Here is a 72,089-nt window from a genome sequence, read left to right as displayed (position 1 = left end):
CTCATCATAAAATTAGGCGCTTGACAAAAATAGGATTTCTGCCACCTTAAGCATATTGATTGCATTTCTCAATATTAGAAGCAAACTGGAAAAGCAGTTTATAATAAATATGTTACTCAAAAATCCATTTTTTTCAAATAAACTTATACATATATGAATTTCAGTGCGTACGGCAGGAAATCTCCTAAAAATAACAAACCGTTTCCACTCGATTATTTGCGTCGACAACATTACCATTTTCAATAAAGAGAGAAAAAAAAATATTTTCTTTACACTACCCTCATTTTACAAGCAAAATTTTCTCATGTCGGGATTCCCTCTCCTGGAACCTGTAATTTAGTTTATAATATGCTCTAAGACAGGGGTGTCAAACGTGCGGCCCACCAAGCCCTCTAATGCGGCCCTCAAACAATCAACAATTGTAGTACTTAGTCAGAAAAATTGTAGTACCTAATCAGATTTTTATCAAAATATAATCATTTTGTAACTATTCAAAGTTGAAGCTATTCATTAAACAGTCATTTACAGCTAGAATTTTAATAAAGAAATAAAAATTCATATGTTATGAATAGAAACGATAGTAAACCGTTCCTCTAACTATAAAAAGCGTTTAGTTTCAGTCAGGGTTGCACAACTTGCGGCCGTACGGACACGTGTGGCCATAGAGACGAGTTTATGCAGCCATGAACATGTTTATTAAAATACATTACTTGTTCTGCGCGCCGTGACGTAAATAAAACACATTTGCCAAATATTTTGACTTTCAAACTGCACTAAACAAATTTTGTGGTACTGAAAAGAATAGTACCATCCTAAATAGCCACATGTGTCAGACTTTTGTGTGCCTATTGTGTACAAACAATGAGAAAAACATGTACCACAGTCATCACAATATAGATTATGACGTCATAAACAGTTAAATCTATTTCTTTACATCTGTAATTTTAAAACAAGGTGAAATAAGGATCTGCAATGCGGCCGTCGTGGAGAAAAGGCTGTGCTCCCCTGGTTGAAGTTTATAAAACTAGATTAAAAATCACATGCGGCCCTTAGCATAATTTCCAACTGCAATATGGCCCTCGAAGCCCCACGAGTGTGACACCCCTGCTTACGTATAAAAAGTCGCAGCAGTTCTCAGTGGAAAATGTGGAGAATTGGAACACCAAGGTTCTGCTGCTATTCATTTGAAATCTCCAAACACAACCAGCATAGCTGGGGTAGTAACTAGGAAACATCGGAGAGAGTAAATTGTACGGTATATCAGCAACATCTTCCCCGCACGAAGTAACTATAAAACACAAAAAGATTAGCTTGAGACAGTGCAACTAGTAAGAATAGTTCCAAGCTGTTGTTTTGAATATCGTGTTGTCAATTTTCTGTGACTTATATCTAGTTGTCGATTAAAAGTGCTCACAAACTACGATTTTATTGTACATTGAAACTGTGTTTAATAATTATCCGTTTACCAATTAATTATTAATATACAAACATTTCCGTCAGCAAAAGAATAGATTTGACGTCATTTTATTTGTTCTTGATACCGACCCGAAAACATGTTTTATCTACATGCCTAAAGTTTCGGTTGTAAATTGAATCGTCAGTCTGACTTACATGGTTGTAGATAAAAGAACACAGATTCCGATGTGAGGTTTGTGACACAAGATATGTAGGCAGACGAGCTTTCAACGATAACCGGAAAAGATAAGCCTCCACCTTCCAACGTTCCAGCCAATTTACCTTGGTCGTCGGATCCCTCGTAAATCTAGATTTTTTGTTTACGATTTACGCATGAGGTTAAGAACAGGTATTTAGATCCTAATTGTAAGAAATGAAATTCGAAATTACCGGATAACTAAGAGATGAATTTTGAATTAAGCTCATTTCAAGGACAAAGTTCGTAAAGTTTTACCTTGCAAAAGTTGTTTGCAGCAAGCTGTCCCGTATAAATATGGGCAATCAACCGAGAGGAATCTCCAATTGAAACAAATCGTAGGGCCCATGTGTTACAGTTAGGGGAAATTGCTGCATCATAATAAGCAGCGCTTACATTTTGCACTGCACACTGTGTGTCCGAAACTGAAAAAAGTAAAACAGTATAATAAGCTTATGCTCAATTACATCCTGTACCACTTTTGGCATGACGGCGTCTTTCGCCCAATTTGGTTGGTTAAGCCAGTATATTCCAAAGCTTTGAATTTATGAAAATATGTATCTTTCAATGTCCGCAAAGATAACGCAAAATCTCTCATTGTGTCGTATGACAAGCTATTGTTATGTGACACAAAGGGTTTTTGGGATGCTACTTGGTTGGTGTACTGCGGCCCGGTTGTCACAATTTGTTAAAGAACAGTATACAACATAGCACAAAAAAACATAAAATGTTTATGTACCAATATTTTCGTTAAAAATTTGTGACGTAACAGTAACTCGTATGCCCTTCCTTGCAGTATCGAATCATTTGCCATGTGGTGTTAGTTTTAGATTGATTTTAGAGATGTTAGCGTGGATCTTTATATTGTTATTGAAAATCTATATCAAGTTGAAAACGATGCTTTGCACGACTTCTCCTAACCACAACCAATATTTTCATGGATACGAACGTATTAGCAAAGAAAGTACTTTTTTGCATTAATACCAATGTAGAAAATATTTAAACAAATACTAAACAAAATATCATAAATGTGGTGCCTGAATTTTTGTGCCAGTGCTAAAACAGTGATTTCCAACCTTTATCGCTTTTCCCTTTAAGTCACCTTTGGGACCCGTAGACCCATTAAGTAACCATCAAAATCCGTAGTCCTATTTTTGTAGCATTAGGATCTGTGATACTTGCAACACATTCTCAATTTCTTTTGGATGATGTTTCTAGTGAGTCTATACCTGTGGTCCTCAAGAAAACAGCACTATAAAGTTTAATCTTATTTATTATACATACCACTCAAGTTGAAATCACAAATAAAATCACAAAGTAACTAACCTCGGTGCAGCGTACTGAGCGTGCTGACAAAAAGCGCCGCTTTTAATAGTCGACTTGTCATTTTTCCCTTTGAAAATAATAAACAATAATACCACTGACTGCCTAAAATCTGAAGACCCTACAACAAACATTTCATATTTGGGTATAGTGGCACTTAGGTTGGAAACATGAAACTTCTCAATATTTCCTGACATTTATTTACCAAGCGCCAAGCTTGCGACGCGGGCCAATGACGACTGAATTACAGCTCAAATACAAGAGGAAGCAATCAAACTGGTAAATTGACGTTCGGTCAACCTGCCAGAGACTTTCCCAGCTCAAGCAGACATTTTGGTCATTTACAACGCCACCGAAATACCATTTCATTCAGGTAAAAATATTAAAAAACGGTACAATTGTAAGCGAAATTAGTTAGGTGAACCAGGATTTGGCCCAGGAATTTAGGGAAAGGCGAGGTGGTTAACTTTCACTGAACAGAGTAAGCTTACCCAACCCTATCCCCTATTATAGCGGATCACCGCCCTTAACTTTCTAGATTTCTCCTGCACTGACGACTTACTGCTGAAGACAAACGTGTAATGTTCACACCGAACAACTAATACAAGTTTAATATAAATAATAAAAATAAAATTGAAAGGACGTTGGCTATCTCCAAAGTTTCAATAAGTTACAACACAACACCGTCATGCTTTGCAGCTGCAATGCGAACGCTCTAAACACCACAAGGCCCAGGCAAGAACTGCCCTAAGTATAGCACACAATATGGCAGCTCAAAAGTAACATGATCTTTCCGGCTATTCACAAACGTGCAGGCGCGACTCGTCGACGTCAAAATCACTGGTGCGAGAGAGTAGTTAATTAAGTAAACAAAAGTAGTTTTGGGAAAAGTTAAATATAGACAAAGTGTGCTTGTAGACAAAGTAAAAACAAATTAAATATTATGTAGTGAAACGTTGTTAAATATAAACAAAAAGTATGAGGGAAATGTTTGTTAGTTCATGAAATGATTTTCCATTTCAATTTAATCTTCCATTAACGTGTTTCCACCGGCCAAAAGTTTATCATTCTTTGATCCAATCTCATACGGAACTTATTGTTGTATGTCGCAAGTCAGTATTAGTTTGTTTGTTGTTACTTAATCAAAAAATAACTGTTTGTTGTTAATTACAAATAAATGTTTCACTTGTTGAATTCATGAAGCTGGAAATCATTATTGAAATAAATGCAATGACGTAATAATTATATGGTTAAAGCTTAATTCGAAAAAAAACGCAATAAATGAGAATAGCCGTTGGCAGTTATCAAAATTGCGCGTTATATCTGGCACCAGGAAAAAGGTTTAAAACAACTACAACAAACGTTTTCGTTTTACGTCGCAACGGAAATGGGCAATGAACCGGGATGAAACTCCAGTAGAAACAAATCGTCGGACCCAGGACTTAAAGTCGGGGGAAATTGTTGAACAATATGAACGACCGTTTACATTATACACTGCATACAATGTTTCTGGAACTAAATAATACAAGCCCCATTTAAAAGTAAAACAGTATAACAAGGTTATGCTCCCATACATCCTGTACCAGAGTTGCCACAATGGCATCTTTCACACAATTTGGTGGTTTAAACCAACATATACCAACTTACAAAAATACATGTTTTGAAGTTCGAAAATATAACACATTTTATTTGCCATTTGCCGTGCTGCGTGACGTAAAGAGTTTGTGGGATGCTACTTGGTGGGTGTACAACTGAACGACACAACATACAAATGAGGGTGCAAATATGTATATTACCACTTTGTTTATTATGCCAGGAAACAGTTTGAGCTGCAAAAACAATACAACATTTTGCCATTCCAAGATAGTATCTGAACATTAGTTTTGTTCATCATGGTTCATAAAAAAAAAAACGAAAATCGATATCAAGTTGAAAACTGTGCTTAGTACCACTTCTCCTAATTTCGTTAATATAAACGTATTTGCTAAGAAAGAAGCTCGCACAAACATGTTGCGTTGATACTAGCCACCCAACGGCACTCCAGTTTGCTGGGAGTAACAAGGTAAAAACCCATGCCTCACCTAGTCTGTGCGATGCCAGAACTGGACATACAACACAGAGGAAACTGGCTCACAGTGGCCAAGCAACTGCTTGGGAACCAAAGTGAGATCGGATCAGTGTCACAGCATCAATGTAAAAGCATCAAGCCATTAAATGATAAGCTGCAGCTTCTTACCATTGCCTGACATTTCTTAATCAAGCGCGACTTGCGACACGACGCCAATGACGACACAATTACAGCTCAACAACAAGAGGAAGTAATCAAACTGGTGAACTGACGATCGGTCGAACCTGCCAGAGACTTTTCCAGCACAAGCAGACATTTTGTCATCTACAACGCCCCCGTGATACCATTAGATTCAGGTGAAAATATTAAAAATCGGTTTAATTGCAACCAAATTTAGTTAGGTGATACCGGATTTGGCCTAGGATTTAGAAAAAGGCGAGGTGGTTAACTTCCGCTAAACAAAGTATGCTTACCCAAACCAATCCACTATTATAATAGGATCACCGCCCTAACTTGCTAGATTTCTCCTGCGCTTACGGTTTGCTGCTAAAGACGAAGACGTAATGTTCACACCGAACAACTAAAACAACTTTAATATAAATAATAAATATAAAATGGCAAGAACATTGGCTATCTCCAAAGTTTTAAAGTGTTACAACACAACGCAACACAACACGACCACGTTTTGTAACTACAACGCAAACGCTCCAAACCCCATGAGGCCCAGGCAATAAATGCCCTAAATTTTCCACGAAATATAGCAGCACAAAAGTAACATGACCTCACCGGCCAATTACAAATGTGCAGGCGCGACTAGCCGGTGTCAAAATCACTGGTGCGAGACCGTAGTTAATTAAGTGAACAAAAGTAGCGGTGCGTTTTGGGAGTGTTATTAATTAAAATAATTAAAACATAATTAAAGTTAAATATAGACAAATTGTGCGTGTAGACAAAGTATATACAAATTAAATATTATGAAGTGAAACATTGTTAAATATAAACAAAAAGTGTGAGGTAAATCATTATTAGTTCTTGTAAATGAATTAGGATTTGAACTTAACCTTCCATAAACGTGTTTACACTGGTCAAAAGTTTATTATTCTTTGATCCAATCTCATAGGGAACTTATTGTTGTGTGTCGCATGTCAGTATTAGTTTGTTTGTTATTACTTACGCAACAAATAACCGTCTCTTATTAATTACAAATAAAAGTTTCACTTGTTGAATTGATGAAGCTGGAAATCATTAATGAAATAATGCAATGACGTAATAATTAAGTTGTTAAAGCTTAGTTCGAAAAAAACGTAATGAATGAGAGTAGCCGTTGGCAGTTATCAAAATTGCGCGTTATATCTGACACCAGGAAAAAGGTTTAAAACAACTACAACAAACGTTTTCGTTTTAACGTCGCAACGGAAATAGTCAATTAACGGAGAGGAAACTCCAGTTGAAACATATCGTCGGACCCAGGACTTAGAGTTGGGGGAAATAGTTGAATAATATGAACGACCGTTTACATTATGCACTGCATACAATGTTTCTGAAACTAAATAATACAAGCCCATTTAAAAGTCAAATAATATAGCAAGCGTATGCTCCCATACATCCTGTACTAGTGTTGCCACAATAGTGTATTTCGCCCAAATGGGCTGTTTAAGCTATCATATTTGAACTGATCGTTTGATATTCGAAAATATGACACACAATTTTTTTGTTCTGTATGACAAGGTATTGTTATGTGACGTAGAGGGTTTATGTGATGCTATTTGGTTGGTGTAGAACAAAAAAACGTGAAAAATAAAAGAAGTGCAAAGATGGATATAAAGGTATTAGCAAACAAAGCAGCTCACCAGTGGCGGCTCGTGCCTAAAATTTGTGGGGGTGCTGCCCATTGTGACGTAATTTTATTGTGACGCAATAATGTACACGTGTGTAAACAGCAGACGGCATCATTTGTGTATTTTGTTTACTTGTACAGCGACGGGTTAAACACAATAACGTTCAGTAATAATGTGAAAAACAAAAACATACGTGGCACAGCTCCGAAACGAAGCGGTTGTAAATACGGTAAAACACAACAGGAATTTCAGTTCGACAACAAAAATTGTCATGTTTCATTTAAGTAAGTTTAGTCACAGTCAGCGTTTTCAACATATTCTATGACACTTCACAGATTATTGTCACACAAAAAAACTAGCCATACAGCTTTTTATTGGTATCATAACTAACAAATTTAACAACCCCATTACATTGGTTTAAGAACTTGTTCATTTAAACATCTTTCTTGAATTTTTGTGTACAGACTATTAATTGTATTTTAGTTTCTTAACTGCAATAATTGCTGCTTGCTGGCAAATAGCTTTTAAATTTTTTTTTAAGTTCAAACCGCCTTCAAGCTTTAAAGTTTACGACACTCCCACTTAAATTTAAACCATACTATTAAATCTGGTTCTTCCTTTTTCCAACCAAAATGAATCATGAAGTTATAGTTTGGGCATAATAATAGCTTCTTCCTTAATCCCAAATCATAACTAAGGAACTGTTATTCTATTTAGTACTAGCACTGCAAGTCTTTTGGATATATTGGTGTTCCTCAGCAAAACTGGCATCTTTGTCAGTGTTAAAAAGAACTGTTTTGCCTTTGAAAGAATCATGGAAACAGCAAAAAGGATTTTTCATCCTAGTAGTTTAACTTGTCAAAACATCATCTCTAGATTAATTATTTTCAAAGTAATCATGAACATCAGATCTACAGAAACATTTTGAGTAGCTAGCTGTTCTTTGTCAACAATAGGATGTGCTTGGTGTCACTACTATCTTGTCTGTAGAATAATCATTCTTAAGAAACACTTCCTGTGAAGCAATTTAGCAGTTACTGTTTAGACAAACAGTACATGTCCATTATATCAATACACATGATTGCACTTGGTTGCAAATACTGTCCATATGGTGTGTTAAGAAATCCACACTTTAAATTGTCTTCACTCTTGTTTTGTCTTCATTTTAAAACTCTTGTTGCTTGCAGTTGTTTTTTTAAATTTAATTTCCTTATTTATTATAAAGGTCAATTGTGACTTTTGAAGGTGTTAGATGACCTTTTTTTCTTTTTCAAGGTGTTAGATACACTTATTTAATTCAATGATAACTGTAAAAACTGGAACCCACTTACAGTCATCTTAAAAAGTCACGACTAACAGTCAAACAACAAATTTAATGATAGCAAAATAATTCTTTAACTGCACTTACTGTCGAACTTAAAAAGCACAGTACACGGGGTTGGCTTTGGAGCTCACTGACGCGAAGCAGGCAACACAACTAGCGCTACGTCACGGGAGGGGCTGCGCGAGCCACAGCACCCTCTCGCCTATTTCGCCCGGTATGTAGCTTTTCCAAGTGCGCATGCGCACAACTGAAAACGTCACGAAACTGGAGCTGCAGCTCCGCCATAGATAACTTATTATAATTATTCTTTTTTCAAAAAAATTTTTTTAAATATTACAAAATATTTATTAATTTTGTTTTAATAAAATGCCGATTAATGCCATAAATTTTATTCTTCAAACATACACCGGTCAAACATAAAAAGTATATGTAAAGATTGTTTTGTAGAGTGTGGAAACATCGTTGAAGAATATTGAAGATTTATCATATAAAAAGGAAGATTAATGATTTAAAATGGAAGAATCATTAACGAAAATGGAAGAATCATTAAATAATGTGGAAACATCAACAAAGAATATTGAAGAATCATGGACTCTAATAGTAAGATCATTAAAGAATATAGAAGCATCTCTGAAGAAAATGGAAGAATTATCAGAGGTTAGGAAAAAATCATTAAAAATTGTAAGAAGAAAATCATCCGGAATAAGTAAGTGAATCGTTGTGGTTTTTCAAACTTACACAAGGATAAACAATAAACCAATTGAAATGAAATGCCATCTTTAACCTTTAACATTATCCAAATAAAGTTAGTATTATCAATAAAATGTCAGCTTGACATTCGCCATACATTTTGCAAAATAACATATGTTACAATACAATCTATTTTTACAAAAAGTGTCATTTTGAGTACAATTTGAATTAAATATAGGCAATTGTGGTATTAAATCCATGAAATATGTACTACACTTGGCACTACGTTGTTTTTTATCCACACCACAACATTTCACATTTCCTTCGAGAATGACGATTTTGGTTGAAAAGGTAAATAAAGTGTAACAAAAATTCTGTGAGTATAATGTTTTATTTGGTTCCACTTCGATCACAGCGGTATTATATTCTGCGTTCGTTGCTTGCAATGTGGGATACAAAAATGGAAATTATTTCCGTGCAGTTCAACGATTTGGATTAGTTTTTGTAAATCTAGGAATAAATTCAACTATTTAAATCGTTTTTTTTTTTATTCTATGTTACTTGCATCGAATCAGTAAAGACAGTCGTAAGCAGGGTAGAGCAACTAACACTGAGATTTGGCTTAGGCCCGGTCTGAAAACTTCTGGTAGGTAGCGCAACGGAGCATAGACGTTTATGATGCTGTTACAGCAATTTGGGTTTATGGTAAGAATAATTGCTGAGTCAGCACCATAAACACCTATGCTCTATTGCGCCACTTCCAGACGATTTCAGACCGGGCCTAAGCCAAATCTCGGTGTTAGTAGTTCCCAAAGAGAGGATCCAAAGACTTCGTCGTGGTCCCACTACATTTACAGATGATACCGAAGATGACAATGTTGATTCGTACACTTAGTTTATAATTGACAAAACCAGGCCTGGGAAACCTTTTAGTTTATAAAGGCAATCGAACATTTCATCGATACTCATATATGCCGCGTAAACTACTTTGATAGGCATGGGTATCTACACTTTTTGCTTTACATAATAATCTTGTGTAATTATTCTGAGTAGAACATGCCAACGCTAAATAAACAAGTAACCATATTAGAAATTTTAACATACACACATCTGGCCGACTCATCTTTTTGGTATGGTAGTGCCGTATTAGATTTATTTTTGTAAACTTTTAAACTGCCCTATGCCATGTTTTGAACAAGAATTATATCCCGTTTAAATGTAGTATTTTCTGTGAACCAGATTTGTTCGTGTGTTGGGGATTAAGCCGTCACAGTTTCAATGGTAGGAAAAATTGAATTAAATAAAGTTTGTGGATTTGAGTAAACATCAACTTTTTGCTAGGGTTGTTTTGAGCACGAAATGCGTTCTCCAGTTTTACCCATAATATGAGCAGAACAACCAACACAAATAGATTGTAATGAAGGTCGAAAGCAGGTTAAGCAGTTACAACCAGAAACGACCCTAAAATAAATACTGCTTGCCATAATGAAAAACAAACAAACATTTACATAGCGTTACAAAAAATTCCTTGTCAAACTTCAAAGGTCAAAATGTTTTTTAGTTTCGTTTATCTCATAAAACCATTTTGCTTCAAGTTGTTGTGTTCGTAGGACAATAAAACTTTATCTAAGAATATGCTAAAAAATAGTTTGCTTTATTTTTTCTCAAAGTTTTGTTTTTAGGTCTAAAAACAATATCCAGCATATATTTTATTTGACAGTCTGTAAAAACAAATGAAGCAGAGTGTTGTTACGCAACATTCGTTCGGTAGAACATATTTCAGTTGTTAAGTCCAAAAACAACCAAAAGTAATAAAGTTGGCCCAAATACACCACGCTTGTTTAAGCTGCTAAAGTGTATTAAGGAGTTTGTACCAACCTCTCTCACTGTGATTGCTTAGCGTTAAACATGCGCCTGCAGCGAACAAGTTCGAATTGTTTAGGCCTTTTTTGTTCGGATGATCAGCAGTAAATAATGTTCAGATATCTTCTTTTCAATGTGATCTTGTCAATTATTCGTGCATTCCAAATTTATGTTCGAATTTATGGTGTACATACAGCATTAATATCAAACCGATTTCGTCGTTTTGGTGGCTTCTATTCCTAATAGTTTGATATGAATTTTTTTACTTGCACTGTACCGACAAAACCTGTGGTACCAAACACATCTTTAGCACCGATTGTAACCTTCAATAGATCCTGGAGAACAGATTTATTGTGACGTTTATAACGGCATACGTTAGTTACACGAATAATTTTTTTTTTCTAATAGGTTTAGTCATTGTGTGTTTGACATACGTAGCACCTGTCACATATATATTGGTATTCGGATTTTATTAACAATATTAGTATTCATGCTAGGTAATCCACAGGAGCGCGGTAGCTAACATGCGTTTAGTGACGTCTTTAAATGACGCAACACAACGTACAGGAAAAGAGGCGTTGAAATCTGGCCTTTGTGCACTGATAAGTTGGTGTCACGTTCCCGTTTTTACGGGTACGCAACAGATTGAGACTGACTATGGAAGTTCCTTCACAGCTAACGCTCGTACTCTAATCGAAAAGAAACCTTTCCTTTTACATTTATTGACGTCCAACCACACGTAATCAAAACAACAAAAACAACAATCCAGCACTACTTTGCAATTATCTCTATCACGTTCTGTATCATTCTCTGTTATCTTATTTACATCGTGAAATAGGGGCTCTTGTATCGCTTGCGTAACAATGATTGGGGAAAAAGGCGTTAACTCACTGTGACCATTTCCTACAGATAAACAATGAACGCCGCAACACACGACGGCGACGCGATGAAACTGGCACACTAGAACAATGACAACACAATAGCGCCTAACGATAGACTCTAGACCAGTGGTGGCCAACCTACGGCGCCTGCGCCAAACGTGGCGCATTCCATGATTAGAAAAAGCGCATTGCCTTCTTTTGATAATCATAAAAATCATATTAATAAACTAATCAATAAATAAAGTAAGCCAGCCCTATTAATTACATATATATATATATATATATATATATATATATATAGTTTATCAGAGTTATTTTTTACTTAATAGTTCTTATTTCTTATTACTATCCTTCTCATGCAAAAGTTGTTTTTTTCTCTTTCTGTCAATATACAAGAAGTAAAGTAGTCATAGAAGGTGGGGTTACGAGCCATTTATGGCGCATCCAACACAGTATGTTAAAAAGTTGGCGAATGGTATGTAGAGGGTTGGCCACCCCTGCTCTAGACGTATAGAAATTACCCGTGATGCGTGGTAATTGGGTCGTAGGATATTGTAATGGGGCGTTCTAGAATATTTGTGACAGTTGGGCTGCTTAAATACCAATCACTCCAGTAACAAAATATATTTAAAGATTCCGAATTTCATGTTATAGACAGAAAACTTGCATATTGTTAGGTAATTTTGTGTGGCAAAAAATGTCCAACCGGTATTTTGCCCAAGTTTTTATATTTCGTTTGCGGTAAAAAAGCAATGCCACGTTGTAAATTATGTTTTTTTGTATGTTAACTCTGGACTTTTGACATACTTTGTAGAGTAGTATAACAATTGTCTGTTTAGCTTTTGTGACATGTAACACTACAGAAACCTATGATGTGGCTTAATCCAGTGGTTGGTTTGCTCATGTATTCACAGCGGTATTCTAAGCCTCATTGTTTTGAGTTCCATGAACGTCAACCGCTGCATTTGCATAACCCACGCAATAATGTGACGTATAAAGATATAGCAAACAGTAAACAGGAAATATGGCGTTGATAACTGATCTTAAACCATTGTTTTCGAGATGCCAAATAGTTAGTGCAAGATACTAAAGTTAAATGGTTGGTGTAAGTTTTCTTCCTAGAAAAAAATCAGATAGAAGAGAAAACTTTGTTTTACAGTCCAACTAATGTTACAATTTTGCATTGGTTAGCATAGAAAGTATTTTGTAACGTTGTAAACAGTTAATCCTTTCATATTTTCGTTGAATCAGTTTAATTTCAAGAATCTTACAGTGCCATCGGTTACGTTAATTTTTAAACTGTTTCATTTTGTGACTAGAGTCTGTTTAGTTTCAGTGGTTTATATGCTTGCAATTTGTACCTGTCTTTAGTGAAAACAAGTATCACTGGCCGCTTTGCAAAAATTATGGGCTCATGTTTTTCGAGAAACGTGACAGAAAACAAGAAAACATCAAGAAAAACAAACGAGTTTTGCCATAATGGTAAGTCTTTCATCGATCAATAAGATTTTTTCGTCGTCCCAAGAATTAGCTGAGTAATGCCAATTGTAAAGCAGGTACCAGTTATATAGTATTTTTGCAAGAATTCGCATGTAAGATCTATGAAAATTAGAGATATTAAATGATGTGAGATTTTTTTATTTCCCGTTTGCTGGACGAAATTGGCAATATTTTTTACCAGCTTACATGAACCGTTGTCAGTAGAAACGATTATTCTCTTTGCGTAGATACGACCACTCTGGTGCTTCAAATTATATTTAAAATCACACCTGGCAGGCGCCAACTAAGGGCTTCCTCCCACTAACACTCCACACAAGGTTCCAACAGTTTACTTGTAAACAAATCCTTTGCTGGCTTCAATTAGCAGGATGTAGTTACTTTAACGGGAACTAGATGGATAAACTGGGGAAACATCAGGGCATAAACACAATAGAAAAATGCCGGTCTAGACAATATAACAGTCTTAACGAAACTTTGGCCAGGACTTTATAACAGTTATTCGTTGACAAGCAATCAAGTAACAAAGTACACTTTATACCAGGCATATTGTCGCAACAAAAGGTTTAACAATACAAGACACTGTTTAGGGGCATAATGTTAACAAAGATACCCAAGCAAATAAAACAACACTTACCAAAACAAAACAACTTGGTCACGAATTACAGACAGACTTTTTGTGCACAGCAATAAGAAACAGGTTACATATGATTTAACAACACTTTACTAATTTTCTTGAAAAACAAACGACACTAGTTTCCTAGACACACGAAACGAACTACCGACGTTTTCAACAAACTTGTCGAGGCGCGAAATTATCCACATGAAAAGGCGCTGTTTATACTTAAATTTACAATTTGGGGAGACGGTAGACAAAACAGTCATTTGCAACAAATATAATATTATAGTTGGTCACAGTACGCCTTCAATAGGCCTTGCGTAATGTGATTTACATGTGAGTGCGCCGTGATAGCTGATCTGCATAGACGCTTCAGGGCTGATCCCAGTTATGAATTTATGTTCATCTTCACTGATACTGGTCAATCTGGCGATCATCTAGTGTGAAGCTGACATGTGCAGCATACGAGGCAGGCAAAGGTACTTGTGATTCGACTTTCGGCGGATTCTCCACTGAGCCTGCGTAGCTCAGTTAGTACAGCGCGAGTCCCGGAAAAACTCCTGTCGTGGGTTCCTATCCCACCGCAGGCTACATTTTTCTAGCCTACGTCTTACATTTTTCTAGCTCCCTTTGGTGGTGGATGCTTGGTGATCGGTTGATTCGGTACGGCGCCTTCAATGGGCCTTGCGTACTGTGATTTATAGATGAGTGTGCCGTGATCGCTGGTCTGCATAGACGCTTCAGGGCTGATCCCAGTTATGAATTTATGTTCATCTTAGCTCATTTTAGTTATAGTTAGTTATAGTATAGTTGTTGTTTTTTTATGTTAAGTTAAAATGTGTTTTTATTATTTTTGACAAATACGGTTAAGACCTGTTTTTATTTGATTTAGTTGAGAAAAAAACGATAGGAATAAATTTGAAGAAAGAAACAGGGTATCCATCACCACTTTCTACAATTCCTTCTCGTGAAAATGATGGTTATGACGTGAGAGTAGAGTGGAGAGAATGTTTGTGGTTTAGGCCCTTACATACTGGACCTTCAAAAAGGATCCTGTCATCAATTCTTAAATAGAAATAAACATTAAAATACACATCTTGTTAGCACAATATTATTTGCTATTTTAGTAGAAATTTAATAAATCTAAATACACCATCACAATCACCACAGAAACCTGTTCCATATATATAATAATTTCGTTATTTGACAGAGTTTGTATTGCTACATTGATCAACAAGTAAATCATCCACTTTAGTTTGAGTAAAATGGATAACAATTAAGGTGTGAAATCGAACATAAGTTATATGATCCTAATACGAAATTGCGCAATTTCATAACATCTCTGTCATACCAATTTTGTAGTGGATAACGAAATCAATCCAGAAAACTTAATATTGAGAAAAATATTTGTCAAAAAATATTTAGCTAGAGTTGACTTTTGTATGGTTTTTGTATTTTAAATGTAACATGTTCAACCAAACTAACTGATAAAAATATAGCTTTTAAATACTATGTAAACTCCCAGAGACAAAACGTTGTAATGAATGTCCTAACACCGTGATGTGTTGTTTTCAGGAGACGAAGCCGGCACGTAGGAGGGTAAGTAAAATAGAGTTTAATAGAGTTGGACTCGAGAAAGAAAGTGAGTAAAAATTTACGTTGTGCGGTAAAAACGCAAGTCTGTTGAGAGATAATTTCAAGTCCAGAGACGATATTGCCTTTTTTATCCGCTTTACTTGCAACATCCCCAACTATTAACCACGCTAAACTCATGAAATAAAAGCAACGGCGTGCAGTCTCGAGAAAAAATACTATAAACAAACGGTATTACGATTTAATGGAATTATGATACAAATCGTAAAAACACAAATATTTAACTGAGTTGATAATTAATATTTATGCTATATAGTACTTTAAAGCACAAATGAGCAACGGGTGAATTTGTAAACTTTCAATTTTCTTTTCTTCCAGTATTATAGACTGAAAAAAAATATGTCAAAAAATTTAAATGTAAGTGCATCACAGAAATATACCAAACTAGTAAACAGAGAAAGATATCGTTGATTTAATGATAGCATTCTCCAGTTTTTTATCGTTAACGTCGTTGCTTTATAAAAACAGCCATAAACATGCAAGCGTTTTGGGTAAAGCCTGCTAAATACAGCCAAAATGAAATAAAACCAATTTGTATCTTGCTTTTGTCTTCAGTACAGAACAATTTGCTTCGGAAGTTATACCATCCCAAAGGTAAATATTGATAAAAAATGTAGCTGAACTTTTGCTTTCAAACTTTGGAAACTTACTGTGACGAAGGTTTTGTTAAAAGCAACCCGAACATTGAATGATTTAATGTTGATTGGAGTAAATCTGAAACAGTGACAAAAAGTAAATACAAAACAAGAAACACTAACTCGGAGTTTTTTGCACTTAAATAAACAAAAATAAGAATAATCCTTAATAAGTTTTGTTTAGTTTCATAGCATGGTTCAATTGAAACAAACACGCCCAGTTTTTAATCGACCACCACAAAATCCAGGTAGGCAATTTTCGTTTTAAATTATCTGTCTGTTAAGTCCGAACACACTTTGTGATGTAACAAAGCAAACGCTCCATTTGTTAGCTCGAATTGCATTTGACAACTTCGATCCCAATGGACCCCCAGCAGAAGAACCAGCACAAATGGATGGCGATGAGGGTCGAAACCAAAACAACCAGTTGCAACCGGAACGAAATCAGCCTCAAAACAACTGATACTTGATTTACATACTTTAAAATCAATCAATGGTTCGGGAAAAATCCACATGTAATTGTGTTGTCTTACTTAACAAGACAACTCGTCAACACACCTGTAGTAACTTTTGCCCTACAATTTTATATTATGATCAGGAGATCATTCACTTAATTGGTTAAATTCGTTAATTTTAAAAACAAATTTAAAGCGTTAAATTTGACGTTTTTTTGATGCATCTTCTAAACAACAGTGTTTGTCTTTTGAGGATTTGTTTTAGAAATCCTACACAACTAAAACAACAGCTAAATACAGATACACTAGGTGGAGGTATTACGTCGCCCTTCCATTCGATTTTAACAAAATATAGAAATCGTACTTTGTCAGCATGCAATAAATCTCAACTTGCAAACCAAGTTTATCCTATCTATTTAAATATGTATTATTACTGTATTAAACAAGAAGTTTAAATGCTTTTTCATTAACTGTTACAAATTAACTCCATTCTGACTGTGAATGTCATTTCCTAACTTTTATTTGTGTTTTATCAAGAGGTAATTGTAAATGGTGCAAATTGGCAATTGATTTTTAAAACAGCTCGTTTCGACATGACAGCTCAAACCTTGGGAGGAAGTCAAATTGTGTAAAAAGGAAATTTCTGATAATTGCCAACAATATTCTGAGCTTTTTAAAACTTCCTATCACAATTTAAATAGGATACAGATGGTGCTCTAAACTGATTTCTTGAACCTAAGCATACACGACTGTAAATTTGATAGTCATATAATCAACACACCAACAGTTGTAATTGCATCCGATTATATTGTCCTACGCTACACTCATAGAAGCACAAAAACACTTTAACAAGATATTTTCCTGACAACAATCAATATGAAATGGTGCGTGTTGTGTAATAGTTAGTTTTTATTCCCCTGGAAAATTTAACAACATGAAATTTTAGAATAAAACGACGCAAAGTTTGTTGTTTATGCGACAAATTCAAAACCTTATAGTATTTTATAGGCGTTTTTATTTAGACAGAAACCATAAAATGTTGAGTATTTGAGAAATTTCATCTACAGGCCAATTTGTTTAGATTTTGGATCTTGGACAATTTTACCCCATTAGAGGTAACCAGCTCCGATAATTACAGCAGACAGAAAAACAAACATCACAAGTTGGAAGATGTTGTCAGCTTCTTTATCTCTGCTTCCTGGAGTGTCTGCAATGAAAAATGTTACATATACGTGATGTTACATATATCTTGGATATACATACACGTGTAAGAACATTTGTTGCTGAAAAAAGCCCTTCAGAAAGAATAAAAATAATACCACTCTCATATACACTTCGAAGTACGCCAAGCTTACAAGAGTTTTAACACCGAATCTAGCATTCCAGTGCGAATTAGGTCGTAGATTAAAAAATCAGTTAATGGTGGGATTCGAACCTACCGATCATAATTATTCAGTATTAAGTTTTTGCTCTTTTCAAGTAACTTTAAATTTTGTTTCCTGGTTCAGGCAATGTTAGGTCTGTTTCAAGCCATCCATAAGTTTGCCAAGATGGTCGAGTTGGAAGCAAAACCGATTTTTGTTTAATAGCACGTGGGTTCTAATCCTGTCTCGGCTGCTTGCGTTTCCCTGGGCAAGAAACTTAATTGGAATTGCTCTAACCCAATAAAACCCGATGGATTGCACTACATTACCATCTCATACGCTATAAGTCTCAAATAATACAGATTCAACTGAGTTGCAACAAATCTGGCAGCTCGACCATCGACTGACTGTTAGTTAACGCATTCAGGCGTTGCCGGTCCATCGAGGATTAAATAAAACAAACAAACAAATTCACTTTAGGGCGCAGTAATTTCAGACAAAGAAACAAGCGAAATATTTGATAATTGAGGTCTAAATGCAAAATTTGAGTATAGTTGAAACACAGTCAAATGCAGTATGTTGTCCTGAACAAAGTTAACATGTAGGAAAGAAGAGTTTAACTATTGTGTTGGTACCTTGCATCAAGAGATACTTGGTAGTTTGTAAGATGTGCACTGGCCCTGCAGAAACTCGATGGCTGCGTCCATTGTTGTCAACAGATCGTCTTTTTTTCCCACCACACATCTGCAAATCAGTATAATATTTATAATTTTTTTTGATGTATATAAGTATTATTAAGGATAAATAAAGCAGCTAAATGTAATCTGAAAAAACTCAAACATCTTGTTTTTTCTATGTTAATTTCAATTAAAGCAAACTTATTGACAAATAAGTAAATCAAATATAATCCACTTTACTTGCAATGATGTAAGCAGCTGGACGAAGTACTTATTATGAGCATAACACAACAAACAAACTCAACTCACCTGTCCAGGACATCGTCCAGTTGAGTTTTGACAGATGGTCACGTCGCAGTGGATGTAGATAAATTGTTCTGCGTCGGTAAAGTTTGTCCACACAAAGCTCATCAGCTTGAACGTGACAAAGTTGGATTTGTAATTCCGTAATAACATCTTTGCATCGACAGCCTCGCCTCCACGTGGTGGAGCAATGCATCTAATAATATTCACATCAATGTAAGCAAGTTGAAATATTATGCTGATTTGCAGATGTGTGGTGGCAAAAAAAAGACGATAGGGCAGGAACTTGGCCGAATGGCCTGGCGCGCCTGACCCACATACAGACACAAAAAAACGGATCGGGATTCATCCCCGGGAGGTTCCTGGGTTCGACCCCTTGAAAAAAAAAAGCAAGTTGAAATAGAATGCACCGTTCAATTTTTCAAATCTTCGAAAGGCAAGAGCACATCAAACACAACTACTGCTTACCCGCTTGCTACAACAGGGTAGTTCGGCAAACCACTGGCATTTTCAACTCGTGTCACCCAACATTCTTCAAGCTGTGCACAAACAGTGTACCAAATTTATATGAACGGTATCTTATATATATTTTGGATGTTCAATATTAAATCACGCAATAAGGTTTGTTTTAGATGGGTTTCAATTTTTTTTTAAAGGCAGGCTTGAAGATGGAGTTATGTTTAAAATACAAAACCAAGTTACAAACCAGGGTACGGACCAGACATTTTGGGTCGATTCGGATATTATTTTTTACCAACTAGGTTAATTTGGACCTGACTTCACATTGCATGACCGTAACCATTGTAATTACATATTCTGTACTTTTACAGGCTTGATGTATACGCCTGTCAAACAAACTTTTTGGCCTTAACCGTCTGATTCAAAACTATTCGGGTTCGGGCTTGAATTTCGGGTCAGCTCTCAACTATGTTGCATACAAAGCAAAACAATGACTTAAGTAACACAATTCTGTTTAACTAAAAACACAAGTGTATCATGTGAGTTTGTTATCCATTTTGCTCCAATAAGTTTGTTTTACTTTTTACCTGGACAATGAAGTCATCGTTGCTTGGAGAAATTTCTTCAAGTGTAACTTCAGCAAAAATGTAGTTGGACACAGTGACTTCCCCGGGCAAGCTTTCGTTGAAATGTTCGTTTGTAAAAAGATTTAGAGCGACGTCAAAGTTTCCAGTATTCTCGGCCGAAATTTCAACGGATCTGCACATTGTTATTTCGAAGATAATTAAACATATTTCTATATGGATTTAGAACTATAGTTTCATTTTCTTGTTTTTATTGGTTACTTTTCATAATGTTTGGCTAGTACTAGTGATGATAAAACTAACATTGCATATTGAAATAATTACCAACTGATGTCGTGTGCCATGTAACATATGGCTTGTGCCTTTGTTGTCGCCTTACCCAGATTGTGGTTGGACATTGGATGACGAGATAAGAAGGTCCGCATCAAATAGACAAGTCACATTGAGCTTGTTTTGCACGTCGCGTTGGATCACGGCAGTAGACGGAGCTAGGAATCTCCAGATCAGGAACGACACTGACACCATATCGTTCTCATTCTGTTAAAACAAAAAATGTACGTAATCATTCTCGTTACAAACGTAAAAAAAGTTTACTAAACAAAACAATGGTATTTCTTTATTTTATTGGCGCGTTAAATTCAAATACCATTCATCTTTGCTAACTGTGTTTTTTCATTGTTTAAATAGTAACCGATGATTTGCCTGAGCTTTGTTAATCAGTTTATGCAGCGTCAATATATAAAATAATCGTATGTTACCTTGTAGGCACTTTCACACTGACCAATGTCAAACACAAACACCGGGTCTGCCCCCGTGACCTTGCAGTTGTCATTAAGTAGAGAAAGAGGAGTTTCCCTATCCAATGCGATGTAAAGTGTGTCACCGAGTTCATAGTCTAATGTGGTCTGTTCATCAGCTGTTACCCTACGAATAGCAACTAAACAACAATCGTAATGCAGCAGCCTACTAAATGAACAACACATTTTAACAAATATGTCATATTTTTGCTGTCGTTGAGTTGCGTTGCGTTTTTGTCGTTATTAGTTCGCTAGATGTAAGAGACCCGATCGCTCTAAACCAAACTGGAAATACCTATATTAATTGGAGCGCAGAGCGGCGGCTGTAAAAGGTATTATATAGCGGTGACAGTATACTTGATACGTTTGCGTTTTGCTCAATGCGTAACGTAACTGGTTTTTGAACTATTTGGTTGAAAACTTTGAAATTAGTATCCAATTCTTCCTTCTTTATATCTTTGAAGCATATATTTTATTTGTACAATTGAAGTTTTTGTGCGATATCTAAAACGCCATGCCAAAAATCAAATATCTAAAGCAGGGGTTCTTAAGCAGGGGTGCACGCTCCCCAAGGGGTACAAGAACTGTTCATAGGGGGTGCGGGAATGCTGAATCATTAAGGTTGGTTAGATCTATTTTATATAAACACAAAACCCAGGTGGGTGCTAAAATTGGTTGGCGATTTGAGAGGAGTGCAGCAAGGAAAAAAGGTTGAGAACCACTGATCTAAATAAACTATTCGTTATAGATATCTTAAGGTTTAATAATGTTACATCAATCCAAAAAAAGAAGAACTTACGGGATGGTCAAACCTTCAGTCTGGCATAGGCTCATTGTTTGTTCCGTTCCTACAAAAAACATTACATTACTTTTAGTTAGGTTACCCTTTTAAACCAAATAACAAGATTGATTAAATTATCTGCCTTTCCGCGTTGCATAGATCAAAGCACATTTCACTAAACTTGCGTTTCAAAACTATTTTTGTACAAGCAAGAAGTTTCCCACAAAAAGAACCTAATGGATTTTGTTTTCTTTTTTTCACAACCTAAAAAATTACAGCTCGATGCCACTGAATTGACAAAATGACAAATAATGAACATGATATGGTGCAAATCAATTTAATATGATCTCATTTACTTTACGGGTAAATCGGAAAGTTTAATTTTTTCCCATCAGTATCAACCTTTGAAAATGTACCTAACACATTCATTGTCCGATTTGTTTTTTTGTCTTTTGCTTTCTAAAACCACATAGCAATAACCTGAGGGAAGGTTGACCATCGCATTAAATCCCTGCTGAGTACCGAAAACGTCGCTGATAAAGATAAGAGTAAGATTTGTCGCAGTAACTGTGTGATTCAATCCTCCACCATAATCTCCTGTCAATCTTTCTACATTTCCGTGGTCGTCTTTAAACTGAAAATAATTTCGCTCCAGTGATCAAGTGTAAAAACTCTGGTTTCAATCGGGGGTGCATAAGGCGCGGGAGAAAAAAGGGAACTTAAGACGCCGTAAAAACATGTCTGGGGTTGGTCAATGGAATAAAACTGTTTTTCACAGAAATTTGGGTGTAATAACCGCTCTGACTGGGTTTCTAATGCCTGGAGAGTTTGTTAGCGGCTTAGTAACCATTGAGAAAAATATACTAAATAAACAACAGTCAGGACGTGATTGCACTCAAAATAATCTCTACCTACGAGTGAAAGAATAAGAACTTTTATCTAGATTTTTAGGCAACGGTAAAATGGATTTCTTTGAGTGGTTTAGTTAGATAATCAAAACAAAAATGATGTTGGTAAAATGATGATCTGTGATGTGAGAGTCAACAGGAAATTGGAGCGTTTTATTTGTCGAACCAGGGCCAACATCCGCTTGCGTCTTATCCATGAAACGAACAAACTTTCACTGTATTTTCCTATAAAAAAGCACCAGGAACATATCGAGAGAACTAACGTTGTTTACCGGTTGGTTTGAAACTGTGGCGCTTCATATATTGGGGAAACGCGACCAAATCTGGCTGTAGGACTCTAAGAACATCGCATGGACCAAAATTCAGAAGAAATTTAAACACAAATAACCACTCACTTACGTATAGAAAGTCGAATCCATCCTCGGTGACAAAAGTGGAGAATTGAAATACCAAAGAGGCACTGCTTTCCAATTGAAATCTCCAAACACAACTGAACAAAACCGGATAGTTACTCGGAAAGTTTGGAGACTGTAAGTTATAAACCGGGCCGGTAGCATCTTCTCCGCACAAAGTAGCTAAAATACATAGAAAACAGTAATGTTTAACTTCATAGGAGCTTTCGTTCTGATGCACAATAAGCGTAAGTTGTTTGATAGTTCAACTGCACACATTACTGCCGATAAAAACAACTGTGAATCCTGAACAGTTAGTTAGTTACTTAATCATATGTATTTCAACTGTTACTCAAAAAACATGAGACTTGTTTGGCCTGGCTGCGCAAACCTCTTACCCCTAATGTTCTATCACCCGTTTCACTGATGAGACTTAACAGAATGAAACTCTTTGCCTGTAGCAACTAAAAATAACACACAATAAACATATTCACTTGACTCCAAATTCATAAACTTAAGAGGATAGCCAAGTTCACGAATTGACGTTTCAGAATTGCTCAAACTAAAACCTTTTTTGGAAAACGTGTTAAATTTGACTTACCGGCGTGCATAACGATTTTTACTCTTTCCGTTGTGAAGTTTGTGACACAAGATATATAAGCAGTAGAGCTTTCAATAAAAACCGGAAAAGATAAACCTCCACCTTCCAACGTTCCAGCCAATGTACCTTCCTCGTTGGGTCCCTCGTAAATCTAGGTTAAACACAGTGAGGCTAAAGGTTAAAATTTACACATTCATGACAATTTGTTTCAGTTAAGACTTCTTACCGAGTTTCAACGAACTATTGTGTAAAACACGTCTGTTTAAACCAATTCAACCAACTACGACAGAATGTGGCCGAGTAACAAGTCAAGGCTAAAATCAGCCTGTTTTGTTCAAAACCAAATTTCGAACGCTTTCCGAAAACCACTTTGTTTCAATTCAAATCTCCAAATCAAGTCTACGACAATTTTTTTCAAGCAGGCAATATGAAACAAGCCAGAAATCGAGTTAAATTTTTTTAAAAGAAGTGATTTTGGTTCGTTACTTTAATCGTCTAGTTGAGATAAAAGTGTTATATGCGCACGTGTGTCATACAAACTGTTGTTTTTTTCTGGTTAAAACATCGACAAAAAAGTAATCAAAGGCTTGCAATAAGATGTAGAAAGATCGAAAGTGTGCAAACTGTCCGCCCTACAGTTTTAAAAGAAATGCAGCAACAGCATTTTGTGTACCGAAGTCAAAGGTTATACTCATACGACTTTACCTTACAAAAGTTGTCTGCAGCTAGCTCGCCACTTCCAAAATGAGTAATCATTCTTGTGGCCCCCAGTGTGTGGATGACACGTCGGGTATATGTGATACATTGAGGTAAAATGACCACTCCTAGCGAATTTGTAGTTATTTCCGCTTCGTGACACTGACCGTCCGACACTGAACATGAGATTTACCATTAGAAATAAACTTACACATTGTTCAATGGTTTTATTTGATAAATTGCAATATTTAGTTTGTAAATTTATATGCCGCGAGTACAAAGTTTTTTGAATGGATATGTTTTATTGCTATAGTTGCCAAAACTTACTTACCTCGATGCAATAAACTCATTAGGCCCACGAAAAGAGCAAACTTTACCAGCAAAATTGACATTTTGGACGTTTTGTTTGACAAAAGACAACTGTTTGATACATCAACTATACCTGCTAATATACAATACATATAAATCATTAAACATACTAAGTTACTACTACCAATATAACCTACAACTATGTATATTTGCACATATACTACGTACGCATATTTTTGCTTTTCTATATTTAAACATGTTTTATTTGAACTTGTTTAGTCAAGTGTGGCAACAATTTTGCCTAAATCATTTTAGCAATACAAGTCTTATAATGCTACCTCTCAGCTGCAACTCTTCGTATGCGCCAATTTCCTTTTCGACATTATAACACACTGTGGTCTAATAAACAGTCGTACACACCGCAAGCACCGCAACACAACGCAGGTGATTCAAACCGGATCAATACAGTTGCGACGCTTACCCTGTATCGATGCCGCTACATCTAATTGGGTTAAAACGCGTATTACGTTGTTCACGTGAGCCGTCGTTCTTTTTTCAAACTCCGCGGAAGCAAGCTGCAGACAGTGCCCATTGTTTTAATCCACAAGTCCCGTCATTGCAGCTGCTGTTTTTTTGTAACGCCACTCGAGTTTGTTGGGAGTAACAGTCTGATATAAAGTGTACCATTTAAGATTTTAACCATCTATATGTACTAAAACTCATAAAAAAGTTTAATAGTAAGCTTTACAGAACAATACTGGATAGAGCTACTAATAAAAAGACTTACGAAAGAAAAAGTTAACTAAACTTCGATAGATGGCGTAAAGAGCACAATTATTTAAAAAAACAGAGGCTCTGGGATAGAGTTAACAGCCAAATATAACATGAGAACTAAGTTTACAAGTTATTCTTTTTTTTATATAACCTCACCTCAACTCTAATCGCCCAAACCGTCAGCGTTTTCATACAATCTACCTTGGCAATTTACAAATGCTCTTTGTGCCATCTATCGGTATTTAGCAAACTTTGTCCAATGCCAGTTCTTACAGTTGAATCAATCAGTCAGTGACTGAATTGCTGAGTCAATTGTTGCAAAAGCTTTGTTTAAACCGTTTCAGCTATACCAGTGTCATAATGCTACATCTCAGCTAAAATGCTTCGTATGCTTCAGGTTTTCTCATATACATCAGAACACACTGTGGCCTACTCAGACATTGCTGGCGCAAACTATCGCAATCCCCGTAACACAACGCAGGTGATATAAACCGGAACAATACAGTTTCGGCGCCTATGCGGTAACGATGCCGCTTTATACAACTGGATTTAACGCGTAATACATAACTCATGTGGTTCGACTGTATTATGGAACCTGTGTTCAATTATTTCGTTACATTTCTAACCGTTTTGGTTTTATTACTTAAATAAAAATGTTACGTTTGTACTTAAATCCTCCAAAACATTCGGTAAAAAAGCATAATATTTCAGTATTTGCTGTTCTTTTTTAAATAAACTATCTCCCATTCACGGCCTTGTTAAATTTAAAACCCAATAAATCTCTATTGCATAGTTACTACCCACATCAAAAAAAGATGATGCCAATTATAAAGTCAGGCCTGATTTATTAAAAATCAATCCACAAATCTACACGAAAAGCGCACCCCGTTTCAACCCTAACTCAATCCATAAAATGTTTAATGTAGCCTATGTAAAATTTTGTGAGATACATTTGTGAAAACTTCTTATTTGTTATTTAAATGCGGATCTACAGTTATTAAGTTGATTATGTTTCTCCCTGCTATACCGTTTGGTGTGCAGCCAAAGGAGCAACGTACGGTGCTAAAAATACGATTTATCTTTTAAGAGCCCGTCTCTGTGCAGAACATACAGAACAAAGCGGTGCGTACATGTTGCAATAAGCCAGCTTCCTGTCATCATACCGAAGGGAAAAGGACTATGCTGTCAGTTTGCATGTATTGTGCAGCAGTTTGAGACTTAAAATACGTCTTAGTTAGTTCTTCAAGACAAGTTTTTTAAAGTTCAGTTTTGTATTGGTTTATTGCTACTTTGTTACCATAAATCAGACAGTACTTCATTGCAGTAGACATGATCCATCATTTGTGTCCCTGCCTTTAAGTAGAGTCAACTTAAAACGGGTTGAGTTGAGTTGAGTTTATTTCGCTCGGTGAAATAAAACATAGCGACACAATTGCACTAGAAACAATCACCAAGCCGGAAATAGCTGCGCAACGTTGAGATGTTATGGGGCGCAAAAAAGTGGAGGGCAGAATTGGTGGATAATGGCTAAACGCGCTGCAGCTACACAGTATTATAAAGCGTAAGTGGTTAAATGACACTCATTAAAAAGCGTCAACCCTTAGAATTTTTTCATAATTCTAAAGTTTCAATTTTTAGCGCATGCGCTAGATCGTTTGTAAGCCCAAAAATGCAGTTTGGTTGTTGTTTGGTTTAAACCAACTGAACAGGTTATCTGTTAAGAAATTTCCTTCTAGTGCAACGAGTCCGGGTTTTTCACAGCTGAGACTTAAGTTACGTCAAGTCAGTAAAAGAAACGAATCAATGTGGATTGGAGTTCAGTCACTGACTCGAGTGTCTATATCATTTATTTTTATTTACATTTTGTTGCGACACGGCACACTCACATATAAATCTTAGTACGCCAGGCCATTAAAAATTCATACCCAATCAGCAATTGAGATCAGTTGGTAGAGCGCAAGTCATGTAAAGGCACCTATCGTGGGTTCAAATCCCACTGCAGGCTTGTTTTTCAAGATCTGTCTCGCATATGTTGGAATACTTGGAATATCGACTGATTCGATATGACGCTTTTCATATGCCCGGTTTACTATGACTCAGGCAAACAACTACCTTTTTGATTTCATAAGTGAAAGATTTTCTCTATTTGTGTCATTTCTTCAACATTGGGTAAAACTTCTTGCACTCACTCCCTTCCTTTTCACGATTATGTCATGTCACTTCCAATTAGTCAGAAAAGTGTGACGTATCAATGCAAAGTGAGTCTGTACAGTTATTGTTTCTTAGAGATACTTTGTGAAAAACTTTATGGTGCAAGTTTATGTGCAGCTTAATGAATACTAAAGATCTGTGAAGTTTTGCTTCAACGAAGGAGTTCCTAAATTGTGTAAATGTGTACATTTATAGGTTGTGACGGCATGGCAATGATATAACTTAATTAATTTTGATGGATATTCATTTATTATCTTAAGATCATTTATCATTTATCATTTATCATCATCTAGTCAGTTATTAAGTATAGTCAACATGGCAGTGATATTATTTAAAAGAAGATATTTTATGACAAACTTTATAGTGCAAGTTTTGGGGCAGTTATATAAATTCTAAGGATCTAAGTACCGTTAACTTTTCAGAAAGGTTTTATTAATTTGTGTAAATATGCACATTAATTAAGTTGTGAAGGTTGGTTCGAATGGCAATGATATACTTTGAACTATTTAGTTTAGATATATTCATTTCTTTTGTTGAGGTCATTTATTATGACTTCTAGTAAGCAGTGTAAATGCAGTAATGTTCGTGTGTACCATCGCTTTTTGTAGGTGGTGTATTAAACAGTTGTGTTGTGTGAGATGGCTGTACAATCATTTTGCTGTTGAGTGGTGAAAATGAATGCATCTGTTCCTCAATCTTTGTAAAATAAATCGTTAAAGTGTGTGGTTGAATCATTCAAAATTGTAAGTCAATAAACTATTTAATCGATGATTTGTTCAGCAAAGTAAAATTGCATTAGAAAAAAGTTTTATAATAATGTCAAAAAATTCTTTAGGATATAACAAAAAGCACGCATCAAACTCATCAAAAGCAGTTTTAGAATTTGCTGAACAATGATTTGAATAAGTTGTCACCCCATAGCTTAAATCGTTTTTAATAATAAAGTTCTTTTTATGTCATATGTCATATGATTAGAAACGCCGTGTTGATTTTACAAATAATATGAATCTGTAATTAAACCAATAGCTGCAGCATAAATAGAATTTGATTACAGTCCTGTTAATGCGTTCCCTCGTTTTATCATTACTTTAATGCGAGCTATGCCCTCCTGTATGCCTGCAGCCAATTGATACACGAAAATAGAGAACATTTAATTACTTAAGCAAATAAACAAATGTCATTCGACACGTCGGAAAAAGAACCACAAAGTTCGGTGTGCGTTGAACAGAACAGCAAAATACCGGTAAGTGCAAATGTTTTGCGAAATTTAATTCCCATTTAATTGAATTAGGTTATAATTAACAGCATTTTGGAGATATCGGCCGTACAATCTGCAGTTATAAAAAGATACCGACAATAATAACTTAATTTATAATGAAATATTGTAAAAATTTATATGTCCAAATAAATAGTTTTATAGTTTGTATTAAAAATGCTACAAAAATATTATTCCAGCTATTGAAGGTAATGAGTATTTATTAGGCGATAAAAATATGTTTTTATTTTTTTATTTTTCTCTTCATTTTTCTAAATAAACAACACACTGTTGTCATTCAAAAACAAATTAACTTTTTATTTTTCAGGTGTCTAACCAGATTTCATGTGAAGAATATGAACGTGTTTTGAAGCCACCACCAAACCAAGGTGAAAAAACAATTAACATTTTAAAAAATTTTGTATTTAATTGGTCACTTTTTTTAGCCCGAATAGCATTTGACAACTTTGACCCAAACGGAATCCCAGACCAACCAGAGCAATTGGATGACAATGAAAATCAAATCTCATCAGAATATATACAACATTCACCGACACAGGTTAGATAATTAGTAGGATAAATATTTATTTACTGAAATGAACTGGTTTCAGCAAATAATATCTTTAGGTTCGATTTTTTCAGACCGTCTTTGAAATGTTATGTAATACTTGCAGGCTAGCATTAAACTTCATTACATAGCAGTTTCTAATGAAAGGTGTGCTACATCTGCTATTTCCCTTTTTTAAGATATAACACCTCGTTTCGACGTGCTATATAACAACGAGCGAAGTATTGTATCGTATTTAATAACAAAACGTATTGGCATACGTCACTATTATATACCAACTGTTTTGCAATTTTGTTGATCTTTTGTTTCACAGCATCTGTCATGTCCACCAGTTCAGCCATACCAAGTAAGAACATTATTAAGAATAATAAGGAAATATGATTTCGAAGAATAAACGTTATGTTCAGTTTCTTCAATAAATACGCTATTTCGTTGGTACGGTACTGTTTACAATAAAATACAAAACGGTATTTGGTGTGTCATGCTTTATAGCTCTAAACAACACGCAACACGCGTGTTGTATGAGTGTGTTCAAACAACACACCAGGTGTGTCGCAAAACTGCAGCTTCAAACAACACGGCAGGGGTGTCGTTGAACAACACACCTCCAAACAACACACCACCTGACAACACAGCTTGGTGTGTCGTGTTGTATACGGCTTTAAAATTGGCGTGTTGTTACAACACAGCGGTTCTTCTACTTTAATATTTAAAAATAATAAAAGTAATTTTTAGTTTATGAAAACCGAATTACTGCAGAAAATATTCTCCATTCCATCAACTTTGTTTAAAATGTGTTTTTGAATCCCAGATAATAACTTAATGTTCAGCAGGTATAAACACTAAGTTAAGCTCAAAATTATTTTGTACAGCTTTTCAGAAGGGTTCAGATGAGAGAATTTAATCCGAACATTCCACCACCGCCCCCACCACCTGTAAACCAATGTAAGTAGATTTTCTTTAAAAACTATTGCTATTGTCTTTGGACATTATTTTTTAAGTCACCAAATAATCATTTCAGCTCGAATTGCATTTGACAACTTCGACCCTGGTGCACCCCCAGCAGAAGAACCGGCACATGCGGATACCGATGAGGGTCGGAACCCGGTTAATCAGTTGCAAACAGAACGAAAATAGTCTCCTACCAACTAATGCTTGCCTAAATGTACATTTAACAACCATGATTTTTCGTTTATATGCCATAGGCTTAGAATACTGTTGGCCCCTTAACTAAAACAGGTACATTAGTTTGTATTAATTACTACTTGGAAAAGCTCCTATTATGATAAATGCAGCAAGGGTATGAGGAGAATTACCTTTCATTTCATATACAACTGTATGTTTTTAACATGTAATGTATGTATCTGTGTCTACTTAACAAATATGTTTCTTCTAACAAGTGGTTTATCCGATCAAAACGCCTGTGAAAAGTACCAACAACTTCTTTTTTTCTTTTGCGGTTTTGCTACGTCACATCCTGGAAGCAGAGTGCCAAAGTGTGAAGTGACATAAGCAATGCTTTTGTGTAGTTTCTTTAGCATGTGCCTTGTGGTAAATGTCTTTACAGCACTCTGTCTACAGAAATAGATCTGCTAATTATTTGTGGTTCACCAGGCAGACACTGCAAGTGCTTTTCAGTGAAAGTTTAAGATAACAAATGGTTATAAAAGAAAATAGAACAAACATGGCACCCAACAAAATATTTACAGCTGATGTGATAAGCTATTGTATGTACACAGAAGTATGCAGCGATTGGGAATTGTTTCATTCCTGTCATTTTGAGATTTTAAAATAGATTCTCATGTGCTGATTGTAAAAAAAGGGTTTGAAATGTATAACAATGTTTGCAATTTTCCAGTTAAAAAAGTTTACAAGTAAAAATAGTAAATTAGTAACTTTTAATAAAAGTGTTAATGTAAAAAATAGTGCGTGAGTGCGTGAGTGCGTGAGTGCGTGTGTGCCTGGGTGCTTGAGTGAGTGAGTGAGTGAGTGAGTGAGTGAGTGAGTGAGTGAGTGAGTGAGTGAGTGAGTGCCTGAGTGCCTGAGTGCCTGAGTGCCTGAGTGCCTGAGTGCCTGAGTGCCTGAGTGCCTGAGTGAACTATAAATTTCAATTTGCAATTTTGTTGCTCTTTTGTTTTATAGATTGATGGCCTCTCTAGCAGTTCAGCCACACCACGTAAGAATAATAGAAATAGTATTCAGTAAAATAATACAATATATTTTTCTAAACAATTTTTAGTCTAAGATGAGGACCCAATTACTTCAGGAAATTTAAATCTATGCCAGTCATTTTGTTTGAAATGTGTTTTTGAATCCCAGTGAATAACTTAATATTTTGCAGGTACAAACAAGCTAAATCAAAACTGTTAAATATCTTTGAAACCAAGTTAAGCTCAAAATTAGTTTGTACAGATTTTCAATAAAGTTAAGATGAGAGAATTTAATCCAAACATTCCACCACCGCCACCTGTGAACCAATGTAAGTAGATGTTCCTTGAAAAATGTTGATGTCGTAGTTGGACACTATTTTTTTATGTCACCAAACAATCATTTCAGCCCGAGTTGCATTTGACAACTTCGATCCTAATGGAACCCCAGCAGAAGAACCATCACAAATGAATGGCGATGAAAGTCAAAACCCGGTTAATCAGTTGCAACCAGAACAAAACCAGCCTCGTAGCAACTAATGTTTGCCTAAATGTACATTAAAAATTATGCTTTTGCGTTTATTTGCCATAGGTTTAGAATATTGTTGGTCCTTTCCAATGCAGATGGATGAATTTGTAATACACTTTATTGTATTAGACTAATTACGATTTGGAAAAGCTTCTGTCATAAATGTGGTTAGGGGATGTGGAGATTAAACTCTCATTGTACGTAGAACTGTATGTTTTTGAACTATAAGGCATGTATCTATATAATATTCAATCACTATATGTTTCTTTCAACAAGTAGCTAATAATATCATGATGCGTGGCTTTTAAACTATTCGTCTGAAATAAAAATCGTAAAATTTAAGTTACCAAGCTAAAAAACCATACGACATGTGCAGCTTATCCGATCAGAGCGCCTGTTGAAAGTACGATACCATATGCACACTTCATTTTGAGAAGGTTTGACGTCACATCGGGGAAGTTGCGCGTCAAAGTGTGACATGACGTGGCCAATGTTTTGATTTTGTTTCTTGTGCGTCTGCATGTTTCTCGTGGTTAAATCCTCTACAGCACTTTGTCTACACTTTTATAGGTGCAAATTATCAGTTCTACAGAGACCAGGTAGAAAATAAATGTGCGTCTTAAAAGTTCAGGATGAACTGAGGAGTTATATGAGATGGCTACGAAATTTCATATTGCTAATGTTGAAACCTATTACATGTATACAGACGTAGTCGAAGGGCACGGACTTTTGCCTGTATAATTGCTGGCCTTTCAAGTTTCTAAAGTTCCTTCAAAAACTCTATTTACGAAGTTGTGTAAAACAATAAATAAGTTTCGACATCATGAACAAGTGTTATGAACATGGGGTTTAGATATTTAACAAGGTTTAGAAGTTAACAATCAAATCATTTGCAATACTAAAGCAAGTATATTATTTAAATATGACACCCTTTGTACACAGTGGGTGAATGTGTTCGAAGTTGGATAAAAGAAGACGACATATATAATTAAACATGTGACTTGTTGCCAAAGATGAAAAAACTTTCAAACCATTTCTAATTGTGTTTAAATGTTATCTGAGAATTGAAGACTTATTTATTCTACATCTGACTGTTTTATCATCAGTGACTTGACAAGTCACTTTGTGTAAACGTAAGTATTAGGGAAACAATGCATATTGCGCAGTAAATTCATTCTTTCACTTTTCAGCGGACTTTGTTACACAACGAACAGAACTTTTCCTACCGGTTTGTTCGAATCGTTCTAAATCAAAACGTTTTCTATGCCAAAAAAGTTATTTAAAAAAACAATTATTTTGTGTTATAGTTTACATGAGTGAGTTTCTAGCAAATTGTTTAAAATCTAAACATTCTTGTCTGATTTGATTCATCGAAAAAGAAGTTGTTGAATACAACAATGTCACAGGAAGAAATGAAGAATTCACTACATACACATGAAGTAAGTAGAATTAATGCGAAATGAAACATGTGTTTATCGTGCTAAGTGGTAACATGTGTTTATGCTGTTTATGGATCTTTAAAGTAGTTTAATATAAACATCACAGTTTGTCAGCGCTGTCATCAGTTTTGCTTTTGTTCTTAGAATCAAATGTTTAAATTTGATGTTTTTTAGAATCTGAATTTTCCACACCAACTCGAACCATCAGCACCATCGACGCAACCACATATACAACCACTGCAACCACGTATACAACCATTGCAACTACATTTACAACCAATACCACCTAACAAATACGGGTTCTAGCAAACTAAATATTTGCTAATTTGGCAAAAAATGTTAAAAAAGGAAAAAGTTTTGTTTATATTTTTGACAAGTTTGCATGCAAAGAGGAATCAGTCATACCGCCACCACCTTTCGGACCACCAGCAGAACCAACTGAAATGGATGGTAATACGAATAGAAACCCAAACAACCATCTACAACCAGAACAAAACCGACCTGTTGGTACCTAATACTTAGTGGGGAGCAAGTCTACATATACGGACATGATATTTATCGTAAATTTGCGTTTTCGATGATTTGCATGGTTTTGTGATATTGCGTATTGTTGTATCTAAATATACTACATCATTATCGGTGACAGTTTGAGGACATCCATTCAATGAAAACCACGTTGTGGCCAAAATTAATGGGTTTTTGTAAGGCACAATAGGTAATGTGTAGCCAAGCAAAGTAATCCAATTACGAACGTTGTTTACGAACAAGGTGTTGCTGGAACAGATTGTTTCTGGCCAAAAATACGGTATGGGATACGTCATGGCTCGTAAAAATGCATAGATTTGTTCAAAAACGTTTGATTCGTTTCGTATGAAAATTTAGTTGTTTGGTTGTTCTTATTTTTGGTTTCAAGTCGATGGCAACCCTGCCTATAGTCGACCAATGCAAGGGCTTAACGTAGTTATATTGACTAATTCTCCTGAGGCTAATGTATGGTTTCAACCGTTTTGAGTACTTATATTGTTTACGATACTGTTTCGATTGTTCCAATTTATCAGCTGACAAAAAGTACCACGTAAACCAAGCCAAATTACGTCACAAATACGGTGTGACGTTATTTCAGCATTTTGAAATTTTTACCCTCAGCGACAATGCCAAAATTCATAACAAGCAATTGTACAAATTGTGTTCCATTCGAGCCTGGTTCGGGCCGTTTCTTGAAAAGAACGGGCTTTCTTTAGGCCTGACTTTACACTCTGTGTCAGTATTTTTTAATTATTTTAGTTAGCTAAGTACCCAGTTGCTGGACCTGACCTATTTTAATTAGCTAAGTAGCCAGTTGCTGGACTTGACCCTTTATCCGTCGATTCCAAGTTTAACAATTATAGGTAACTCCCTTTAACATCTTTAATTAAAAACAGTTTTTCATCCTGGCATTTGGAGTTGTAATCTATCAAAACATTTAAACTTGCTTTGTAAAAACTACATTGTACAAATGCAGACTAGCTTTTTGCATTTTAATCTTGATTACACAGTATACAACACATTTCTCACAGGGGTGGTACAAAATACCGCATGTGGTCGCATATTACGGTATGTTGCGGCATGATACCGCATGGTTTTCTGCTCGAGTACTATATGGTGTATGAAATGTGAGAATACAAGCCCCAACAATGATAAATTAGACCAGATGCTGGTATTATTTCAATTACAAACCCTCACCCAACCCGAATAGCTCTAACTGTCAGCGCTTTCAAAAGTTCGGAAAATGATAATTTCGTAAAAGCATATTCAAGTTTTTTACAACTTTCGCCCGTGTGATAACATGCGGTCACATGCGGTCACATGCGGTCACATGCGGTCACATGTGGTATACTATGCGGTCATATGCGGTATCATGCAGTATTTAGTACCACCGTTCTGACAGCACACACTTTACACAAAAAATAAATGAATCACAGGAAATTAAACACAAAAAGCTAATTTACAAACAAATGAATGTATTTAAAATTATTTTGGTTGCACAAACACTTAGCATTCCGTTTCAGAGAAATTGGCAGTTTACGCTTTAAGGCAATTATACAAACATATTATTATAATAAGATATGCAATTCCATCAATCAATTCGACATGTTGCAATGACAACCATTTTTGAATGATTCACAATTAGCGAGAACAATTATTTCCTCAACTGCAAGAAGTTAAGATGAACATAAACTCATCAACGGGTACAGCGCTGAAGCGTCCATGCGAACCAACGATCAAGACAGATTTATATCATTAATCAAAGAACGGCAGGCCGTATAAGGCGTTATCATGAATCAGTCGGTTACCAAGCATTCATACATGACAAGGTGTAAGCTACAAATTTGAGTATTGAGTATTTAATTTTCCATGACTATAATTGTTTTTTTGAATTTTTTTTAAATGTTCAAGTTGAATTGTTTTCAATTTTAGAATGCTAAAATAGTCAACACAATAATGCAGACAATTTGTAAATTAAAAGGAAATTGCACGATTTACTCCTCCAAAATTGCAACGATTTTTCGAGCAAAATGTCGTATACGTTTTTTTGTTCAAGGATGAAATTTTACCCAACCACTTCAATCACTCTGTCGCCTTCTTGAACGGCACCAGCATTATACGTCACAGTCAATTCTGTTGGGCGACTTGTAATTGCCCGGATAGAAGTTACATTTTGACTCACATATTTTTTGGCCCTAGTAAGTTGATCTTCTATTGCTTTTGAGTAAAGCAAGGGATTGAGAGCGCTGTTGATTGGAAGCAACAGACAAGCACTCAACACATAGGCATCTGGTGGCATCCTGATTCCTCCAACACTCAAATATCCCATGATACAAATTGGAATCCAGCAACAGAAGTCGGTAAAAATCAACCTCGAGATTCTTTTCTGCATCTTGGAGCTGACATCATTGCTTCTGGCTTCTTTCATTCGGTTGCTTTGTTTGTAAAAAAGAACGTATGCAACCACCATGTAGATGAACATAAGGAAGTTAATGGTGATGAGGAAAGTTGAATATTCCCAAGCAAACTCATTGGTTATGGCAAATAAGCGTGGCATACAAACGCTTGTTTCTCCATAATATCCAAACTCTCCTTTGATTGGGTTGCGAGGAAATGCCATTCTTATAGTTTGTTTCACATCGTTCCAACCCTCCGGCTCTACACCAGTAATTCTTTCAGCAAGAAGTGATATGTTTTCCCTGGAAACAAAATCATTTCCAAAAATGTTGTTTGGAAACCAGACATCAGTTGTAAAATATTCTGAATTGACTTGAAGTAAGGGAATAATTGCCAAAGCCGCAGCCAAAATCCAGCAAATCAATTCACCAAGTAAAACTCTAAGAACACCCATATTTCGAATTGTAAATGGTTTGAAAGCTGATGCAAGACGAAACGTTGTCATGGCCGTCATTGTAAACGCTGATGCCTCTGAAGAAATAATCGCAAGTGCTCCAAGTCCTGAACACAATCTACTTGATCGCCATTCTTTGTCAAATAGACAATACGAGCCAGAAAATTGTGTGGCTTGCACTATAACTGTAAGCAGATAAATTCCCATGAGGAAATCTGAGCAACAAAGGTTAAGAATAAAAACACTGGTGTTAATAAAAACATGTTTGTTTCTGTCTGCATTCCACAAGCTGTGAGCAGTTGCAATAAACACAAACAAATTTCCTCCTAAGGCTAGCACAGCTGTTATCCAAAAAATTACTCGGTAAATTGGATTAGCTATCATTTCGTTGACATCTGCAAATGCGTCTCCAGCCAAGTTTACACATTCGTCACTTCCGTCCGAACAATCGCGAATTCCATTCTGCACCAGTTTTGTTTCAATCGAAACAGGTTGTTTATTTGTGCAATAAAACCTTACTTTTTCGCAACGGCATTTGCTTTCATCAGATTCATTGTCACAATCGATAATTCCATCACAAACAGTTTTTCGGTCAATGGACACCCTATCCTTGCTTTTACAATAAAACTGGGTTTTGTTGCAAAGTTCAGGAAATTCATCTGAACCATCGTCGCAATCAATTTTTCCGTCGCAAGCCTGTGAGATGTCTATGCTGATTTTTTCTTTGGATAAACAATAAAATCTGTTTGGGCAATTCGCTTCCCCAAACCCCCAAAAACTGTCTACTATTCCATCACATATTGAGTTCAACAGAACTTCAAAATCATCGCCCGAATCGATGCGATCCCGAAACCAATACCTTAATGGTGGGTTGTCAGTTTTTGCACACCTAAATACTTCGTCAAGTTTAAGGTGTTTGGTGTCTTCTGGCAAACACTGGGTTTGTTTTAAGTGATTAGGAGCCGAGCAGTATTTCGTGTTGATTTGATCAACACATTGCACACTTGAATTGCACAACTTTCCATTTTGATCCGAACAAACAGATTTATTTTGACAATGCATCTGATTTGACGGACAAGAACCCCTTATATCTTCACACAAACTTTGATTCAAACATAAACACTCATCAGACATATCAAAACAATCCAAAATACCATCACAAACTTGCTTGGGTGATATGAGTAACTTCTTATCCAAGCACTGAAAACATCTAAACTGTCCGTTGACAAAACAAAGATCAGATTTATCTGAACATTGAGCCACTGAGTCGTAAACGTTGACTTGTGGTAATACACAAACACCTTGTCTCGATGGGCCAGAGCATTTAAATCCAAATCCCGACATGATTTCGTCACTGTTGTCACTGCAACTACTAACTCTGTCACAAAAATCGCTTCCCGCTATTATATTTGCATTTTCACAAATAAAAACCTTCTGACAATATTTATTTTTCCTATCGTTGCAGTTTGATGAGATACAAAGCACATTTCTGCTTTCACATCTGTTGATGTCATCAGCACACGATGGTTGAATTACTGTGTTGCACTCTGATGGGACTGGAGAATGTACAATATACCTGGCAAGCTGCTTACTCTTACAAGTTGTGACAAACATTGTGCAAGATTGACATGTAAAGTTTGTGATTGAACACAGTTCGTCACTTCCATCAAAACAATCCTTAAATCCATCACCAATCCAGCGCAAATCTATGCATCTGACTTTAGATGGGTAACGTTTGTTGCCAGGATCATACGGACATTTTGCGTGAGCTCCAGAGCAGTTACATGTGTAATGTGTCTCATCACTACCATCAAAACAGTCACCATTTCCATCACATAACAAAGATCGGTCAATACAACTTCCCTTTGTTACAATGCATTGTTTCGTGCCAACACATGCACATTGGAACTTATGAGCTGGACAAGTGCAATTTACTTCATCACTCAAGTCGCCACAGTCATTTACTCCATCACATTGATATTTTTTGTAGATGCAACCATGTCGAATTGACATTGATATTTTTTGTAGATGCAACCATGTACAGTTCTTTGTTTTGTAACAATCACATTCAAAACTATTAGCTGGACAGGTGCAATTTGCTTCATCACTCCAATCTCCACAATCATTCCGCCAATTGCATTGCCAGGATTTGTTTATGCAACCATTAACTTTTGAGCAGTTGCTTGTTTTATAACAATTGCATTCAAACATATCAGCTGAACACGTGCAATTAATTTCATCACTCCAATCTCCACAATCATTCTGCCCATTGCATTGCCAGGATTTTTTTATGCAACCATCATCACTCGAGCAGTTCCTTGTTTTGTAACAGGGGCATTCAAAGGTATCAGCTGGGCAAGTGCAATTAACTTCATCACTCCAATCTCCACAGTCATTTCTTCCATTGCAAGTGTCGTCTGTTTCAATGCAACCACGGCCATTTGTGCACTTGTTTGATTTGTAACAATCACATTCAAACTTATGAGCTGGACAAGTGCAATTAACTTCATCACTGCCATCTATACATTCCGTGTTTCCATTACAATGCTTTACCCAATATTTTCCACACCCAATTACACCTTTACAAGTTGTGTTGAAGCAGTCACACTGAAACCTGCCTTCTGGACAATAATCACTAAACTCGTCACTCCAATCACCGCATTCGTTGCCCCAGCTGTGTACAAACATCATTTCAATGCACCTTGGTTTGTCTCCACACCGACCAAACTTGTGACAAGCACATTCGAACATTGAAGAAGGGCAGGTACAGTTGGGACCGAGGTACGGTTTCTCGCACACCGAAAGATTTTTTGGTTCTGTCAATAAAATAAGCTTTGAATAAATAGTAATAATAATAATCAACGGAAGTCTAAGTCAATAAGAAATAAAGCAGAAATGGAAATGTGTTTTGGCCCGACTTCATAAGTTCTCAGTCGGTAATGAATACATTCATATATATTTATGGTTTGCAAAATGATGAAAAACACGTGCATTTGTTTTCATTGTGTAAATGGTGTCGTTTTTTCGTGTAATAGATTTCAGCTTTTGTTCAAACCTCGATATTAAAGACTAAAGCCTAACATTGAAGGTTTGTCAAATAAAATGATTTGTTACTTGTATACGGTCGTGGAGCGAGACTGAGATCCTCACCCGGACATTCACCTTCCACGCATCCGACGAAAAACAATAGAAACAATAACCACATCATGTATAAGATTTCTATGCAACAGCTATCAAAAAGACGTATCAATGATTGATCTATGAAAACATACAACTTTTGCATGTCATATAGGACAGTCTTTTCCAACCTATGGGTCGCAACGAATAATGCAGACAAAAATACAACCAAAATAGTAGAAATTCATGTTCATTGGTCGCGATAAACCACAAAACAAAATTTGTCCAATTCCAGGTCAAAACTTATTACAATGTTGAAAGAAAATAAAAAAATTAGGCAAAACGAAACCGTAACTATTCAAGCTACGATGAATATATTCTTACTGGGATCAGCCCTGAAGCGTTGATGCAGGCCAGCGATCACGACATACTTATCGAAAAGCCATAGTACAACAGGCCTGGCTATTACAGGCGTCATACCGAATCCTACTACGAAGTTGACAAGTGCGCCATACAAAGCAGGCAACGGGACTTTTTTTCGGCTTTTTTTTCACCGGGCCTGTGTAGCTCAGTTGGGAATGCTTGGGAGACCTCTGGTGGTAAAAATGAGCATGAATCTGACATAAAGTAAGACTGTAGAGCCATGAGCTCTTGGTAGTCCTACGTAACTCGCTTTGCGAACCCCTAAAGCAGTGGTCGGCAACCGCCGGCCTCGGCTCGGTGCCGGTCTGCAAAGCGTTCGTTACCGGGCAGTGTGCTTTTTCAGGTTAAATGCTTTGAAACATTTTGCCCATGTATCCCGGGGATGATAAACTAATTTAGTCGTTTTCATTGCTAAAAATTTGTAGTTTTTTAAAGGCCAGTCCGCAAACAAATTTCAGTTCCAAAAACGGTCAGCGTTGCAAAAAAGGTTGCTGATCGCTGCCCAAAAGGTCTGTGGCCTATAGTTTAGTAACCACTGGCTAATAGCTTCAACGAAACTAATAGTGCATTTTGTTAGATTAATACTAGTTGCAGCAATTTTTTTTTGATTGAATTATTATTAGTTATTATGGGTCTCCTTCTATGAATTGTTTTTGTCCGCATTTTTTTTCTTTTATTCTTTTTTTCTGTCTAACGCTGGTTTGTGATACGCGTTTGGTCAAGAAAGAGTTCTTCAATTTGTTTTCAAATTTGGACACATGATAGTTATTAATCCAAATTTTATCCTCCTAAAGCTTGACCCCGAATGACCCAGCGGATCACCCACAAGCCCCCAAAACGTAAAAAAATTAAAACATCTGTACTGCATGATTAAATGACATAATCTGAGGGTTTCATGCTTTGTTGGTTGGTGCAATGTAAGCTATTCTAAAGAATTTTGTAATTTTTTCTTGGATTCACTCACTTTTACCCCCTAAACCCCAAAATAATAAGTTTAAGGCCAGAAATACAAGCCCTAATGTGCTGAAATGTTAAACAATTGGTTGCAGTAGGTTATTCGTTCAGTATTTAAAAAATTGCTTTAATCGGCCGAATAGTTACAGGGACCCATTCGTTTTTCCTGGAAACAATCATATGTGTAGATCAAATGAAGTGTATAGTAAATTGGTAAATTTCGTATAGAATATATAAAATGGAAGTATATCAGAAAGCCACCTTTCTAGTTGTATTTGGATTAACTCAATTAGTATTATAGTTAGTGTAATTTGTATGGTTAAATTGCATTGAATAGCGTTTTTTTTGTATGACTGAATTAATATAATTAAATGTATGTTGTGTAAATTAAAAGTATTTTTCCTGTTTTTATTTACTGTTTTTTTTTGTAATTATATGACACTAATGATGCAAAAAGTATACGGACAAAACTTTTAAATTGGGGTGAATGCTAAAGTTGGTTAGGTTTTTCCTTAAGAATCTAAAAATAACCAGGACGTTTGTTAACCGTAAATCCGCACAAACGCGCGTGTAGGGACCCATTCGTTTTTTCTGGAAACAATCATATGTGTAGATCAAATGAAGTGTATAGTAAATTGGTAAATTTCGTATAGAATATATAAAATGGAAGTATATCAGAAAGCCACCTTTCTAGTTGTATTTAGATTAATTCAATTAGTATTATTGAATAGCTTTTTTTTTGTATGACTGAATTAATATAATTAAATGTATGTTGTGTTAGTGAATTAGTAATAGTTGGTGTATTATGTTCGCCTAATTAATATTATTTAGTGTTTTTGTGTAATTGAATTAGTATTAGTCACAGTATTTTGGTTGACTGAATTAGTATTAGTAACTGCATTTTGGTTGACTGAATTAGTATTACTTAAGGTATTTTGTGTGACTGAATTAGTGTTAATTGTTGTATTTTAGTTGACTGAATTAGTATCAGTTACTAAATTTTGATTGAATTAGTATTAGTTAGTGTATTCTATTTGACTGAATTAGTAATAGTTGTTGTATTTTGTTTGACTGAATTAGTATTATATTAAGTGTATTCTGTTTGAGTGATATAAGAAATGTCTCTAGTTAATGACGCTGCAGCTCACGTCAAGAAGGCAACAAGAATTACAGCAAGGTTTGAACCATTTCGAATTCTAGGTGTTTTTACCGAGGTGTTTTTATCTAGTACGCCTAGAGATATGACATTGGCGTTCCTTTGATGCTTGTACTCCCACGATTGCTTGGGATAACGAAAAAACAAAGATTATCAACGAGTACCATTTGAAGTGTTCGCTGAACAACTCGATTGCTGTAGACGAGTTCCTTAAACCAGAGTCGCACGACTTAATTCGTGTAGTGTACGAACGATTGAAGCAGACCAGAGAACTAGTCTACAAGAACACAATCTTGAGCAACACTTTGGAAAACCTGCAAGCCAGGGAAGGCGTTTTAATTGTAAGAGAAGCTCTGCGTTTCCATCAGAGAGTTGATCATCGTCATCTGGTTGGATCGCATTACGTCGAGCTCCGCCCTCCGTTGGCTTTTGGTCCTGGCTTTTGGTCCACCGTCATAGATTTGGACGTTCATTGTCCAAGAACTACTCCCGGTTCAGAGAAGAAGGAGCTACACTGAATTAGTGTTATAGTTCCTGCCTTTTCTTTGACTGAATTAAGTATTACTTGGCATATTTTGTTTGACAGAATTAGTATTAGTTGGTGTATTCTGTTTGACAAAATTGGTATTAGTTAGTGTATTCCGTTTGACTAAATTGGTATTATTTGGTGTATTTTGATTAACTGACTCAATTAGTATTAGTTCGTGTATTCTGTTTGACTTAATTGGTATTAGATAGTGTATTCCGTTTGATTAAATTGGTATTATTTGGTGTATTTTAATTAACTGAATTAGTGTTACAGTTACTGTCTTTTGTTTGGCTGAATTAGTGTTATATCTAGTGTCTTTTTCTTTGACTGAATTAAGTATTGGCATATTTTGTTTAACTGGATTAGTATTATTTTGTATATTGTGTTTGACTGAATCAGTATTGGTTACTGTATTTTGTATCACTGAATTAGTATTAGTTAGTGCACTTTGTTTGACTGAATTAGTCTTAGTTAGTGTATTTTGATTAACTGAATTAGTGTTAGAGTTACTGTCATTTGTTTGACTGAACTAAGTATTACTTGGCGTATTTTGGTTGATTGAACTAGTATTGTTTAAAGTATTTTGTGTGACTGAATTAGTGTTAGTTACTGTGTTTTGGTTCACTGAATTAGTATTATTAAATGTATTATGTTTGACTGAATCAGTTTTTGGTTACTGTATTTTGGTTAACTAAATTAATATTAGTTCGTTTTTTGTTTAACTAAACTGGTATTAGTTTGTATATTTTGTTACTGAATTAGTATTAGTTACTGTATTTTGCATTACTGAATCAAAATTAGTAATTGTATTTCGTTTGACTAAATTAATTATGGTATTTTAATTAATTGAATTAGTGTTACAGTTACTGTCTTTTGTTTGACTGAATTAAGTATTACTTGGCGTATTTTGTTTGACTGAATTAGTACTAGTTAGTGCGTTATTTTTGATTGAATTAGTATTATTTCAGGTATTTTATGAGACTGAATTAGTGTTAGTAACTGTGTTTTGGTTCACTGAATTAGTATTATTAAATGTAGTATGTTTGACTGAATTAGTATTAGTTAGTGTGTTTTTGTTAACTGAATTAATATTAGTTACTGTATGTTTTGACTGAATTAGTATTAGTCAGTGTATTTTAATTAATTGAATTAGTGTTACAGTTACTGTCATTTGTTTTACTGAATTAAGTATTACTTGGCGTATTTTGTTTGACCGAATTAGTACTAGTCAGTGCCTCCTTTTTGATTGAATTACTATTAGTGTTTTTTGGTTGACTGAATTAGTATTATTCCAGGTATTTTATGAGACTGAATTAGTGTTAGTAACTGTGTTTTGGTTCACTGAATTAGTATTATTATATATATTATGTTTGACTGAATTAGTGATAGTAATTGTGTTTTGGTTCACTGAATTAGTATTATTAAATATAGTATGTTTGACTGAATTAGTATTAGTCAGTGTATTTTAATTAATTGAATTAGTGTTACAGTTACTGTCAATTAGTATTAGTTAGTGTGTTTTTGTTAACTGAATTAATATTAGTTACTGGATTTTTTGACTGAATTAGTATTAGTCAGTGTATTTTAATTAATTGAATTAGTGTTACAGTTACTGTCATTTGTTTGACTGAATTAAGTATTACTTGGCGTATTTTGTTTGACTGAATTAGTACTAGTTAGTGCGTCCTTTTTGGTTGAATTACTATTAGTGTTTTTTGGTTGACTGAATTAGTATTATTTCAGGTATTTTATGTGACTGAATTAGTGTTAGTAACTGTGTTTTGGTTCACTGAATTAGTATTATTAAATATATTATGTTTGACTGAATTAGTGTTAGTAACTGTGTTTTGGTTCACTGAATTAGTATTATTAAATATAGTATGTTTGACTGAATTAGTATTAGTTAGTGTGTTTTTGTTAACTGAATTAATATTAGTTACTGGATTTTTTGACTGAATTAGTATTAGTCAGTGTATTTTAATTAATTGAATTAGTGTTACAGTTACTGTCATTTGTTTGACTGAATTAAGTATTACTTGGCGTATTTTGTTTGACTGAATTAGTACTAGTTAGTGCGTCCTTTTTGATTGAAGTACTATTAGTGTTCTTTGGTTGACTGAATTAGTATTATTTCAGGTATTTTATGTGACTGAATTAGTGTTAGTAACTGTGTTTTGGTTCTCTGAATTAGTATTATTATTTATATTATGTTTGACTGAATTTGTATTAGTTTGTGTATTTTGTTTGACAAAATTACTATTAGTTATTGTATTTTTTGACTGAACTAGTATTAGTTTGTGTGTTTTGTTTGACGAAATAATTGTTAGTTACTTTATTTAGTTTGACTGAATTTGTATTAGTTACTGATGTTTGGTTGACTGAATTCGTATTAATCAATGTGTTATGTGTGACTGAATTAGTGTTAATTCGTTTTTTGTATCACTGAATTGGTATTGGTTTGTACATTTTGTTTGACTGAATTAGTGTTAGTTATTGTATTTTGGTTGACTAAATTAGTATTATTATCTATTTTGTTTAACTAAATTAGTATTAGCAACTGTATTTTGGTGGACTGGAATAATATTATTTGGTGTTTTTTGTCTGACTGAATTAGTTACTGTATTTTGGTTGACTGAATTACTATTTGTTACTGTATTTCATTGGACTGAATTAGTATTTGTTACTGTATTTTAGTTGGCTGAATTATTATTATTTTGAGTATTTTGTGTGACTAAATTGCATCACAGTTCATCATCAACAAAAGCTAACTGAAATCTCATACTTTAAAAAAATTACTTACAACTCGTACTTTCGCTTCTTTCGGAAAGCAAACAACATTTTATGCACACCAGTCACTTGCACCATGATAATCACTTGGCTGATATAGAAAATTGCATGTAATTCTACCAGGAGCATTTTTTTCGATTTAATAATTATCTACCTTAATTATAACGGCCCATTCATTGATATGTCTCGACAAGTTTCTATAACCTTTCTACTTATGTTTAGATACCACAAACAGGCTCGTAGAAAACGAACTGTTTTAGGTGTGCTCGGTCGCAGCAACTATAAAACATAACGAACAGGCCTAAAACTTTGTAAATCTTTTATTGAGATCGTATATATTTTTAATTGGAGAATTATTTTATTTCAAAACCTAATCAGTAGTCCTTATTCCCAACTGCTGTTTAACTAATTCTGGTACCGTACTTATTTCCCTTTAAAACTTCGTTTTTACGCATACCATACAAATAACAGATACTTAACCTAAACAGTAATACCCGGTTAAACCGGATTCGATTAATCCGGATCTTCGCCTAATTTGTACAAAACTTGAGGTATGATTGTAATGTGATTTCGAATCTACTCCTATTCCGGACACTTTTTTGTTCAAACGGGTCCAGATTAACCGGCGTTTACTGTCAGTATTTTTTAGACAGTGCGAATATAACAATCAAGCTCTTTTTCTATCATAGTGGTACTCAAACTTTTTCTATTTTTAACAGTTTCTTGGCAATTTTCTCGAGCACTCGAGGTCCAAGCTAAATGTATTTATAAAACTGTACCTTAGTGAAACAAAAGCTGCAGTTATAACAAGATGGTTGAATTTAGTTGACGTTAGATTCCTTCGCGAGAGAACGGTTTATTACGTCACAAATACGACTAAAACAATAAAGAATTTGTGGGCAAACAATTGGCTCTTCAATGTTCTTTAAAAATAGAAGCAAGGGACCACTTTTTGTCACAAAAACAATTATCTGTCTGATTTATACTCATCTAATATTACATAAGACTATAGAAATGCTCCAAGTCTGTCTGAATTCACGTGGCGGACCCCGAAGGGACCGCGGACCCTATTTTGAGAACCGCTGCTCTACAAAATTTGGAAATTTCACAATCACGTGGAGCATATACCTTGCACCTACTACTCTAGCCAGCATATCAGAAAGGCCAGGGTTCTTACGGTAGCTTTATAATTTGTTTACACGGAAGTACTAAGAAGGGAAAATCCTTTCGAAACTAGTAAGATATGACGACGGATTAATAAGATTCCCCTAATCGTACACAACCAACAGTTGACAGGTGAAATCTATTGATGCGTATAAGGAAGTTGAAATTTACAATAGATTTTGTAGTTCATAACGAAAGCAGGATATATCGCTTTAGCTATTTCTCAAAGCACGTTCTTTGCTTGATTGCATTCAACTCCTCAAATGGAATATTCCAAACAGGATATTCATGGCATGAGTGATTCATGGCATAGAGAGTAAATAAAAAGTCCAGCTTGGTATATATTGTAAAATGTTTGCTTGGCATATATTGTAAAATGTTTGCTTGGTATATATTGTAAAGTTCTAATGAAACTTTAGACCACAAAGTCCTTACGGACCAGTTCCAAGACCCAAGTATCAGGCAAAACCCCACCCTCTTTTCTAACACGAGTGGTTAGATTCTAGAGCCCCTCGACTGGTCCTACCAACGTTCCCCCAAGTCGTGTTATACTCACAGTGCGCCAAACTTACTTTCTAGTAGGTTACTGTCATATAACGGTTTATAATACGGTGTAGCTACAGCGCGTTTAATCATGATCCACCAATTGTGCCCTCTACTGTTTTGCGCCTCATAACGTCTCAACGTTGCGCAGCTATTTCCGGCTTGGTGATTGTTTTAGTGCAATTGTGTCGCTATGTTTTCTTTCACCAAGCAAAATAAACTCAACTTAAAATACCTTTGCACCTTGCGGAAAATTAGACAACGGGCTGAATAAGAGCTAATTATAGACACATTGGCATGCAACAATTAGTCAGCTGTAAAATCCTGTTCTAAACTCATCCAAACCAAGCTAAGTGGTTTAACTTTGAATATCTGCATACAAACTGAATAGCAATACAAGTGTAATTGCAAACAGACCAGACACATTTTAGGTAAGGCAAAAAAAATACAATCAAATGATGTACCACTTTAAAGTTTGAAAATGGTTTGTGTAGTTACACGAATAACATTATTTAATGAAAAATTTGTTTACATAGGTTGGCGAAAAAATTGTTTAGCTTTTTGTTTGGCAAAGATTTTGCTACGGATTGCTGAAACAATGCATTTATAAGCTCATTAAAGTAGCTATTGAACCATTTTTAGTGGAAAATATATGTAACAAAAGCTAAGGTTGAAACTATGACTGGATTTTGAACATACAAGGTATACCAAACTTTAAATGGTAAATAAACCAAGTCTAAAAACCATACAGTTGAGAGGCCACATCAAAATCACAAAAAGGAACTGTTTCAAAACATCACTGTACATGATAGAAAGATAACATCTTTACATAGGTCAAACATATTAAAGTTTTTCAACAACTAAAGCACTAGCACCACCACCGCCATTACAAATACCAGCACATCCAAATTCCCCTGGTTTTAATCTATGGGCCAAATGAGCCACAATTCTGGCACCGGACATGCCAATGGGGTGCCCAAGTGACACGGCACCACCGTCAACATTCATTTTAGCCGAGTCAATGCCCAAAAGTTTAATATTCGCCAATGCCACAACACTAAATGCCTCGTTAATTTCCCATAATGCAATTTGGTCTTGTCGGACTCCAGCCATTTTAAGCGCTTTCGGTATAGCGAATGCAGGGGCCACTGGAAAGTCTATTGGTTCTACAGCAGCATCTGCAAAACCAACAATTCGGGCTAATGGTTTCAGACCAAAATTATTAGCTGCTTGCGCTGACATCAGACATAATGCGGCTGCCCCATCGTTTAATGTGCTTGCATTGCCTGCAGTGACAGTTCCATTTTCAGCTTGAAAAACCGCCTTCAGTTTTGGAATTTTGTCGAAATTTACTTTTTTGAATTCTTCGTCTTCTGACACTGTGACGTCGGGTTTCCCACGCTTTCCTGAAAAAAAAAAGATAAATTCACATTAATTAATCATGATCAAATAATACCGTATTTACTCGATTGTAAGCGGTGGCTTATATTGTTTTTTAGCTGCTGTTTGTGCGGCTTACATTCGAGGGCGGCTTACATTTTTATTTTGTACCGAAATTATTTCTATACTCCAACATTTTAAATTATTTGGGGTTCAAAACATGTATGCATGTACATATACGTTCTGTTGGGTACAGCTATCAACGTAACTAACACATATTGGCAAATAGCGGTTTACATTATTTTTTTAACACCTCAACATGCGGCTTACAATCGAGGGCTGCTTATAAACGAGGGCGGCTTACAATCGAGTAAATACGGTAACTTTGGAACACTATGTGTGGATCTGTTTATAATTTAATGGTGAAAATAACAGCCCAAATAGTGTTTTTTTATTATATTGTCTATTGTTTTATGTTTTGACTGATAACTGGTAAAGTAGAAATAACAGTTGTTATTTAATGGTGAAAATAACGGCCCAAATAGACGTAAAAAGCAACATGATTTATTTTTTTAACATTTCGCCAAATGCTCACGCATCATTGGTGATATGAAGAGCCACATCAGTTAAGCCCGTTTATATATACTTCATATCACTGATAATGACATGAGCATTTGCCAAAACATTTGAAAAATAAAGCATGTCACTTTTTACGTCTATTTGGGCCGTTATTTTACCATTAAATAACAACTGTTATTTGTACCTTACCAATTATCAGTTTAAACTTGAAACAATACACAACATAAATAAAAAACATTAATTAATATTCAAGTACGCTGCAATCTGTACATGCTGTTATAGCATAAAAGGTATTATCAATACAGCAGATTTTGGTAGGGTATGGGTTTAAAGCCTTTTACTTCTGTAACAATCTGGCATGGTGTATATGGCTATGCTAGCTTGTACAAGCAATGTCTTGTCACCAAAGTGTTAAATAGAGCATATATATATCAATCATGTTTCATATGCATATATAAGCTATTGCTGCCAGGCATATAGCAAGTTTATAGAGCTCTTCTGGCAAATGTATTTTTATTCTGACATTTCAATGTCCTATGCAGGTCGTCTTCATCAGGGTAAATATCACTGAATGCGACTAGTACAGAGCACAATAACAAAGGAAAATTCATGAATTCGAAAATCAAATGTCGGAATAAAAATACATTTGCAAGAAGAGCTCTATAAACTTGATTTATCAAACATGTATCATATGCAATCAAATTGTACAGGAAGTTTTATCCAATATTTGTAAAATATACTTTACAATTTACCTTCAATAACAACATCAACAATTTCATCTTTAAACTGCCCATCTTCAGTAGCCTTTGCACTTCTTGTATATGACTCAATGGCATATGCATTTGCTCTTGACGAGATATTGAATGTTTTTTTACACTATTTTATCCACATATACCCATGTGAAATTTCCCGTAAGCATCAGTCAAGCCATCATGAACAATAAGGTCGATCATTTTTACGCCGTCATACGCTGGTGGCGTTCGTGGCATCACAAATGGAGCATTTGACATGCTTTCCATGCCACCCGCCACCATGACGTCTTGGTGTCCACACTTGATTGATTGAGACGCTAATTAATTTCATTCCAGATGCACAGACTTTGTTGATTGTTGAACACGGAGTGCTTGTTTTTAATCCTGCACCTAAAGACAAATATGAAACAACATGGATAGAGTGTTGCCCTAAAAAATTCTGTAGAAACAAAGGTTGATAAATTACCAAACATAAAAACTTAAAGCTCAACCATTCTTGTTTTTGCTCAGCCAAGATTCATTGCATAATCAGTACAAATGAAAAGTAAATGTAGAAAATTTTTACAACCTGAAAGCAATGCCATTTTGAACATGGCAATTTTTAATTTGTATATCCCACTCTTATGTCTGCAAAATACTTTGCAATGGCCGAATAAAATATTACTGCTGGATAATACAATATTATCCTAATCAGGTAGAATATTGCTTTAACATGTTTTGATCATCCAAGTGGGCTTGCAAATTAATCTTTTTAGTGCAATAATATTTATAATACTGGAAATTGATTTAATTCAGATTCGTCTGGGCTAAAACATTTTCTTCTGTTTTTTTTTACCAAAATATACGGCAAATGCAGGTTTAAAAATAACCGCTGACATGTGGCACAGCTGTAGATGCAGAAGGAAACATTCCAATATGTTATATGGCAGTGCGCTCACCTTAAAAGAGCAAAACAAAAAGGGCAATAATTTATTCGATTCTTTGCGGGTTCAAGTGCAGCATAATAAAAGATGTTGCTGCAAACTCTCGATTACACTTTTGCCTCGAGCAGTTTAAACAAGCCTGGCTGACTGTACAAATTTACAAAAGACTTTGTATGTTTGCGTACCTATTTAACCCAAAATGACACATGATAAACGTTGTACGGAACGAATATTATGCGGTTAAACATCACCTGAAAGTACAGATGACCAGACATACATGCAAATGATCTACAGCAAATAAAAAACGTTCGATGACAAAATTGAAAACAAAAATAGCATTTATTTGTGTAAAAATAAATATTGTCTCTGGTTTTTGATAGCAAGTCACGCGATACAGTGCACAATGATGCATTTGTTCTTCAGATTGCATTAAAAGAAGAAATGCTGGATATTGTTTAAAAAAGTTCAAAAAACACAATAAAGAAATATTGCAAACCATTTCATTAGTATTCTTTGATCAAATTTAATTGTAGGATCCGGTCTGGCTATCACTACAACTTAGTATATATGGTTGTTTGAAATGAACAAAACTTAAAAAAGTTAGATTTTTTTAAATATTAAGCTATGTTTTGTTTGAATGCAATACAGCGAGCATTAGTTGTTTGAGTGTCTTTTCGTTGTGGTTGTAACTGGTTTCGACCCTCATCACGTGTTGGTTGTTCTGCTCATATTATGGTCGAAATTGGAGAACGCATTTCGGGCTATAAATAGTTTAACATAACAATGATGTTCACTCAAATACACAGACAATATTCATGTGAATTCTTCCTACCATTGTTTTGACTGTCGAATTTATTATGATATCCTTGATGTCTCATCTCAAAGAAACCCTATAAAAGGTAACACAAACTGAAAACGACAATATCAAAGCTACATGAGGCAAACAATTACTCTCACAATCAAAGTTTACCGTGTTTGACGAACTGTTTCCTATATTCGCAGTATACTAAACAAAAACAAGTACGTGTTATATGCTGCTAGGTTGAAACCGTTTTTTTCTTAACTTGTTTTTAGTTTGGTTAAGTAAAAATACAACCAGTGATTTAATGCTGAAAACACATTTATGTTTCTGCTAAACTATTGCTCGACTAGAGTGTCACTATTTTTCTTATTGTCTTTTTTCTATTCTTTCTTGTAGTTTATCGTTCTGTGTCGAGTGATGAATGGATATATTGTTAACAAGTGAATTGGAACGCATTTTAAAACTTACGTTTGGTGGCGGTTCATTACACTCTTGATTTCTTGGCAAACACAATAAAGCACATGAGCAGGACCTTGGCCGAATGGTCCGGCGTGCCTGACCCATATACAGACATAAAAAAACCTGATCCGGATTCGTCCCCGGGAGCGTCCTGGGTTCAAACCCCGTGAAAAAAAAAAAATAATAAAGCACATGCACCCATATTGTTCTCCAATGTAATGAAAGAAAACACAGCTGCAAAGCAAAATATAAAACAGAACCTGTTAACTATATCTGATATTAAGAGAAACACACAAGCAAACGCAAAACAGACTCAGTTTACATTACAAAGAATACTCGGTACGGCTATTAATCAAAACAGCAAATCAAACACCTGTACCTTGGACAATGTTACGTCACAGAAAAGCGGAAACGCAATTGCGCGTCATACAATATGATTGTTTTGTCATCAGCATACCAATACGGTTCAAGTCATCTGGGTTGCACCAGCGTAGGTTTGTAAAATGTACATTTCCGCTAAATTAAAAGAAAAGGTTTTGCCAAAGACGCACCTTGAAAACATAAATCCGCTGAACATGTTAAATTCCGACAATATCCGGTTTAAAATAAGCATAAACCTAATCAGCGTTAAGTCCGAGTCTAAACAGACAAAATCGTGTTTTAAGAGCTATTGCTGCTAGGCATGGTATCAAGTTTATATAGTTCTTGTGCTCTATAAACTTGACTCGCATTCAATGTTATTTACCCTGATGAAGACGACCTATATAAGACGTCAAAACGTCCGAATAAAAGTACATTTGCCAGAAGAGGTCCACGAACATAAAATCGTGTTGTTTATTGTATTAAAACATCCACTATAAAAATGCATTTATATTAATGGGTAAATGGAAAGATTTATGGACGACAGTGTAAATGTGTAAAAAAGTTAATGCAGTCACGTAACGCATATAATGCAACATAGAAAATAGTTTATTTCTATGTTTATCTTGAAGAAAAATAAATGTCAATAGATGAAACGAGTTCCATAATGATAATCTAAAAACTAAATGTCGCATGCAAAATTTTGTTGCACCAAATTCACCTGTTATCCAATTAATAAATAGGTCTTATGGCCATGTATAATGGTTCAAACATTTGTGTGATTTTTTGGAGTCATGTGGCTGAGTAAGATTACGGTGATCCGTGTAAATAAAAAGTAATAATAACTTTATACAACACCAAACCGGGCACACAGTCGTGAACAGTGTGACATAACTTACTTAACTGTGGAACCAAGCTTGTAAGTTTGAATGGTTCTTTGATCTTTTAGGTAAAGCAAAGACATAAAAAATTTGAAAGAAGAAAAAAAGATTATTATTATCTTGAAGTTGCGCTACTTCATGTTTATTCACCTAAATCAGAGGTTCCCAACCGGTGGTACGCGTACCACTAGTGGTACGCAAAGGTTTTTTAAGTGGTACGCGAGTAGCTTTCGTTTTTTTTCACAAAAATTTGGATTCACAACATTCTATTTTGTTTATCTGGTTTTGTTTACCAAAAAAAATCCCCAAGCCTCTTCTTATTGTTACGTAACTATTTCTGTTGTTTCGTATCATTACGATCTACAAACTACAGGTCATGTCAATTGCCAACAAGAAGCACAGTTGCTTTGAAAAGCCGTACAACGCTGTGGGACAGTGGGCGTTGATTACGGCAAATGATTGCTCGGCCAATTGGTGGACAGTAAGCAAAAACAAAAATATCATTAAATTTAGTTGTCGTGCTTTAGTGTTATTTTAGCAGGCCAATATTATTATTCTTAATAAAACATGATTCGATTAAATAAGTTGTTCTGCAAGAAGTGGTACGCGTGGCAGTACAAAGCGTCAAAGTGGTACCAGATCGAAAAAAGGTTGGGAACCCCTGACCTAAATCAATTATGTGCAAATAAATTTGTAGTGGAATTTTCGATCAAAGTTAATGGTGCCTAATGTCATTTTCGAGTAATGCGCAATATTGCCAAAATAACAAACAAAAAAGGAATTTGATACCATTTGTTCTACAATTTGTATTAAAGCTTTTGCAAGTGACTTATGATACAAATAATTCCGCTAGTCTCGCTAACCAATGTGAATATATGTCAAAATATTTGTGACGTACCTTTCTACGCGATGTATTGTTTTCGCAGAAATACGATCCCACCACTGAGTGAAGGCTTCTGTCCCTAGCATCGCGCTTCGAACAGCTGTTGTAGTGTGTATGAGTACAGTTGTAAGACGGGGTACTGTTTAAAATCAGAATTAACAACTGCATCAAGGCTGTTTACACATCATATGCAATCACTTATGTATCGGCTGGATTGAAACGATTGCCAGCAACAATAAAGTTATCACTAAATATGCAGAATTACCCAAACTTTGTAAGTATTCTTTGAAATATATCATACAGTTTTTACAAAACATTAAATTCATTGTTTTATAGGCTCTGACTAGTCCGTATCGTCCTGCTTATAACTTCATGGTGGTAAGTACAATTTCAAATATTATGTTAAATTGTTACAAGTTTATGAGCCTTAAATGCCACAAAGGTAAAAAATAAACATACTTCTATTATTGGCGTTCATGTAAAACAGCAAACGGTGCTCATAGGCTTATAAAGGTTCGAAACAAACCGGCCTCTGAAGCATGACATAGGCTGAAACAAGCTGTCTTGACGTGGGATTCAAACCAACTATACGAGCTATTGGGTCTCGCTATACAGGCCCAGTTTTGCTTATGGCCTTGTGGATTGTAAACACGCCAAGTCTTTGACAGGTATTGCACTAAATTATTCCTTTTTTTCACCAGATCCCATCTACCCCACAACAAATGTTCCTGCCTCAGCCGGTAAGAACGTATGCAAGTAATGGGGTATTTATTGAAAAATGCGGGTATATAAGTATTTACACCGGAAGCACCTTACATTTCGTCTATGAATCTAACAATGACATCAAATCCAAATTAAATTGTAAAGCGTACATACTTAGAAAATACATTTGGAAAATTAAGTCAATTGAATCCAATGGATTGATACTTAAAAATTAAATTCGTTTCAACCTTGTGTATAATTCAAAACAAATTATGTTAGTGGGCAAATAGCAGTCCGACAGAATTAAATTCACATTTTTTAATGCGTTTCAGGTTCCATGTACATCACAACAATATCTTCTGCCTCAGCCGGTAAGAACATGGAAACAGTTTATCCAAAAATTAATGCAAAAACTGTTGCATAGGCTATGCGCATATTTACCATTTTATGCAAAACATTTTTTACATTTGGTTTCTTATATTTGTAACACTTAGAGTGAAGAATATGAAGGCTTCCCGACCGACAAAATTGGTCATTGAAAACAAAAGGCCCCATAATAAATCAACACTAAATTGGCGAGCGACTTTACCCAAACTATTTTCTGCCATTCCTTTAATATTTTGGCAAACGTTTTGATTTGAAACATGTCTAAGGGAACATAAATTCATAACTGGGATCAGCCCTGAAGCGTCGATGCAGACCAGCGATCACGGCACACTCATATATAGATCACAATTGTGGGCTGATCCCAGTTATTAATTGATGTTCATCTTCTACTGATACTGGTCAATCTGGCGATCCCCTACTACGATGCTGACATGTGCAGCATACAAGGCAGGCAACGGTGCTTGTGATTCGACTTTCGGCGGATTCTCAACTGAGCTTGCGTAGCTTAGTTGATAGAGCGCGAGTCCCGGAAAGACTCCTGTCTTCGGTTCGAATTCAACCGCAGGCTAGATTTTTCCAGCCTACGCCTTGCCACATGGTGTTGAATGCTTGATGACCGGCTCATTCGGTATGACGCCTTTATTGGGCCTGGCGTACTGTGATGTCTAAGGGATTGTCATTTTTGTAACGATGGCATATGGATAAAATGATAATGCAAATATAATTTTGACTTTGATTAGGAAAGCCATTGTAAAAGAACTGTCCGTACAAGTTTTTCTCCTTTTTGATTTTTAGTCGCAGTACAATCCTTTCCTTCAAGGCCGTCAGATTATGATGGTAAGTACATTGTGAAGAAGAAAATATGTTAAATCTAAATAACGATAAACGTATTATTCCAAAGAATGTGAAAAGCAAATGAGCAATTTAGTTTTACGATTTCTCAATCTTTATTTGAAGTTCATCTTTGTCGCTTTTCTATAGCAAATAAACACTATTTTAAATATTTTTTATATGTAAAAATTTTTTGCTTCCTTGGTACTTAAAGAAACGAGTAACATAAATTATTTTAGTTAAAATTTCTTTTAATCATTCAGCGGGTTGGCTCAATTCCTTAATTAAACGCTTTGCCTGTAAATAATTTTGTAGGTCTCAAAATTATACACTCGTTGATTTTCAGGCACCACCTGTATTACCACGATATTTTCTGCCTCAAACGGTAAGGAGGTTATTAAAAAAAGTATGATCATTTTCTTTTGGAGCATGGTGATAAAAAGTTTTATAGTAGGAGATAACTCGAATTCATTCATTTTTTTACAAACTTTTTTTAAACCGCTAAATCTTCTTGCCATTATATTTTATTGCCTTAATGATATAAATTCATTTTTTGTTCAAGATTACTATCTAAACAAACAAACCCATATCTTAGTATTGAACTGTGTATAAACATTGGAAAATCGCATGTGCTTCTAGTTTATTTTTTGTGTTTTAATTTTTGTTTAGCAAAAAGGAACTAATGTAAAAAAATGTAACAAAAAGTTTTGATATTTAGGTTTCAAGTAATGTCGAAAAGGAAAAAATGAATCCAACATAAGTTCACCAGCTCAATACCAAGGTAGGAAAAACGTATGTTTAAAGAACCAGGGAATTTGATTGATTTTAATGCAGGTTGCATAATGTTGAAACATATAATAATGGACAGTTACTTCGTCACATTGTTTACTATACAATGCATTACAATGATTGACAGAAAAGTCTAAAGTATACATTCAATTGAAATTATACTCTTTGCATGTTGTTTGAAATGATGTTATTTGTAAATAATGATTTAATTCCATTTGTTTATTTCTGCAAAAGCATCAAACAAATATATGATAAAGATAGAATGTGTCCACTGACTGCAGCTTATTGTTTATTATTGTTTCTCTATTTTGAACTTCACACAACGGCATTTTTTTGGGGGGAAAGTGAAAACGGTTCCAAAAATTTCGTATGGTGAAGATACTGGTGATGAATCTGATGACGAGAAGAAGGTGATCGAATATCATCGGTCGGACGTGAGTGAATAGATAATATGCTTATGTATAGAGTTTGTCACATGTTTTGTGAAGAATCACACCACACATTGTGTGTTTGTTTAAATGTAAGTACACGGTGACTCCAACACGAAAAAGGTTGTATAATTGTGGTGGTTTTAAACACAAATTGTAGATTAAACTAACGTTTATTCCATGTTATTGGATTGTTTGTTTGTTTTACAACTGTTTAGCTTTCGCTTCGTTTGTGAAACAGTTTGGGGTTTGTATTGTTGTCTACCGTACTACGTCTCATATCTCAATGTAATGATTGACAAACCGGCGAAGTTTCAAATAGTTGTATCAATGCTGTGCTGTTTAATTAAAAATTCAGTTCATAAAAAAATACGTAATTTACTTGATACAATTGATTATTAAACTATCAGTTGCGTTTTGCTTAGCCTGCAACAAACACAAACAAAGACGCAATGTAGTTTTTTTTAACAAAAATTTTGTTTTCATTGTTACAGAGTCAGAGTAATGTCCAAAACATTCCATCCGTGAAGGTAAAATGTTATAAAATTAAATTCATACAGTAAACATGAAACATGTTATGGGTAGTTTGTTTTGATTAATGGTTGTGTGTCGCAAATAACATCCGTATTTAAGAAGAATATGATGGTTAACATACTTTGAGAAACAAACAATGACATTTGTTATTTACATGACATATCATTTAGGTTTCAGAAAAAGTGAAAATTGATCGACAGAATTTAAACCGACCACCTCAAAACCTGGGTAAAAAATTTCGAGTTTATAAATTTAACAAAACTTTTAATGTTGCCAAACATTTGATCTTCGTTCAGCCAGAATTGCATTCGACAATTTTAACCCCAACGGACAACCAGCAGAAGAATCAACACAAATAAATAGGAACAGGGATAGATTTCGTCACAACCTGTTGCAACGTAGCAGAAATGGGCGTTCTGCAAACTATCATTAATATTATGGCATAGAATGTAAACCCAAATCAAACTGTTTTGCGTATCATGGCCGTAGCTTTCAAATGCTAAAATATTTTTTTTCATGTTTTGACATACGGTTTGTTGATGATGCAGGATAAAGCGATGGTTACTTTTTAATAATACTCATATTTAACATTTCAAAATATTACATATTTGTGCTTGTTTTACGAAACCATTTACAATTATTATTAGATGATGTTTAGATTATATCTCATTAAACAGGATTAACATTTTTGTGACTTTTTAGCCGAACAAAATTGTTGCCTTTCTACTGTTGTATAAGAATAAAGTATTTATTACGTCAAAATACATACATTTATTTTCATACACCAAATGCCAAAATATCATTTGAGGTCGGTCAAATGGCAAATAGAAAACATCTTTGTTATAGCCTTTGTTGGTCCAAGCAATGTGTTTGTTGGTCCAAGCAAATCGGAGTGAACTGCAGTGTAATATACGAATTAATTATTAATTTCGTTGCCTTAATACAGGCCATTTTTGTGTAAGGCCTTTTACATGGCACTTTTTTGTGACAAACCACCCAGACAATCTCACTTATCCTACTGTTATGCCGACAGCAAGCACGCACGAAAGTTCAAAACACAAATATTATGTTTACCAAAGCCATCTGTTGTACAGCATAGCGTATCATATTCCGGTTTGTTACTTAATGCGTTGTATGATTTATAGAGGGATGTTATTATGTTTTGTAAGTGTAAACTGAATTTGTTTCGAAAGCTAAAATATTTGAAAATGTTTTTGTCCTGATTCATGTTATAAGCTAATTAAAAAAACACAAGTTTGACCGTATGTGATTATATTGTATATAACAGTTAAACAGAAACACAACAATACTTTGACAAAGTAATTTCATGTCAGCTATGAATGATGCATGTAATAAGTGAAATGATGCATAATATTTGTTTGATAACAAAATTAACAAACAGCTTTATGAAAAACAGCTTTAATTTGTTATTTGTTTTCATCTTCAAAAAGAAATATTTTTTACATACACACAAACAATGCCATGTTAAGAATAATAGAAAATTCTTCTACTGGCGAATCTGTCTCGCATTGCGATTCCGGGTCAGTTTGCTCCATACGATGTAACCAGCTCCGATAATAATCACAGCCAGAAGAACAAACATCACAAGTTGGTAGCTGTTGCCAGCACCTTCAATAGCTTCGTTTCTTTCTCCTGTTGTATAAACGATAAAAAAATCATGCTTAACAAAAACAAAATGTGTGAAGAATTGTTTATTTATTGTTGTAGCCAACCATGAAACGGGCATTTGTTGGTTATACTGATAAAAATCACGGTATGCGTCAAGATAGCAATTGGCCATCGAATCAGTTTGGTTGTTAAAGGAACGGATTCAAGAAAAAGAAAATTGGAGATGGGATTCGAACCCATGAAATATGTTTTTAGGTAATTGTTTATTTTATTTACCTTTGTATGTGTCCTATAATGCAAGTCAAAGTCTTATTTTTAAAACAAGTCGTGAAAATTAAATAAAGGTGCGATTGTTACCAGTCAAGTTAATCACATACATCTAAGTAGTTAATCACCAAGACCCCTTGTAGTAAACCGAGAAAATTTTTAGAAAACTTATGTTATTAAGCCCTAAGAGCTGTAACTTGCTTACTAGAACTACAAATTTGCTTAGCAAAATCACGTGCATCAGCAATATTATTTAGAATAGAAATTATTTTTTACTTATTGTCTTACCAAGCAGGAAAGCGGTATCTTGAACAATGTGCACTGGCCCTGCAGAAAGCCGTTGATTGCGACCATTGTCTTCAACAGATCGCCGTTTCTTACCAGAACAAGACTGCAAAACAATTACACTAATATTGATATTTAATGGAACACCAGTCTTATTAAAGGCGTCATTCCGAATTAAGGCGATCACGGCACACATATATATAATCCATAGTGCGTCAGGCCGATTAAAAGCAGGTCTCCCAAGCATTCCTATACGACACGACGTATTTTCCGTGCTATTAATCTATCAGCTGAACCAAACAAGAAGGTTTAAATACTTTTTAATTTGCATATAAGCTCGGACAGTAAACATCGTTATTTTTCAGTTGGTTCGGACCCAAAACAGGGGGATAGGGGACGAATCCCGATCAAATTATTTAATGTCTTTATATGGATGAGGCTCGCCGGACCATTCAGCCTTTGCACTGGTTTGCCATATAAAATCTCATGAGTGCAGCTGTTGACAGAAAATATACCGTAATGACAAGCGAACCAACGACACTCCAGTTAGTTGGATGCATCAGACTATAAAACCGTGCCTCACTAAATCTTTTTAATGTCACAACCGACCATAAACGCCTATGAAATTCTTCAGTTTATCTATAAAGATATATCGTTATGACTTCACTGTGATTTTGCAATATACAGAATTTTTGTTGGTTCAGATAAAACCGATATCACTTTTCCTAGACCTTTTTATATTTTTTGACTAAAATTTCTTGGTAAACTGTAATCTCTATCACAAGTCCTAAATGCGGATAACTCAACTCACCTGTCCGGGGCAATGTCCAGTTGAATTATGACAGACGGTCACGTCGCAGTGGATGTAGATAAATTGTTCTGCGTCGGTGAAGTTTGACCACACAAAGCTCATCAGCTTGAAAGTTGCAAAGTTGGGTTTGTAATTTCGGATCAAAATCTTCGCCTCGGCGGACTCGCTTCCACTGGGTGGCGCAACGCATCTAAAAGTTTCGATGCAAAGTTAAGCATAGTGAAATACAGGTGGAAAATTAATCACTAAACAAATAAACTCCCGATTGAGAAAAAAATGTGTTGAGGTAATGCAAGTGTATCTTACCCGCTTTGTACAATTTGGTAACTCGGGAAACTATCGGAGTTTTCATTGCGTGTCGCCCAACAGCCTTCGAGCTGTGCAAAAAGGTATTCCACTTTAAAGTATAAATTGAAAACTAGACCAAAGATGCCAGAATAATGTATACTAAATCAAAGAATGCAATGTTTTCTTGCACAAAAAGCAGTTTATTTTCAATTCACCTGGACAATAAAGTAATCATCGGCTGCAGAGATCTCATCAAGTTTAAGTTTAGCAAAAATGTAGTTGGGTACAGTTACTTCTCTGGGCAAGCTCTCGTTGAAGTATTCGTTGCTAAATAGATTTAGGGCGACATCTAACGTTCCTGCTTTCTTTGCAAAAATTTCGTCAAATCTAAAACATATAAAAGTTTAACAAACAGCTCACTGTTTTTAACTCCCTTAGGTGCTCCCGGGGTTTTTAAAAGCAAAATAACAAACTTCATTAAAACCATGTCTTTAGAAACGTACAGAATCAATTCTGTTCTTTTTTTGTATAATCATGTTGTGCTTTGATTGTATCAGAAATTGTATCTACAAAAGAAAGCAATACAAACACACTCTCCACAACATTTTGGCATTATCTGAGAAGTACTAAGCCACCCCGTAACGATTTTGCCATTTGTGAAGTGGTTGGATGTTTTTGTCATGTGCAACATCCTGTTTTACTTTTGTCAATTTGTTTCCAAGTGTTGTCAACAAAAGACCACGTGTTACGTTTTATGACGCCTACTGTGTGTCTTGTACATGTTGTCTTGTGCCGAATGCCACTCCATAGCTGTTATATAATGGTTTGTTTTTCTTTTCCTTACCCGATTTGTGTACTAATTTTGGATGACGAGATGAGAAGGTCCGCGTCAAATAAACAAGTCACATTGAGCTTGTTTTGAACGTCACGCTGGATCACTGCAGGGGATGGAGCTAGGTATCTCCAGATCAGGAAAGACACCGACACCGTACCGTTTGCATTCTGTATATGAGCACGAAAATTACATATTTCAAAATTGGCAGCTTTTTTATTATGCAGCAATAAAAGCTTATTACACTTTATTATTACCCCTAACGGATAACGTTGTCTTAAAAAATAATAAGGACATATAGTCTATGAGTTCAGAACAAAATCCAATTTTACCTTAAAAACACCTTTGCATTGGCCAATGTCAAACGTAAACACTGGGTTTGACCCCGTGACCTTGCAGCTGTCATTGAGTTGAGAAAGGGGGGTTTCCCTGTCCAATGCGATGTAAAGAGTGTCGTCGAGTTCGTAATCTAATCTGTTCTGTTGATAAGCTGTTACTCTGCGAGTATTAGATTGTTAAGTTTATGTACATTTTATAAGTCTAGACAGGTGACACTAAAACGCTGAATGGGCGCGACAGGCGGGACGTCGTGAAAACTGCTGAATATCGGGTTAAATTGCTGACGGTTAGAGCTATTAAGGTTGGGATAAGGTTTTGTAATAGAAAATCATTAAAAATAATTCCACCGGATACATTCCGCAACCGAGTTAAACATCCTGCGCCTGAGACGTCAAGCAATCTCCCGCCATAGCATTTTTGCCGAATGTCAGGAAATAGCTGAATAAGTTTTAGGCAGGGACATTTTTTTGATTCATATACTATTATAAAACCTCAACCCAACCCTAATAGCACTAACCGTCAGCAATTTACCCGATATTTAGCGGTTGCCCACTCGTCCCGCCCATCCCGCCCATTTAGCGTTTTAGTGACACCCGTCTAGACAACCAGTTATTTTTTTCATTTTCCAAACATCTATACTATGTTGCAGTTTTTCTAGCGGCATCCCATTAAAAGACCCATTTATGATTATTAAAAGTTGTCTAAATCAATAAAAAACAAGCAATTGCAGACTTATGACAAAACAGGCAGCACAACAAAATGCTTGAAGTACTACAATTTTTTCAACAATCTTCTGAATATTACTTTCAACAATTATCAGTAAATTTCACAAAATAATGAAAAAGAAAATAGTAACCTACCTGATGATCAAGTTTTCAGTCCTACATTCAACTGATGGTTGTTCTACTGTATATATAAAAAAAACAATTTGTGAACGAAATATAGAAGTTCGAGCACTATTCTGCCTTTTGTGGATTAAAATTTACTTCAGCACATCAAATTAAATTTGTTAATTCAAGTTTTTAAAATATATATTGAAAAATTATTTTCAGACCACCCTTAACTTATAACGCATGCTGGCTGAGTTCAAGTGTATTTTAATCATTTGCATGTCGAAATTTGTGCCTGATTAAAGATTTGTCTCACCTACTGTCGCATTGAATCCAGTACTGTGCACACTAGAGTCGCTCAGAAACAAGACAGTGAGATTAGTTGCTGTCACCGTGTAATCAAATGACTCAAGCACCCCCGAAAATTTGTCCACTTTACCTGCTTCGTTCTTGAACTAAAAACAATACAAATGTTAACATTTATTCCCCGAAGGCCACTCTTGATGTCCTAAAAGACCGCATACCTCCTTAAGCCAGCAAGTTTCTCATCATAAAATTAGGCGCTTGACAAAAATAGGATTTCTGCCACCTTAAGCATATTGATTGCTTTTCCCAATATTAGTAGCAAACTGGAAAAGCAGTTTATAATAAATATGTTACCCAAAAATCCATTTTTTTCAAAAAAACTTATACATATATGAATTTCAGTGCGTACGGCAGGAAATCTCCTAAAAATAACAAACCGTTTCCACTCGATTATTTGCGTCGACAACATTACCATTTTCAATAAAGAGAGAAAAAAAATATTTTCTTTACACTACCCTCATTTCACAAGCAAAATTTTCTCATGTCGGGATTCCCTCTCCTGGAACCTGTAAATTAGTTTATAATATGCTCTAAGACATGGGTGTCAAACATGCGGCCCGCTGCGGCCCACCAAGCCCTCTAATGCGGCCCTCAAACAATCAACAATTGTAGTACTTAGTCAAATTTTTATCAAAATATAATAATTTTTGTAACTATTCAAAGTTGAAGCTATTCATTAAACAGTCATTTACAGCTAGAACTTTAATAAAGAAGTAAAAATTCATATGTTATGAATAGAAACGATAGTAAACCGTTCCTCTAACTATAAAAAGCGTTTAGTTTCAGTCAGGGTTGCACAACTTGCGGCCGTACGGACACATGTGGCCATAGAGACGAGTTTGTGCAGCCATGAACATGTTTATTAAAATACATTACATGTCCTGCGCACCGTGACGTAAATAAAACACATTTGCCAAATATTTTGACTTTCAAACTGCACTAAACAAATTTTGTGGTACTGAAAAGAATATTACCGTCCTGAATAGCCACATGTGTCAGACTTTTGTGTGCCTATTGTTCACAAACAATGATAAAAACAGGTACCACAGTCATCACAATATAGATTACGACGTCATAAACAGTTAAGACTGATCTTCACACTGTGCAGCTCAATCTGCGCATCAAGTTGAAAATTAGTCTGAGCTTTTGGGCCGTCAATAGATGGTATACGTATGATATAAATCTATTTCTTTATATCTGTAATTTTCAAACAAGGTGAAATAAGGATCTGCAATGCGGCCGTCGTAGAGAAAAGGCTGTGTTCCCCTGGTTGAAGTTTATAAAACTAGATTAAAAATCACATGCGGCCCTTAGCATAATTTCCAACTGCAATGTGGCCCTCAAAGACCCATGAGTGTGACACCCCCCTGCTCTAAGACACTTACGTATAAAAAGTCGCAGCAGGTCTCAGTGGTAAAGTTGGAGAATTGGAACATTAAGGTTCTGCTGCTATTCATTTGAAATCTCCAAACACAACCAGCATCGTTGGGGTAGTAACTAGGAAACATCGGAGAAAGTAAATTGTACGGTATATCAGCAACATCTTCCTCGCACGAAGTGACTATAAAACACAAAAAGATTAGCTTGAGACAGTGCAACTAGTAAGAATAGTTCCAAGCTGTTGTTTTGAATATCGTGTTGTCAATTTTCTGTGATCTAGTTGTCGATTAAAAATGCTCATAAACTACGATTTTATTGTACATTAAAACTGTGTTTAATAATTATCCTTTTACCAATTAATTATTAATATACAAACATTTCCGTCAGCAAAAGAGAAGATTTGACGTCATTTTATTTGTTCTTGATACCGACCCGAAAACATGTTTTATCTGCATGCCTTTCGGTTATAAATGAATCGTAAGCCTGACTTACCTGCTTGTATACGAAACCACACAGATTCCGATGTGAGGTTTGTGACACAAGATATATAAGCAGACGAGCTTTCAACGATAACTGGAAAAGACAAGCCTCCACCTTCCAACGTTCCAACCAATTTACCTTGGTCGTCGGATCCCTCGTAAATCTAGATTTTTTTTTGTTTACGATTTACGCATGAGGTTAATAACGGGTATTTAAATCCTAATTGTAGGACATAAAATTCGAACCCTCGAGGTAACGAACGGACGAATTTCGTTGTCATTTCTAGGACATTTTTTGTAAAATTTTACCTTGCAAAAGTTGTTTGCAGCAAGCTGCCCCGAATAGAAATGGGCAATCAACCGAGAGGAAACTCCAGTTGAAACAAATCGTCTGGCCCATGTGTTACAGTTACGGGAAATTGCTGTATCATGTGAGGTACCGATTACATTCTGCACACATAGTGTGTCTGAAACTAAATGATACGAGCACCATTTAAAAAGTAAAATAATATAACAAGCTTATGCTCCCATACATCCTGTACCAGCGTTGCCACGATGGCGCATTTTCGCCCAATTTGTTTGTTTAAGCCAACATGTTCCAAAGTGTTGAATTTATGACAATATATGTTGTAACGTTCGAAAATATAACGCAAAATCTCTCCTTGTGCCGACATATTGTTATAACTTATGACATAAAGGATTTATGGAATGCTACTTGGTTGGTGTATAACTAAAAAACATATAAAAAAAATAAAAGAGGTGCAAATATGAATATTGACACTCTGTTTTTTTACGCCAGGAAACAGTTTCAGCTGCAAGAAAGCGCTATTATAAGATATCATCTGAACATCAGTTTACTTTCTTAAAAATGATTAAAAAAAACGAAAATCTATATTAAGTTGAAAACGATACATATACTGGCCACAACCAATATATTTTTTTGATATAAACGTATTAGCAAAGAAAGCAGCTCGCCTAAAGTAGGAAATTTATTTTAAAAAACTATCAAACTATATCTAAAAAATGTGGCGTCTAAATTTTTATGCTACTGTTACGCGAAAAATTAAATAAAATAATTTTGTGGAGCGATTTGGTCTGGACACTAAAGGTATAATGCAATCTCATTTAGTTTAAATAGTGCTTCTGTGAGAGATTAAACTTTTTGGAATACTGAAGAGTCTGCTCTGCTTGCATTATTCATTTATTGCATCACAATCAACAAAGAAAAGGCATTTATTCGCGCACAGTAGCAAAGTCATTGATCGTTTTAGTCTTGAGATGTAACAAACGGCCTTTGGATTTGTAGGTGTCTTGTAAACCTTAGTGAAATCAATCTTACTTGTTGCTGTAGAAAATTTTTAGTAAAGCAACTTTCAACGGTTAATTCAAAACCGGATTTGACCCTCGAGCCCGAGTTTGCTCTTTTCAAGCTTACATAATTTCCCTCCGAAAACAATAAATTTCCCACTAGTGGGAAATTCCCCACTGGTTAAGAACCACTGGTCTAGACAGCTAGATACTAGAACAGTAATTTCCAACATTTTATATCGCTTTCTTTTTATATCACTTTAAGTCACCCTCAGGACCCGTAGCCCCCCTTTAAGTAACCATCAAAATACGTAGTCCCATTTTTGTAACATTAGGATCTGTGATAAATACAACATAATCTCAATGTCTTTTGGATGATGTTTCTAGTGAGCCTACACCCGTGGTCCCCCAGAAAACAGCAGCATAAAGTTTAATTTTATCGTACCTCCACAATTTGATTTATCATGTATACCACTTAAGTTGAAATCAGAACAAAAATCACAAAAGTCACTAACCTCGGTGCAGCATACTCAGCGTGCTGACAAAAAGCGCCGCTTTTAATAGTCGACTTGACATTTTTACCTTGGAAAATGATGAACAGTAATAACACTAACTACCCAAAATCTGCGCCTACTGCAAAAAAACTTGTCACATTAGGGTATAGCGGCACTCCGGTTGGACATCTGAAACTTCTTAATATTGCCTGATATTTATTTATTAAGCGCCGATTTGCGACGCGACGCCAATGAAGACAGAATTACAGCTCAAATACAAGAGGAAGCAATCAAACTGATGAATTGACGTTCGGTCGAACCTGCCAGAGACTTTTCCAGCCCAAGCAGACATTTTGGTCCATTCACAACGCCACCGAGATACCATTTGATCTAGGTACGTCACAATCAGTGATTTACTGCAACACAATGCGTGTGTTCTAAAACTTTCCAGTATGCTACAGAGTCTTAAGGCATGTACCTTTGCACAACCGATGAACATTTCAAAGCCTGTTTTATGTTTTAACTCATACGTAACCAATTTGCCTCGCAACATACAACCTGCAAATCTGCTGCAAAATATGTCTCAGCTTTAACTGGAATGGAACTGTAAGCCCGCGATGTGACAGCCTATAACAGGGCTTGTCAAACTGTGGGTCGCGAAATATAATTTTGGGGTATCGAAACATCATGAGTTCTTATGTCATTTGTCATTGTCTACAACGCCACCAAGATACCATTGGATTCAGGTAAAAATATTAAAAATTCAATCTTACATGTTGCTGTAGAAATCAATCTTACATGTTGCTGTAGAAAATTTTTAGTAAAGCAACTTTTTTTTCCGAAAACAATAAGTTTCCCACTAGTGAAAAATTTGTATAATTGTAACTATATTTGCAACGAAATTAGTGAGGTGAAATCGGATTCGGCTTAAGATTTTAGGAAAAGACGAGGTGGTTAACTTTCACTGAACAAAGTAAGCATACCCAACACTATCCACTATTATAGAGGATCACCGCCCTTAACTTACTACATTTCCCATGCACTGACGTCTTACTGCTAAAGACAAAGGTGTAATGTTCACACCGAACAACTAAAACAAGTTTAATATGAATAATAAATATGAAATGGCTAGAACATTGGCTATCTCCAAAGTTTCAATAAGTTACAACACAACACGACCACGTTTCACAACTACAAAGCGAACGCTCCAAACACCACGAGGCCCAGGCAAGAACTGCACTAAATATAGCACAAAGTATGGCAGCCACATGATCTTTCCGGCCAATCACAGATGTCCAGGCGCGACTCGTCGACGTCAAAATCACTGGTGCGAGACAGCAGTTAATTAAGTGAACGAAAGTAGCGTACGTTATTGGAGTGTTATCATACAAAAAATTTAAACATAATTATAGTTAAATATAGACAAAGTGTGCGTGTAGACAAAGTATATACAAATTAAATTTTGTGAAGTGAAATATCGTTAAATATGAACAAAGAGTGTGAGGTTAATCATTATTAGTTCTTGTAAATGAATTACGATTTGATGCATATTGAAGATTCATCAGATAAAAAGAAAGATTTATTATTTAAAATGGAAGAACCATTAACGAAAATGGAAGAATCATTAAATAATGTGGAAACATCAACAAAGAATATTGAAGAATCAGCGACTATAACAGTACGATCATTAAAGAATATAGAAGCATCTCTGAAGAAAATGGAAGAATCATCAAAGTTTTGGTCAAAATCATCCGGAATAACTAAGTGAATCGTTATTGTTTGCCAATTTTATTACAAGAATATACAATAAATAATCCTAATGGAACAAAATAACTTTTGTGACAAGGCAATAATTTTTTGGTGAAGGAGATTGCAACATTCTCACTTGACTCGATGTCAAATCGTAGGGCCAAATCATAGTATTTTTTAACGAATAATGACAACGATTTTGTGTTAATGTCGATATGGTTTGCTATGCTAGATACTTGTTAAATGTAAAAGTTGTATTTTAAAGTTAAACAAATGTGAGAATTCGATTTGTAATATAGCTGCAATGATTGTAAGAAAAATGATTGAAAATTAAAACCATTAAAAATATTCCTACCTGTTCTTCATGAAACAGTCTAAATATACACAATTGCTTAAATTTAATTTAAAAAGTAGACAAATTAAATCTTTTTATTGCAGTTCTGTTTATGCTTTTGAGTTGCAAACAAGTCACTTGCAATGAGTACCACCTAAACGAATTATGTCAAAAGTTTTTTTTGTATTTTGTCAAGCAGTCAAAAATATTTTGTCAGAATATTTTACTGAATGGGCGACATAAAACATCCGTACTTGATACTACGTTGTTTTCAATTCACAGCACAGCATTCCAGAAGACCTCCAAAGTTAACTAGGAAGGTACAAATAGAAAAAAAATGTTTATGTCAAACTTGTTGATTCAGTCTCAAATAATGATTTATTTTTGATTACATAACGATATTATCGACCATCAGTTGCGTTCGTTGCTTGCAACGTGAGATACAAAAAGTGTATTATTTGGGTGCAAAACTGGATTAGTTTTTGTAAATCCATGAAAAAATTCAACAATTTAAATCGTATTTTTCTTTTCTATGTTAGTGTATTCAATGCGAAGAAGAGTGTCGTCTGTAATGTATATTGCACCACCTTGTGACGCATTAAGTATATTGCCCCGCCTTGTGACGACCTTGCCGCATGCCCATCTAAAAGCGTGAGTTTAACCTTTCATTCGAAGTGTTTTGTAGCTGTGGGCTTGTTGTGTCACTGTTTCATTCAATACGTGGTGTCAGAAGTGCGTTCACGCCTCTAATTAAGATGGACAAATCAGCAGTTTCTCTACCCCCGGCAATGCAGTGGAATGGCAATATGGCCGAGAACCGGAAAAGGTTTATCCAGAGATTCAAGCTGTATCTGATGGCGATTGGTGGTGACAGCAAGTCCGACAAAAGTAAGTCTGCGTTGCTTCTTCATGTTATGGAAGGTGATGGCATTCAGATTTACAATTCTTTTATGTTCGAAATTGGAAATGACATGAAATTTGATGTCATAGTGAATGAATTTCAACTGTATATCTGCCCCAAAAAGAACGTAACATTTGAACGTTATAAATTTAACGACCGAAACCAACAGGATGGTGAAAATATTGATCAATATGCCACTGAGCTAAAAAATCTTTCTGCACATTGTGAGTTTGAGAATCTTAGTGACTCATTAATCCGGGATAGACTGGTTTGTGGAATTTCTGACGACAAGGTTCGTGAAGTTCTTTTAAAAGAAGTTGACCTGACTCTTGAAAAATGTCTTTCTATTTGTCGTTCAAATAAAGTAGTTAAACTACAAGCTGCTGTATTTAGGAGCCAAGAGAATAACGTGTGGGTTGTCAATAATCAACAATTAACCCCGGGGACAAGTCGTTTCAGGTCCAACAAAAGGAACTCGCGGTGTGAAGGATGTGCTTTAATTCACGCTTCAGGTGCATGTTCAGCCCGGGGGAAACCTTGTTTCCATTGTGGAAAACTTGGACACTACTCAAGATGTTGTAGCAACCGAAGAGTCAATGAAGTGAACGAAACTTCTTTTCACGTTAATACAGTGAGTACCGTTGTCACTTCAAAAGATTGGTTAGTTCCATTGAGATTAAATGGAAAACAGTTTACCTGTAAAATTGACACTGGTGCCCAGGTGAACCTAATTTCGCTATCAGATATTAAAGCTATATCCAGTACACCTCGTATCGAAAGTACCAATAACTGCGTTTGCCAATCACAAGATATTTGTGTATGGTGTTTGCACTTTAAATGTAACATTTCGAAGCCATGCGCACGTGATGAAGTTCTTCGTTGTCCAAGCTAAAACTCAACCACTTATCGGTCTTTTTGGTGCAGAGGCGTTAATGCTTATCAATCGTGTACATGCAGTGGAGTCTGTAGAGCAGTGTGGTAATCTCGTCCGCGAATACGAGGATATTTTTAATGGTCACGGTTGTCTTCCAGATACATACTCAATAAGGTTGAACTCCAATGCCACTCCAGTCATCCATCAGAGTCGAAAAGTTCCGTATCTGCTGAAACCAAAATTGAAAGAAGAACTTCAGAGAATGAAAGGATTAGGTGTTATAACAGAAGTGACTGAACCAACCAGATGGGTAAACTCCTTAGTAATTGTTAACAAAAAGAACGGAAAACTTCGTGTTTGTCTTGATCCCCGTGACCTCAATAAATCAATCATGCGTGAACATTACATGTTACCCACTCGGGAGGAATTAATGTCACAATTTAGTAATGCAAAGTTTTTTAGCAAGTTGAATGCTGTGAGTGGTTTTTGGCAAATAAAAATTGACGAAGAAAGTTCGAAACTGTGTACATTTAATACTCCCTTAGGAAGGTACAGGTTTTTGCGTTTACCGTTTGGCATCTCGTCCGCCTAGAAGTATTTCATCGTGCTGTACATTCCTTGTTTAAGCACAGGACGGTGGACGGTGTTGACACGTCAATGGACGATATAATTGTGTGGGGCAGTTACAAAGAAGAACATGACAGGCGACTCCGCATGGTTTTGAAACAAGCTAGGAAGTCAAATTTACGATTGAATCGTGAAAAATGCGTTTTTTGTGTCAGCGTGAGTTTAACCTTTAAGGTCATTCGAAGTGTCTTGTAGTTGTGGGCTTGTTGTGTCACTGTTTCATTCAATACATCGTCAACAGAATGATATGTTTCGTGGTCCCTTTA

General features: G+C 35.4%; 2 protein-coding genes, 1 long non-coding RNA gene and 1 pseudogene across 4 annotated transcripts; 1 reads left to right on the top strand and 3 right to left on the bottom strand.

The window, feature by feature from the left end:
- Positions 1-16,232: 16,232 nt before the first annotated feature.
- Positions 16,233-16,612, top strand: LOC145217613 (uncharacterized). Its single transcript, XR_013857446.1, has 2 exons — positions 16,233-16,290; positions 16,375-16,612. It is a non-coding gene; the product is annotated as an uncharacterized LOC145217613 (long non-coding RNA).
- A 732-nt stretch (positions 16,613-17,344) lies between these two features.
- LOC145220457 (CUB and zona pellucida-like domain-containing protein 1) lies at positions 17,345-24,500 on the bottom strand. Its single transcript, XM_080087663.1, has 13 exons — positions 24,391-24,500; positions 24,069-24,235; positions 23,364-23,514; positions 22,770-22,945; positions 21,943-22,096; positions 21,481-21,529; positions 20,643-20,808; positions 20,264-20,421; positions 19,888-20,059; positions 19,310-19,380; positions 18,848-19,037; positions 18,497-18,605; positions 17,345-17,704 (listed from the first exon to the last, which is right to left on the bottom strand). The coding sequence occupies exons 1-13, from the start codon at positions 24,449-24,451 to the stop codon at positions 17,607-17,609; spliced, it is 1,722 nt and encodes a 573-aa protein (XP_079943789.1). The 5' UTR covers positions 24,452-24,500; the 3' UTR covers positions 17,345-17,606.
- Positions 24,501-47,686: 23,186 nt separating this feature from the next.
- On the bottom strand, positions 47,687-61,846 carry LOC145218203 (acetyl-CoA acetyltransferase, mitochondrial-like; annotated as a pseudogene). The gene is made up of 8 exons (XR_013857552.1): positions 61,814-61,846; positions 61,526-61,675; positions 61,329-61,399; positions 61,023-61,212; positions 60,215-60,317; positions 59,589-59,683; positions 50,052-50,490; positions 47,687-48,746 (listed from the first exon to the last, which is right to left on the bottom strand). The product of XR_013857552.1 is annotated as an acetyl-CoA acetyltransferase, mitochondrial-like (transcript).
- Positions 61,847-63,610: 1,764 nt separating this feature from the next.
- On the bottom strand, positions 63,611-66,100 carry LOC145218202 (bone morphogenetic protein 1 homolog). Its single transcript, XM_080085598.1, has 5 exons — positions 66,070-66,100; positions 65,846-66,009; positions 65,550-65,700; positions 65,063-65,238; positions 63,611-63,766 (listed from the first exon to the last, which is right to left on the bottom strand). The coding sequence occupies exons 1-5, from the start codon at positions 66,098-66,100 to the stop codon at positions 63,611-63,613; spliced, it is 678 nt and encodes a 225-aa protein (XP_079941724.1).
- Positions 66,101-72,089: the final 5,989 nt, after the last annotated feature.

This window comes from Phallusia mammillata, chromosome 3 (assembly GCF_965637545.1).
Source record: "Phallusia mammillata chromosome 3, kaPhaMamm4.hap1.1, whole genome shotgun sequence".
Taxonomy (NCBI): domain Eukaryota; kingdom Metazoa; phylum Chordata; class Ascidiacea; order Phlebobranchia; family Ascidiidae; genus Phallusia; species Phallusia mammillata.
The sequence above is the reverse complement of the archived record's forward strand: the minus strand, read 5'-3'. Positions and strand labels throughout refer to the sequence as shown.

Coding starts and splice junctions, on each gene's coding strand:
- LOC145220457 (XM_080087663.1), bottom strand. CDS start 24,451: ATGTCAATTTTGCTGGTAAAGTTTGCTCTTTTCGTGGGCCTAATGAGT. Junction 24,236..24,390: donor AATGAGTTTATTGCATCGAG/GTAAGTAAGTTT, acceptor TCTCATGTTCAG/TGTCGGACGGTCAGTGTCAC. Junction 18,606..18,847: donor CTGGACGATGTCCTGGACAG/GTGAGTTGAGTT, acceptor ACTGATTTGCAG/ATGTGTGGTGGGAAAAAAAG.
- LOC145218202 (XM_080085598.1), bottom strand. CDS start 66,100: ATGCGCCATCGTGGCAACGCTGGTACAGGAT. Junction 65,701..65,845: donor CTGCAAACAACTTTTGCAAG/GTAAAATTTTAC, acceptor AAAAAAATCTAG/ATTTACGAGGGATCCGACGA. Junction 65,239..65,549: donor GTGGTTTCGTATACAAGCAG/GTAAGTCAGGCT, acceptor TGTGTTTTATAG/TCACTTCGTGCGAGGAAGAT.